General features: G+C 42.3%; 2 protein-coding genes across 2 annotated transcripts; one reads left to right on the forward strand and one right to left on the reverse strand.

The window, feature by feature from the left end:
- Positions 1–6,193: 6,193 nt before the first annotated feature.
- On the forward strand, positions 6,194–42,506 carry EIF2AK3 (eukaryotic translation initiation factor 2-alpha kinase 3; the record flags this gene model as incomplete). Its single annotated transcript, XM_010149383.1, has 16 exons — positions 6,194–6,323; positions 21,044–21,238; positions 22,782–22,912; positions 24,935–25,169; positions 25,436–25,598; positions 26,916–27,053; positions 28,109–28,231; positions 28,807–29,027; positions 29,372–29,484; positions 30,430–30,552; positions 31,822–31,971; positions 32,972–33,734; positions 38,010–38,177; positions 38,716–38,817; positions 41,182–41,244; positions 42,330–42,506. Coding segments are annotated over 16 exons (2,995 nt in total), but the record flags the coding sequence as incomplete, so codon positions are not given.
- Positions 42,507–45,698: 3,192 nt separating this feature from the next.
- On the reverse strand, positions 45,699–53,918 carry LOC104505172 (histamine H2 receptor-like). Its single transcript, XM_010149384.1, has 4 exons — positions 53,870–53,918; positions 52,165–52,453; positions 46,989–47,165; positions 45,699–46,374 (listed from the first exon to the last, which is right to left on the reverse strand). The coding sequence occupies exons 1-4, from the start codon at positions 53,916–53,918 to the stop codon at positions 45,699–45,701; spliced, it is 1,191 nt and encodes a 396-aa protein (XP_010147686.1).
- Between the last annotated feature and the right edge of the window lie 4,056 nt (positions 53,919–57,974).

Below are 57,974 nucleotides of genomic sequence, written 5' to 3' on the forward strand. Positions count from 1 at the left end.
GGGCTCGGAGGGGTGCACTGCAGAGGAATGGCACTTGGGAGGACCGTAAGGGTTGGAGTGAGAAGGCAGGCGGGAGAGATGGGCTGTAGGTTGTTTATAGAGGGGCCGGGTCGTTGGGAGGGGGCTGCGTGGAGAACAAGGATGCTGCACGCTAGTGCGTGGGGTTGAAGTGTAAGTACGCGCAGGGAAGTATTGGAAGGTGGGAGGAGAGGACCAGGGCGAAGAGGTGGAAGAGACGAGTCCGTGATAGGGCTGGAGGAGAGCTGGAAGTAGCGCTGCAGTGAGGGACAGCCTAGACCGGTGGGCGGGGAAGAGGCTGTGGCAGTGAGGAAAGGGTGCTTCGGGACCCCACCATCACCAGGGTGTTTCAGGACCCCATCATGGCTAAGGTACTTATTCTTGTCTATGATTGTTACTAGGGAGAAAGAGCGCCTTAACTGTCAGACAAATAAGCTGCCGGATGTCATGCTCTGTGACATCTGGCCGATCTGCTTACCCTGGTAATGCCAGGTCTCGATCCCTTCCTTGACTCGTTACCCTGCGCTCTGTGTCCGCGGGAAGGAGACACGAGAGCACTACATCTGTGGTCTAAACTCTTTCCAACACCGGCAACTTACGTTGTTCTGAGCATCCTACCCCGTTCTCTCATTTTCTTCTTTTAAAGAAAACACAATTCTCCTGTTTACTTAATTGTCTATTAAACACAGACACTGGTGTATGCTTGAAAGGAGGCAAAACAGGTCAAGACAAATTGCTGAACAAGTTTCTGAGTATAACAAGGGGGAATAAAATACTTAATAACCGCATGTGGCAAGAAGCTCTGGCAAAAAGAAGATTTTAATGAATGACTCAAGTGCAGAAATGTTACTGAGCTGTTTTCAGTCTGTTTCTGAATTGGCTGAGAAAGATGAGGTGATAAGCCACAGACAGAGTTCAGAGGAAGAAGAGCATGACTAAATGCCTCTTCTATTTAAGAACCTGTTCTAAAAATGAAAAGCCCAAAGCTTTTTGTTACAATATCCAAGCATTCACTTAGAGCCAGAAACCCGCTGATGACATCCTGTTTTATTTGAGAAAAATCTATTCATCTATTAGCAACAGGATAATTTTTTTGTGTATCAGGTCATCAAAATACTATCTAGTTTATTCCAATCCTGCTGTATTCAGTTTTTAACAAGACCCTCCTTTATTTAGTCCTGAAAATATTTAAAAATTAATTTTATGTTGGACTATTAAAGTAAAATACACTAAAGATGTCCAATATCCTAATTTAACCTGAAATTAAATGTTCTCTGTTTTCTAATTAATCAGTGCATGGGAATAGATTTGCTGTCATCAAATAAAAATAGAACAGCTGTCTGGCCACAGTATTTGTCTGCATTTCTTTATTTTTTTTTATCTCTCTCTGTGAGATCTCTACTCACCTCAGCTAACTGTCCTTCAGCAATAAAATAGCTGTGTAATATAACAGTTCAGTATAACCTGAAAAAAACCCAAAAGCAAACAAACAAACAAAACAAAAAAACCCCAACAAAACCAAAACCCCAGCTGTTTTTGCTGAAGGCAAATGAATGTAATCATCTTGGTTTTGAGGATTTTTTAAAAATTTCCTAGGAGAAAATGTGAGGGTTAGTGAAAATACTGCGCTCTTTACATACAAACATGCTGCAGGTTTTGAAATTGGAATGGCTGTTTAGAGTTCAGGTTTGACCAACAGTGGTATTTGCAATGTCCCAAATGGCTTTTGAGGGCTGAGGTTATTGGGGTTGTGTTTTGTTTTCTTTAAACTGAAGCAGCAATAGAGGTAAATGTTGTAGCAGAGTGTTGATAAATTCTGCTTTGTTTTTCTAACAAAACCAGCTTATTTGAATACATAGAAAGTTTTTGCGCTGTGAAAGGCTATAGATGAGCTAAATAAGTGTTCCTTCCCTGTCCTGTTTATATCTTCCTTTGTAATCTTAGTCTTTTTATTCTGTTTGTATGTCAGTGTATGTGGAAGTTTGTAGTAGGTATTTTGCATAGTTTCAAGGGAGAACATTATAACTGCCCTTCAATAACAAGCTCATGTCTGTGAGCGACAGAGGATAGGAAACAGTAAGGAAAAATATTCATTTAAACGTAGCGGCTGTTTGTAGATGGCCAGGGTGGGGGAGATATGTCCAGATGTGTTTTCATACTGACAAAGTTCAAATAAAATCTGACCATATAGTATTAACTTAGTCTCTGCCACCTGCCCTGATTACAGATGTCTTTGTATGTGCCCTGTTGTACTGGCTCCTTGCTTTAGTCCTGCTTGCCATCTGTAAAGGCCCAGAAGGGATTTTCTTCTGCTCCATCACTTGGTTTGTAGTATGTTCTGGAGCAGCACCTGAAGGCAAGGTGAAGTACCTAAGTGTCTTCATCATTTTACTGACATTCATTTTTCAGGTGCCTGAAAAAATGGATCCTGGGATTTAAGTAACTACCTAGTTTGAGTGGTTGCTTTCTGTATTTGTTTTCGTTCTGGTCCAGGCTTGTGGACACTATTGCAATTCTGGTTTTGTGTTGGTGGCGTGGTTTTTATCTTCTCTAGTATGTGTATGATGGGATTCACTCCCTACTATAGTCCATGGCTTACTTTCAACAAATGTCTTGCTGTTTCAGGAATTTGCTGTTTGTCTCTGTACTCCTCTTTTCCTTGGCATTATAGTTGTGACTTTTGACCTTAAGTTGGGTAGTATTTTGTGTTTCATGTGGGATGGTATGCAGAATGGAGCTCTAGTTTGGTAGTGTTCTTAGAAAACTTGTATGGTTCTGCAAATCGGCTGCTTGGTCAAGGTCGTCTTTAAGCTTTACCCCAGTCAGGAGGTGGTGCTGATAGAGCCAGTGATAAGGTATCATTTTGCAAAGAATAACAGAGTTTATCAGACTTAACCAAAATAGGGGCTAACATGGGAGTGCCTTTTCCTTGCAACTTGACAATCAGTTGTCCCAAAGATGCATCCACAATATCACTATTTCACTTTAATGTAATAGAATTGCAGGTACAGTCCTAACCTCTTCAGCCAGCAAAAGCCTGGAAGGAGATGGCTAAAAGGACACCTCTTTATTCATGAATCATAGCCATATCCTACTGGTGTTTGTAAGAATTTGTTGTAAGAAATGGGCAAAATACGCCACAGCAAACTTATGATAGCACTGTAGGGTGACAAAAAGCAAGTTGCCTGCCTGTTTTTATGCTCTGAAATAGTTTCTTGAAGAGTCACTCAAATTGCTTTTATCAGAATATGTTAATGTAGTGCTTGATTAGACTACCTGGAAGATTGGAAGATCTCTTGTCACCGCTTTAAACTGACGGTACACAAAGCTGCAAGCAGTGGAATCTCACAGAGAAAGGGGAGTAACTTGTAAAAAGGAAAATCTGCTAGTGAGAAAGTATAACCCTAGCACGTGTCCAGGGCACATGTAGACAAATTGCAGATCTTACACCAGTTAGTGTTTAAGTGACAGGATTTTAACTCAGTGGAGTTGGTCAGAGATGGGGGGGAACAGGTTTTAAGATTTTAATTTGTGGAAAGATAAAGTAACAAAGGATTTTATTACAAGAGTAAGGATTTTTAGCATCTTTTTTTCTGACAAGCAAGATTATTGTTGAAGAGCAAGATGAAGATGGGACCATTAACATGATTTAGTTCAAAATGAGTCACTCATTAAAAAAGCAGAGAGAAATGAATGCTTTTCTTGCACCTAGTTCCACTTCAAAGGCACCGACATGCAAGCTTGAGGTATGGCTGAGCTGCTCCTGTTCCTCTGTCTCATCAAAGAGTTTGCTCAGGTGGAGTTTGTAAAACAAAGTCCATTCTAGAGCTGGTGGCCGCGGGGACTAACAAAGAGTACCGTTGCACCCAAGAGAAGTGAGGATTTTTAGGGTATGCAGTAGCAGTTGGTTAAACCAGATTCTCAAAGTGTGCTGTGGGTACAAAGGTTCCCTCTGATGGCATAATTTCCCCCTCGCTTTCCCAATCAGCTCAACTTAAAACTGAAATGCGGTTACACCACGATTTGGGTGCCCAGAGGCCGTGATGCGGGTACAGGTTACTAACCTGCTGTCTGGGTGGTGGTGGTGAGGCTTAAATATTGAGATAACTCCTGGGGATGGTTGGGGTCTGCATCTTGTGGGGAAAGGTAATATGGAAAGGTAAGATACAAAGGCATAAAACATCTGTTACTTGAGGGAGAAGTTGAGTGGGAAGAATTAGATAAAGGAGAACAATGGGAGTAGATGGGAAGGAAACATTTCATGGTGTGATTTTAGGATTTTTCTTCTCTACAGTGTTACTGCCAAAATTCCCTCTGTTCTAGCTATACTTCTACCTTTTTTTATAACCTAGTTGTCAGCTGGATCAACATAAAAATTAAATAGACCCACTTGGAATAATACTTTTATGGAGCGCTTCGGATAAGGTGTTTTACCATAAAGCAAACAGATTCTGTTCAGTGTGTATCCAAGGCCTTTAGTGTGCGAACACTTGTTTACGGTGCTTGAGAACAGTCTCCTGCAACCCAGTTTATTATTAACCCGGTCTCGGTTTCTGTACAGTTGGAATAATTATATGTGCTCAGCTTATAAAAACTCATGTGTTCTACTGTTCAAATATTTGCACAATTGGTATTTGTCTAACAGTTTCTTAAACTAAGCTTTCGGAGGAATGTGATGCTTGGTCACCTTCAGAAGCAGGAGCTGCTACATTATTTTTGGTACAGGTTAAAGATGTGTTTAATTTTCATTTATTAACAATATGATGCTGTAGTACAGTATAAGGTCCTACAAAATGTGTGGGTTACTCTTACGTGTAAAACTGCAGTGTCTTACATGACCTTTGTTACAAGTGATGCAATAATGTCCTGTCTTTGAGCATGTGTTCAAGATCATGATTTTAGTTTTTCCCCTCTTTAAACAAAAACGATAGCCTCTGTCATTGCCTCTCTGAACTTCAGCTTACTACACTGGTAACTTTGGACAGGTGAATATGATTGGCTTCAGTTCTACACAATAATTTAGTGTCCCTCATTAAAGCAGTGATTCATATACATGTCTGTGTGCATTACCTCCCCCCAGCCCTTTCACCCCCACCCAGAACCAGTTAATCTACCCATGGGGTTTATTTGCACAATTCCTTATTCTCACTGAAACCAATGTCTATAAAGGTCCTTCTGGGTCACTAGATCCAGCCTCCTCAGTGCAAGCAGTCTGTAAAGTGATCAAGCTCTGCTCCCACAGCCTGTGAAGATTGGTGAGCGGGCTGCAAGCCAAAACTGCCAGCACATCCCAGCTTTTTCAGGTCAGGGTGAAACAATTTTCAAGGAAAAAAAAAAGGCCCTTCAAAAATGCTTTATCAGTGTTTTGTCTCTGATGTGTTGTTTAGTTTTTTTGGGTTTGGTGTGTTGGTGTTTTTTCTTCTTTATTTTAATGCTTGAATTCTAACCCAATCAGAAATGCTTCTTCTAATTCTACTGCTGTGTAAGAAACAAGATTTGCTAAAATTGATGAGTTTCCAGCGCTGTAGAAATCAACAGCTAGCCTGCCATTACCATGCATCGCCAGACAGATAGGCTGCTTAAAGCCTAAGCAGTTTGCTTGCTTTGTTGTCTGCACTGGAGACAACACTGGAGGTTGTCTTGTTTCTAGTGTCCTGTGTATGCCTTAGGAGAGAGTTGACTTGCGTTACTCTAAGACTTGTCACATGTCCAGGATTTCAGTGCTTCATCCAGAGGTACTGAAAACTTCATTCTGCCTTATTATTACATACTGATTTACTGGGTTAATTGTTTCAGGATTTGGTTGTTTTGAAAAGACATGTTAAAGATCAGTGTGGAAGTTACTGGAAAAAATAAGATCTAACTGTTTGTATAAATATCTCAAAAGAAGATGATCTCATTCGATGTTGTGGCAACACCTGCATGTGGGAGCAAAAAGTCAGCTATTTTCCTCTGAAAGTTTCTTACAGCATGTAAATTAGTTTGACATCCAGCCAGAGACTTCAACTTCTTTACTCTCTCTTGTTGGTTTAGGTAGAGCTACCAAGTTAAATTTCTGCTTTGCAGAATCTGTAGACTTTAAAGTTGGAGTTGGCACTGTGTTAAATATAGAAAACAGCTAATAGATAAATGCCACACTGCTGTAGTTCTGACCGTGAATGCTTCCAACTTGCAGATCTCTAGTAATTATCAGCACTTTGGATGGACGAATTGCTGCGCTGGATCCAGAAAACAGGGGGAGAAAACAGTGGGATCTGGATGTAGGATCAGGTTCTCTTGTGTCATCCAGTCTCAGTAAACCAGAGGTAAGGCTTAATCTCTTTCCTGACTAAATCTTTAAAACAGATTTTTTTTTAATTAAATGAATGCAACTTTCTCCGTATTTGATAGATGTTAAATAATGCAACAAACTTAGCTATCAAACTTTATCCATACTATTCTCAAACTTTTTTTGGAGTGCTTGCATCATGTTGCCATTTCAAACTAGAGTGCGTCAGCATTTTAGTCTTGCGATTGACGTATGTGATAACTATCAAACTGGATGATGTAACTGAGTTTGGGATCGTATGCAAGTGCTGATTGAAAACAAGTTCCTTGTAATTTGAAGCAAACGAAAAGATCATCTGCTTTGCATTACTAGAGTATGTTTTGGCAAGTACTGGCATTTTTTTTCCCCTGAAGAAAGTCTTTGTGACTTTACTAATGAACAAAAGATTGGGGTTTTTTATACTAGATAAACAGTCTGCTTATGAAATAGAATGTGTTAGCAATGAGAGAGAAGGCTGAAGGTCACTCTGAAGTACTGAGTCGTAAGGGTTGCATCACTTTTTGCCAATAAACTATGAAAGAGATCTAAAGAGTTAAATTTCTCATTTGGTGCCATTTCTGCCATCATTCTGAATAAAATTAGGCTAGATATTAGAAGGAAGTTTTTTGCCTCTTCCCCCTTTCTCCCAGTCCCCCTGCCCTCTGCACTGAAAAAGTGAGATCCATGAGTCATTCTCTCCTATAATTAGGAGGAACAAATACATAGACTAAGTAGTTGTTTCTGGTGATGACAAAGTGCATGGTCCTTCACTGTCATGGAGGGTTGGATTTGATGTCCAGTCCTATGTCGTGCTTTCGCATCATGGGCATCAGAGAAAGGAAGTTGAATTCAGGGGTATTAAGACTGTAGATCTGCTTGCTTGTGGTTCTTTGTTGCTGTCTAGTTTACATTACCTAAGTTTTGGTATAAAGAAGTTTAATAAAAGATTTGGTCTGTTTCTGTGATAGTGTAAGTGTGTGAGCAAGTAATAAGTATCTCAGATTGCAGAAGTAATGTGAATGTGTACTCATGTTCCTTTGTTTCTGAGAATTTTATTTACGGCTGCAACTTTTTCAGTCTTGTTCAGATGTATTTTTGTGTTTAAGAAAAAACACTGTGGGAAAGAAGGCCTTTCTTAAAAATAAGTTCTAGAGCATATTTCAAAGCATACGAGAACTGTAAAGATCTCTGTAAAGAGGAAGGTGCCAGTTACAAACCGCGGTCCTTCACAAATGTTTTCAGTACTAGATACTTAAATCTTGTTCTGTTATCTGTTGCTGGAAACAGTTTGTAATGACCACTGTGAAAACAGAACAACCAGTTCAGTTATAAAACACACATTTAAAATATGTGCAAATATAAACTTCAGTTTTCAGTGCAAATTAAGACACGAGCCCAGGTTTTTAAAGATTTCAAGAATGCAAGCATTTAATACTATGTAAGTTTTTTTAATACTACAGAATTGGCGTTTTGTCCAGAGTTGTGATCTTTGTCCAATGTGCTAAGACTAGAAACTAAAGGTTGGTGGTTAGACAACAAAAATCGTAGTTTGTCCATGCAATGTTTAATTCCCTTTTGTGGCTACAAGTCAATAGGTTGTGGGAATCATAAAAATACACGCTTAAAGAGTGCTTGTTATGCATATAGGAAGTTTTCAGATGGGCTTTCAGATTGTTGCGTTTCTCCAGTGTGGCCAAAGATGCTGATGGATTTTGGCAGCTAAGATGCAGAGCCTACCAGAGAACTAATTTGGGAAGTAAAACTTCATTCTGGCCTTTTAGAAGCTGTTAAGCATTATGAATATAGGCCTTTTTAGGCTTACTGTCATGTAAACAGATGCAGACAGAATTTACTAAGGAACAGAAGTGATAAATACTCCAGATAAGCTACGCTTAAACATGTAAATATTTATTTTAAACATGTAAATATTTAGATGTTTTTAATCTGCTGTCAGTATCAACTGAAAGATTTCATGCAGCGACTTTAGACACTACTTGAGTGAGTTACTGGCCTCGTTACGTTTGTTGGACAATTCTGTTTTTAATGAATTCAGTATTTTGACCTAAATCTTGGAGCCTGTCATCTCCCCACTTAACAGGATTTCCTCTCTGATTTGGGAATGTGCCATGTTAAATTTTATTCCCTCATACTGACTATTGAGGCTTTTCCTTCCCTGTCCAACATTTGTGAGTTAAAAATGTCTCTGCTTGCACAGGCAATGTTATCTGAATCATAAACCAGTATCATCTTATAAGCTGTTAACCTACCTCGTCTTGCAAGGAATGGTGGCTGATAAACTCTTTGCGTTACACTTGCGGTGTTAGATTTGTGTTCTTTCAGAGTGAGGAAGTCGTGTGCTGCTGGGTCTTAATAGTTTTGATGAGTTTTTTTAACTGTCTTGGGTGACAGTGCAATGAACTGTAGTTCCAGGTCCTGGTGTAAAAACAATTAAGTTTCCATGTGCCTTTTAAGAAAATACATTAGATCTTCAGACTTTTAGTGTTTAATAGAACAGTAGTTATTTCCTTTGCCTAACTGTAAAATGTCAGCTGGGCTGTCTGGAGCTCATGTGTTAATTAGGAAAGTGAGGTAGTAAAATTTCAAATGTTCCAGCAGCTCTGTCAAACACTTCAGATCTTGAAACTACTGCTTAAGACACTGACAAGTGAGATGTTCATCATTTGTCATGTGAATGGATCAATTAGAAAGGAAAGGCAGCTGAACTTCTAATAGTGTGTCTGGCTAACTGAAACGGTGAAATTCATTCCTTGGCTCTAAGCTCCAACATAAACAATTACGGTCAGGGTGCCAACATTGAAAAGGTGTGACTGCATTTCATTTGTGTGTGTAAGTATTTGAAAACTTTGTTTCCTTGTCCATTGCGTTCAAACAAAAAGCCCTTCTCTATGAAAGTTGTATACTCACAACTCTCAAGATTTCTCCCAACTTGCACATAAAGATTGCTTGTTGGAAGTTCAGGATATAGTAATTGAATCTCAAGTTTTGTAGAAGACAGTTTACTTGTAATGAAAACACTTTAAATTATTCTTAAAAAATTAGCTTTATAATGAATACATTGTCTGTACTTAGAAGAGAATACTTGTGGGAGAATCAGCCTGTTAAAATAAGGTTTCTTAATCAGAGTGAACATAGAGAGCAGCAGTGGAATTCGTTCATAGTGTATTACTGAGACTATTGTTTACTAACAAGGGTGATATGTTCTCTTACCTGCATAAGAGCTTTATTTAGTATAGAGCTTTTTTAGCTTTATACTAAATTACTCAGTGGGCTTCTCTCTCTTTTATGAGCATCTGTTACATGATAGAAATGAAAGTGTGAACTTGCCTGTATATTAAAATGACTGGCCAGTAGTGGCTAGCATGACTGATGGGAGAGTGGGAGGCTGGAGAAGAGATGGAGACAACATAAAAGCCTACTGTGGAATGGGTAGAAATACGCCTGTGGAAAAAGCTGGTAGCTGATATTTGATGAGAAAGGGGAAAATAAGTGGAGTACTTGATGGTGATGTGAGAGTAACAGCTTGAAACTACGTTCATGACTGACACGATTTTTCATTGCACAGTCAGAAGCGCTGCAGGGAGTTCAGCGGAGTTCCAGTCGTAGTACTGTCCATGCTCTGGGCAGAGGTTACACTGGGATGTACTGACTAAAAGTAACTGCATTGGCTCATGGTATGACTGTTGCAGACTAATCCCTAAGTAAGCATCTTCCTTCCTTCTTTGAGAAGTTGGGGATCGTGGCACCAAAGGAGTTTCAGTCCACAAGGCTGATATTTCTAGCAGTCATAGTAAACATACCACTGTATCCTGGAAAAATTAAATAATTGGGTTATGTCCTGTTACAAAAGCTGTCAACATCTTTATCCCTCTGAGGGCTCTCAGAATCTTTGAATTGCATTTTATATATATATGTTCTTGCCATTTTTTTTTCTCGTGATAGCCACATAAAATAAACTTTTCTACAACCATAGACATCTGTGTGATCTTTTTTTGGACATGAAAGTGACGTATATTTATGTAATAGCCCAGTTTTATATTTTTGCCTCCAGAGAAATGTGGAGATGCAAAGAAGTTTTATACAGAAGTCAGTTGAAAATTTAATTTCATTGTAGGCAAAGTGAACCCGTAGATATCTTTAGCAGATTGTTCCTCTTTTGCTCTTTGGAGAGGACTGATACTTGGCCCAATGAGTTGGGAAAGGATTTTGAAATCTCCAAAGCTCCGCTAGTGACAGGATTTAATTTACACTATGAATGTGTCTTTTTTCCCCCTGCCTTTTTTTTTTCTTCTCTTTATCAATATCTTAAACAGTTTAAAATTTTCAGTGCTTTTGCTTACCCAAAAGAAATACTGACTTCTGCTGTGAAGTATCCAGGCACCTGGGAATGACTTTAAGAAGGTACTGACTGCCTGCACTTTCCTGCACATTGGATAAGGTAAACTCTGTACCCAGTCAAGCCAGAGAAGAGCCAAAAGCTGTCCTGGGTTGCTTTAGGAACATGGGAAGAAATTAAGAAACTTATCCTTGCGCCTCTTACGCTGTCACGGAATCGCACAGGTTGGGAAAGACCTATTAGGCCATCTAGTCCAACCATCAGCCCAACACTACCATACCCACTAGACCATGTCCTCAAGCACCACATCTACACATTCCTTGAACATCTCCAGGGATGGTGACTCCACCACTTCCCTGGGCAACCTGTTCCAATGCCCGACCACTCTTTCAGTAAAGAATTCTTCAGAAGAAGAAGTTGAAAAACCCACACTGAAGTGGGTCAGGGCAAGACAAGAGGTCAAAACTCCCTCTGAGCGGCTTGAACTGTGATTTCTGGGTTTGCTTTTATGTGCCCTCTCAGAGGTTAGGAGAGGGTGAATACTTTAACCGTCTCTTTGAAAGAGAAATCTTGTGACATCAGTTTCAGGAAAGTCACACCCACTGCCACTGAATAAAAATGAGGTTTTTGTTTGGTCCATGGCTTTCTGCTTTAGTTATTTTTCAGTTAAGTCACTGCCTGTAAATATCATCCAACGAAAAGCTGAGATATGTTTGTTTTGAGCTTGGGTGGGGAATGCGTAAGACTGTCAGTCAGGCTTGAGTACTTTCACTTAAAGGGTGGCTACAGCAGCTGAGTGCTGAATGCTATGGATTTCTATTAAACCTGTATAGATCTGTTCTGGCTCTGCGAACAGTCACTGGGCAAAACAAAAATGAGATTTGTTTCAGCCTACAGACACATTCTGAGAAAATGGCTTTCTCTCTGCATTCTACTTAAAAATGAATGGCTCTGTCTAGCTCAGTAGTGTTAATCTTTTAATGTATTTGTGCATCTTAAAACATCTGGCATTGACCGCTTCAGCAACAGAAGCAATCTTTTCTTCTTAGTACTTGGAAGAGTCTTCGTGCACTGTACGGACTGCTTGCAAGAGCAGATGTTGCGCAGGGGGGTCAGACTTCCAGATACAGCAAATAACAAGTCAGCTCTTTCAGGCTTCATAACATGTGCGAAACTTTCTAAAAAGAAAGTAAAAAATTAAAATTTTAAAATGTGTATTAATGCTGTAAAGCTACTTTGCAGCTGTAGTGTTTTGTGGCCAGGTGTAAAGCCCCAAATTGCCATAAATCTGCTTCCTTGCAGGTCAGTTGATACGATTTTGTCTGTAGAGTTCCTTGTGTCCTGCAGCCGATCCTTATTTTTGTGGGCTACTGAGGCAGATGTAGGGCCACCAGCTGCTTTGATAGCTGAGGTATCATTCCCATAGAGGAAGGCTGGGGCATTATCCAGTTCTCCATCATACTGGTTTTCTATAATAGAAATGGAATTAAACTGTACTGAATGAAATACAAGATGCGGGGATTGATAACAACACTTTTGTTGAAGGTGACCAGTTTAAAGTTAAGAATACCGTGTAGAAGAAATCGCATGACGGGTTATCAGCTGCCATCTCGATGCCTCTGCAGGGGAAGGAAATGTGATCCTGTGCTGCCTGCGGGTAGAGAGAGAGATATTAGTGTCTTAAATGGGCCTGGAAAAGCTCATAATGAATAAGAATTGAGCATCCAGAATTGTACTTCAAAGGAAGATAAATACTAATTGCAATTGAGGCAGAGAAGGCTTATTAGGGCTATCAAGGGGAGTGGAGCCTGTGTCTTGCAGAAGAGAATAGATGTGACTGCTCTTTAACTACATAGATGTATTATGATCTCTAATGGCACAAGCGGTTCTTTTCATTTCTGTTGCTGGAAACATGCACGGTGTGCATGGCTGCAAAGAGGTGACAGGCTTGGGAAACCTGCTGGAGGGATCTGTGGATTTCTGAGTTCTTTTGCTGTTTCTTGATGACACGAAAAATGTAATTTATAATTCCCCTGAAAACAAACTTCTAATGGTGTTTAGTGGGCAAAAAGTCATTGTCAAACGGCTGATTGTTTTAAAATATCTGGATAGCTAGAAGTTGTGCTTTTCTAGGATATACAGCCAAACTTTTTAATGCAGAGTGGCAAACCTGTGGAGGAGGGGAATTGCTGACGGATGCCTGAGCTGAGTAAGGGGTTAGTATGATGATTTTTGTTGGAGGCATAAGTAGGGCTGTTGCTTAGGCAAGCGGTCTTACATATTTATTGAAACTGCGTGTCTTCAAAGACAGTTAGTGTCTTGTTCAGTTAAAAAAACAAAAGACTTCCTATAACTGCAGCTCGGTGGCTTTCTTGCTGACACTTGATGTAGTTAACACTGATAAAGGTCTGATAAACTGTTAACACGTGTCCTCTAACTCATACTGTAGGGGTGTTTGGGGGAATGACAGCTTCCGTTATGAGACACGTGAGAAGCTACAGAACGAGATCTTGTGGCTTGTATGATGTCAGTGCTCTCGACCCCAGTCCTCACAAGTGGTGCTCTGCCTTGAACAACGCCAGGAAAGTTTCTCAGAGTCACTCTGGGCTAATGTTTATCACCAACCTTCATCTGTCACACTCACAGACACGGTCAGAATGCTTTTGCTGAAAATCTTGGAAAGGATGTTTACCATCAGCTCGCTGTCTCTGTTGTTTAATTATCTGGCCACAAAACACTACAGCTGCAAAGCAGCTTTACAGCATTAATAGAAATTTTAAAAATTCAATTCTTTACTTCCTTTTTAGAAAGTTTTGCACTTGTCCTAAGGCTTCAAAGAGCTAACTTATTATTTGCTGTATATGGAAGTCTGACCCCACTGCACAGCATTTGCTCCTGCAAGCAGCCTGTACAGTGCACGAAGACTCTTACAGTAGCTTGTAATTTAATTGCATATGGTACATTGCATGTTTTATATTGGCTGTTAGGCAGTTCTAGTGTTTACAGATATTAAAATTGATGAAATCTAGTAATGCCTAGAGCAGTATCTATTTCAGCACAGGGAATGGATAAGATACTTGGAGCTCAGCTGCCCTAAACACAACTAAGTGATTTACTTTGCCTAAAGACTTTTTGAACTTTCAGCCTGTATCTTTATCTGTAAAAGAAAGTGCCTGTTTAGAGTACTAAGCAGTTTAGACAGTTTAGCAAATCATTCGTGTAGTAGCACAGGCACTGATATCTCATTTCTGAATTTCTTCTGGACTTTGTCCTCCATACACAGGTAGCTGTTAATCTTTCTGTCAGAGCCACTGCATGTTTTGTGCTCTCTACTTTCTTTGCGTCCTTGGAAGAGGAGATTTTGCATTTGCCATGTTCTGTTCTTCTCTTGTACTGGGCTCTGTTTTCCCATGGGAGTTACTCTGTGACTTTATTTTCCAAGACACATGGACTCTGTGTCCTTATTTAAAAAAATACCCTGTCCAGGCAGGACCAGGGGTGGAAACATAGGGTGTGGCAGAGAACAGCTTAAATCCTGGACCCCTTGAAGTGACATGGACTTCTGCCATCGCCCATTCTCCCCAAATCTGAAGAGAAACATCTTGCTTGGCTCCCAGCTGGTGGTGGAGGAGTTAAAACATGATATTAAAAAATCCAAGTACTGGAAGAGTACCAATTTTTGATGGCTAATGAGCTGCTGTATAGGGCCTGTTTCTATAGATGCGAGGTTTTGGGTAATCTTAGTTTTCTTCACTAATCCTCTCCCTTATGTATTATTAGCTTTAAGGAGTTCAGTTAGCAACAGCTCCAGTTTGTCTCAGAAAGGACTTCTCAAATTCCAGGAGACTGTTGCAGTCTTTTATTAATAAAACTTGCCATGTTAAAGAGGAGGATGGAATAATGTCAAAATAAAGTCTTTCTTAAAGCACTGTGTGTGTGCTTTTTTTTTTTTTTTAATTGTTATTAAGGAGAACAGTTTTTAAAAGTCTGTTACCATGGCAGCAGAGCAGGCTGGCATCTCTGTAGTCAAAACCTCAAGTCTTGTTTGACTGTGATTAAAGTAACTGTAGTATTTTAGTTTCTTGTCCTCAGAAGAAGGGTCTGTTTGCACAGCAAACAGTATTGGGGACCTGATCTCTTTCTGAAGCTGGGATGGTCTAGTTAACACGCCGTGGTTCCTGTTTCCCTGCATGGCTGCTCAAGGAAGGGCAGTGGACAGAGTAGGACTAATTATTTTAATGGCAAACTCAAACTGGATGAGATACTGTACCCCTGACACTGGAGAGTATAATTCTGAAGCTACCTGCTGCTGTCATCTGTTGCTTTTTGCACTATTGGTGTAAAAGACAGTTTTGTTGGGACCCTGGTAACTTCCATCTGATCAGATGAAATAGAAATTACCAGCTCGAGGAGTATGGGGGATGGTGGAAGAGGAAGGACTGTAATAGATATAAATGTGTCATATGGCTCTTAACATGGGCAGGAGCAGGGGCCTGGGTTTGGTCACTTGACAAATCCCGTGAACTCGTGTTTCTAAGTGAGCCATACACCCTCATGGTAAAAATCATCCTTAGGCTTGAGAAACACAGACACTGTTGCTGTGCAGGGCTGATACGCCCTTTCCGTGTGTCACACCCCAGCTGGGATGACACCTATTTCCATGGCTTCTCTGATGTGCCCCTCTGGTACAGGCTGGCTCTTACCCCTTCAGAGGAAGAAGGCCACTTAAACCTGCCTGCACAAACTGCTCCATAAAATACTGATTGAACAGGTGTCCAAGTGCAGCCTTTCTCACGGTCCTGGACTTGGAGGCAGCCTGGGCAGGCTGCTGAACACAAGCAGGAGTTAGTCAGGACAGGTATGCACTTTGTAAACAAGCGTAGTGGTGAGATCAGAAGTAATGGCATTGTGAAGGAAAGTTCTAGACAAAATCAACCACCTGTCTGTTGATATTTCCTGCTTCAGCTTCCTCATTGCCTTTGAACAGTCTCGGGAGGTCATTTTGCTGGTGCAAATCATGGACCCCACTTTTCAGTCAATTTCTTCTTCCTTGGCTGGTTAAACAGTACTGTATGCTCTGAAGAATACTTCGCTATTTTACCGCTGCTTTAGGCAGTGCTATAGCTTAACTTGACAGCCTTTGTTTTTCAGAAGATTGTACTAGTGCCTGGGTCTTTGTTCTCCCCTTAAGGAAGGGGTGATGTTGTGGGCCTCACAGAAAGTTTGAAGAAAAATACCTCCTTAGACTCTAGCTGCCCCTTCATCCCAGTGTGCTCCTGTTGGATTAGGGTTTGTCTGTTAGTGCACTGTCATCCTGGTACCCTGTGCTTCAGGGTTTCTGCAGGTAGCTGAAGGGAAAACAGATGAATCAACATCCTGAAATCAAAGCTGAGGCAAAGGGCCTCTTGGATTGGGAGGAGGTCATAAACCAGTGCATCTGTGCGGATATGTCCCTGCATGTGTAACGAAAAAGAGCAGACAATAAATAGGTTACAGACCAGTGTGAACTAGGGACATCTCAAGACCTTGCCCTGTGCGTGTGTTTATCCCACCTGAAAAAACTGTAAACATTTATAGTAGGGTACCTGTATTACTGTGTCTGTGATTTGTAATTTCTTTTTTGATGTGGGACATAAAATTGTTTCCTCTTTCCAGGCTTTGTTTGGCAGACTCTTGTTTCTGCCCTTCAGAGTGTAGTTGCTGTATGACTCTTTTGCGCTGTTGCCTACATTAATTTTAAAGGGGCTTAAAAGAAACAGTTCTTACTGAGAAGTAGCTTTGAAAACATGCCTGTTGTTGGCTTTGATCCTGTTTGTTACAGTGATCCTATTGCAGGGATAGTCATAGAGGAAAAAAAGTAGTACCTTTATCACTTAAGATCATATAGTCTTAGTTAATTAGTAACTGGAATTAAGCTCTTGCAGTTTATTGTAAGGTTTGAAAACCACAAACTGAAGTGTTAGAAAAACATAAAGACATAACACTTCCTATTCTAAGGAAAATATTTTAGCTGTGCTTAGTTATTGTCTTGGCATTATTGGAAAGTCCAGCTGTGCTGATTTTAAACACCAGCCCATCTGAAAATGATAATATTGACTGTTTTGGCACCAGACCTGTCTCCCATGTGTCTGCACGTGAGCAGGCTTGATTTTTGCTTCATATGATAAGTGTTAAGCATGGGAAATGAATGTCACACTTGCTGTTAAACAGCTCATGGAAGCTTTAGTACTTCAGCTTGTTTTGATCTCTGTTTACACAATTTTTTTCTTTCTTTCCTTTTTTTCCCTCCCCTCCGCTGCTATAAATCGGCGTCTTTCTTCCTGCACGGATTAACCTGCCATGGAACCTCGCGTGCGGTGCCCTCCTTTCCAGTAAAGAGTCTAGACAGCATATTCCCTGGTAGCGTATGCCATTTCGGATCGTTATGCCTTTTTGCTTTTTTGTGAAGGCTTTTTAGAAACTGCATTACCTCACCCGTCGGCCTGGAGATTGAGCAGCCAGCGTCGCTGATAGGGCTGCGGCACCCTGCGCAGAGCCAATGGAGAACTTCAGCTTCAAACTCTTAATGAGCAAAAGAGCAGCGGCTCATTTAGGGCTCGATAGTTAATGTGGGGGTTTTTTTTAAGTGTTACTTCTGAAAGACAAGCCACTTAACAATTATGTGCCATATTGCTGACCAGTGAAGCTGAACAAATAGCTATTTACATTGACAGATCAGAGGAATGTGTAAGTGCATCGTGGTAACCTACATTTTCTGTGCCAAGAGATTTGCAGCTGACTGCCTGGGTGACTCACTCCTTGGATTAGGAGATGAGGTAATGCTTTTGAGATACAGGGTGATGTCATTCCTTTACCTGAGCTGCATGCCGATGCTAGTTGCTAGCACTTTCAAGGAAAGTCCCTTTGCTGCTTCTGATGTACTAGAGAATGAGCTGCATAACTTGGAGTTGCTGTTATTAATGTCCTTCTAAAGCCTCTGGCTGAACTGCTCACTTAAAAGATGTCAAGACACGTGCCCACAGATGCCTTTTGTTATGGGGGTGTGTGCTGCACCTGCAAGTATACACATTTGCATAGCTGCCCCACTCTTCAAATAAAGCTGTTTTAGTAAAAGTGGATCTTTGTGGTGATGAGGTGCAGTCCCTTGTCAGCACCATGTCATATAATCCCATTTATAGATAGATTCATCTTAAAAGAATGTGATTTTTTTTTAAACTCTGTTCTGTTGTGAAATAGCACATTTTTGATGGTTACCAACTGAAATGTCTAGCTTGTGCTTACTCACAGTCAGTTTAACCCCATCTGCTTGTACTCTGGCACTGTCCTTGAGTGCAGCAGCTCTTCCCGCTGCCTGCAGTCCCTTTCCCGATGTCTTCACTGACAGCAGTTGCGTGTTTCCTCAGCCTTTCTTTACCAATGTCACACAGGACATGCTGCTCCCATGGGCACCAAGTTTGGGAGCATGGGCAGGTGATCAGCAGAGCTGACCGAAACGGTCTTGTCTGTCCTCCGCAGCTTATGGGGACGGAGGTTTTAACAGGTGAGCAGGCAGTGCCCCACTGTCAGGGAATTTTTGAAGGCGTACAAGCCGTGACCTGATTTGACCCGTATCTTGTGAGTATACAAGTGTGGATTGCTGAGTGAGCTTCATGCATGTTGGGAGTTTGGGTGTGTGGTTCCCAGAAATGGCCAGTGTTTTGCCTGTTGTTTGCTAGTGGAAAACTTCCTTCTTAGACCCTGGAGCAAGAGCTTCAGGATGAGGGACATGTCCCCAAATCTTGTGGGGTTACCTACTGAGAGTCCCCCTCGCTCAGCAGTGAATCCTGGGCAGTTTGCATCGCTGCCTCCTCTCTTCACAACCTGATGGAAGTGATTTGCAGCCCTTGGAGCACGCCACGTTACAAAGCCACTGCAGTTGTGGCTTCTAGCAAGCGTATCTGAAAGTCTGGACCTGCAAGTGGCTGTCTAGCTGCTGCTGGCATGCACTGTATGAATCTAGCTGGCTGATGGCCAGTAGAGTTTCTTCAGGATCCAACTTGAAGTCATAGTAGGGTTTGCCAGGCTTGGGCTCTGTGTGCTGAAACAGCAGTCCAGGAGCTGGTTTGGCTTTTGTGTGTTTAGAAAGCTGCTTGTAAAAAGAACCTTGTTGTCTGCTCATTCTTCATATATGGAATATCTCATGTTGCTGGAGGTGAGCATGAGCTTCCAAACTACTTGCAGGTATCTGGAACAGGTGCAGGAAGAAACCTTACAGAGGATTTGTTAATGCAAAATAACAGCTGTATAGGCTAAAAGTTGTCACCAAAATTATTACGCATTTATGAATATATTACAAAAACATTTTATGATATTACTCTTCTGTGTTGAATGTTTTAACAAGATACTCCAAGGTTACACTTGCAACTTTGGCACTGGCACCTTCTGGTTTTAAAAAGGTATTTTCCAAAATCTGCATGCCTTTGTTTCTCAAGATCACAAGGCTGCTCTTGAATATGAATGCTTATGTAAACCTTATTTGTTTGCTTTATTTTTCCACTGATCAGGTGATTTCTACAAATGACCTCTTCCTGCACAAACTTCTGGGGTTTTTTGTTGGTTTATTTCTGTAAGCGTATGTATAGAGCCATGTGTGTACTTTTCCTCCCCAGTGGTAGGTCATAATGCAAAATTTCTTGTGCATCGCAGATCTCACGCTATGTCTCTTCCAGGATGTTTGGCATTTTTTGTCATAAGGTAAATATTTGGGAGGCAAAGAACATACCTCATTTTGCTTTGTAAAGAACTTCGCAGCTCCTCTCAGGGGTTTATTTTTGTCATCTCTTCAATTACACATTGTGCTCCTGAGAGGAGTTTTTATTTTAATTGTCAGTCATCATGAGGCTTTTCAAAGCCAGAAAGAATCGGTGTTGGATCCTTTAGGGATCTTGAATACAGTCACCAGCATTGTCGAGTAACTCTGCTAATTTTTTTCTTTGAGGTGTGCCAAACAGTGTAAGAAGAGGTATTAGTCATGACACACACGATCTATGCTTCCCTCCCTGTAGAGGTGAATCCCAACTTTGCTTGATGCTGTTTGCTCATCTGTGACCCAGTTAGAAGAATAAAGTGTCTCATGTTAGAGAAAATTTTAATCATGCAGAAGATGTGGTTTCAGATCCTCACAGTGGTTCCAGAAATAATAACCAGAAACCTTCTGGATCTTTTCTGTGGCTTTGTAATACACATCTGTGCCTTGGTGTCTGAGCAGGGGTATTTTGTTTGAAGTGACTAATATTCATGTACCACAAGTAGCATTTAAATTCTAATGTGTAAGCTATCTGAACTTAATGCAGTTATGTTGTAGGATACTGCCCAAATGGACAGATGTTGTAGAAAAGCATTAAAATCTTCCATGTTAATCCATACCCTCAAAAGCAAAGATTATGTGGATTATTCTCACTGTTCTTGATGGGCACAGCCACTGTGGCTCCACAGTATTAGTTATGGTCTATCATGCTGATAATGAGTTTCTTAATAAGTCCCTTAGTACTCATTGACAATGACTCATACTTCCGAACGAGGATCTCCTTGAAAATCTCAGTGTAATGGAGGAAGTGCCGTATCCTGATGAAGATGGTTTGGTTTGGGTTTTTGTTTTATTTTTAACCTCTTGTGTGTTTAAGAAGCAGCCGGCCAAGTTTTAAAGGAACCGTATACTTAAACATCAGAAATTCTGGGAAGGAGAAGTTAGATTTAACTGTCTGGAAAGGCAACAGTGAAATGTGAGCTCTGATCTGAATGGTAATTGCTTCCTCTGCTTTACAAGAGGATAGGTATTCTGGAGTAGTCATTAACTGCATGAGTTCACATACAGCCTCAGCTTTCTTTTAAAACTGAATTTAGTCTTCTGATCCAGAGAGAATGATTGATTCTGTGTTTATCAGTAAACTAGCTCTGAAAAAAACCCCAAACCATTGAAGTAGAACTTTACCTACAACGCCACTATCATGAAACTATCACAAGTAATTTGCAAAGCTTGCACTTTAACCGGTCTCTTCAGGAATGTTTCTCCCCATATCATATTTTCTACAGTTTGGATGAATACTAATCTGTCAACTGACTGAGCTTTAAACAGTTTTAAAGTAGAAGTGTCACACACTGAACCGGTTTTTAAGTAAGAATAGTGAAATCAGGATTTGATTTGAATGCCTGAAAGTTTCTGTCTTTGGGATAACTTTGAAAAATAAGACTGAGATACAAATCTGTAAAATAGGACACTGGAATATAAAGCAGTGTACTTGCTCGTACAGCATTTCTGTTTCCATTTGTGATCTGTGTGTTGATACAGTTGTGGTTAACTGGTAGCTAAACTTCAATTATTTTAGGTATTTGGAAATAAGATGATAATCCCTTCCTTGGACGGGGACCTTTTCCAGTGGGATCGGGATCGAGAGAGCATGGAAGCAGTTCCTTTCACAGTTGAATCTCTTCTCGAGTCATCCTACAAATTTGGCGAGGACGTTGTCTTAGTTGGGGGAAAGTCCTTAACAACCTATGGGCTGAGCTCATACTCAGGGAAGGTAAGAGCCTGAAAAGTTGCCCTGCGTATGTGTGTTTTGAGTACTTTTTGCAAGGAGGTTGCTCTTGAGATTTAAACTGCGGTACAGGGTAAGTATTCAACTGCATGGCACAAAAGAGCAGATTTTGAACTTCTGGGGCAACAAATGCAGCAGGCTGGAGTAAGGCTAGGGGCTGGTGCAGTTAGGTGGTATGGCTGAGCACCTCACTGGAATCTCCTCCTGCCTGTGAGCTGCTGTCCCCCCTGTGCTGGCTTGAACACTTTGCCCACCCTTTGCTAAGCTGATGCAGCTTGCTAACCCACCAGAAAACTGTTCACTTTTTATTGGATTAGTTTTATGCTGGGTTAGCAAATGTAGCCGGCTCAGCAAGGGGTTCAGGGAGTGATATATCCAGCACAAGGAAAGGGACAGCGAGTTTTGTGATCAGAGGTGAGCGAAGGGAAAAAGGAGGGATGACCCCGTTCTGCTGAGCTGGAAGATGAGTTCAGCTTTATCATACAGCTTTGCTTGAAGTAGACTTTGCTGTTCAGCTTACCGAATATTAAAGAAAGCTTTAGGTGACACACTTTTTTCACAACTAACGAGGGATAGCTGGCTGAAAACAATAAAAGGATTCAACCCTTTTGATAATTTTTTTTCATGTTGACCTTAACATTTTAATGTACAATACTTCTATGGCATGGTGTAGAGTGATCACTAGTGATAAAGAGCATAGACCCAAAACAAGAGTTCCTGAAATAATTTTGATTTCCTTGTTGATAGCAGAGGGCAGTGTGCACCAACAAACTGCTCCTTCCCCACTCTTCAGGAAGAGGAAATTTGGGTTTGTGCTTTGATTCCTGGCTTATGCTCACAGTAGCAAAGGTGCCCCATGCAGGAAATAGTGCCTGCCTTTTCTTTATTAAGAGTTTGGGCAGTCTGTTGTCTTTGGCAGTATGATGTTGATTCAGACTTCCTGAAAGTGCCTTCAACTGTCTTTTCCAAATACAGGTTGCCCATGTAATCCAAATTCTGTTTGAGATGGGAAACTGTTGCAAACTCTGTGTCACTGTGAGCGTTAACTAAGGTCTTCTTTCCCCTTTAATAGCTGATAAGGCAGAGGGCTCTCAACTATTTTATATAAATGAGTGGTACTTCATTTGGAGCAAATAGAGTTATGCTGAGGCAAATATGGCACAAAAGTAGAATTATGCTGCGGGTCTTGTAGGCATGTTCTTTCAGTGTCCTTAGAAATGGTGGGAAAAGAGCAAGATTTCTTTCTGTTAGAAGTAGAAATACATGCAAAAAAGGTAGTCAGAATAGCCCAAACTGTAGAGTTGCTAGAATATTTTGAAAATTGTTGTTCTGAAAAGCCCTTATCTCTTAAACCAGGCGTTTCAACTTCCTTCAAGTCAGGCATCTAAAATCACAGAGCTGCACATTGCCTGCGAGCCAAAAATGTGTTGTAAGGATTGTTAGCTTGGAATATTGCTGTTGATTACATTTGTTTGTCTTGCAGTTTTTAGAACTTTGAAGGATGTGTGACTCTTGCCTTGTCCCTTAGGTAAAGTACATCTGCTCAGCTATGGGCTGTCGCCGGTGGGATGACGATGAAACAGAACAGGAAGAGACACTCCTATTACGCCGAACCCAGAAAACAGTCCGCGCCGTTGGACCACGCAGTGGCAATGAAAAGTGAGTGTAAGAATTGTTCAGAAACAATCCGACAGAGCTAAGTTCTTAATACTTAATGTCCTAAGGATTGAAACTTCTTTTTGCTCTCATCAGACTGGGAATTGCATAAGGGAGTTTAGGTTGTTAACCACAGGAATGCATCAGATTGTTGGCTGGGAACTAACCCTTTTACTCCTCAGTGGTTTTGAAAAATGTCTTGAATTTCAGTTTTATAGCTGATCAGACAGGAAAGATATGTGCACTTATTTATTCTCTCTAAATCAAATGAAAATCATTTCCTTGTCCTTGCATACTTCAGATGAGTTTGTCCCTGCTCTACTGTGCAAGGCAAATGTCACTAATGTTTGTTCTAACTGTTGATTTTTGTACAAAAGGAGACAGTTTTAAAAGTCATCTTACGACTTACTGATTCACTTTGAAGTTCTTTATCTACTCAGGGTAACTGTCACTGCTTATTTTATACCTGATGTCTTTTAGCTTTCATTTTCAGTTGACGTTTTAAATCGTCTTCAGTCTTATTTTTTAAAAGTCCCATTCTTAAATCTACTTTACTCATTTCATAATGTAGATGGTCTGTTCTTACAAACTGGTTGAAACTGGTTCAGTCTGTGACTTCCGTAATGCTGTCATGTTGAAGTTTTAATACATCAAGATTTCTATGAAAATACAGACACGCATTCTACTGAAAAGAAAAACAAAAGCCAAACCCACTTCATAAAACACAGTTTTGAAAGGCTGGTTGCCATACATAGACAGAGTATCTGCCCAGGTATTTAGTGGAGAACTAGTCATTTCCTGCTCCTCTGCTCCCTCTTCTGTTTGTAGCAGGATGTGACAGCTTGTGCATCTGTAGTGTACTGGAGATAACTCATGTAGATTAGGTGTCTGAAAAGAGGAATCTGGGTTCTGTAATTCTTGGAGACGCAGACTGGCAGGGAGAGGTATGTCATAAAACCGTGATTTTTACTTTCATACATCTCTTTCAAAAACACAGTATGACACCTTGCACACCCGAATCCTCCTGTCTGTAGTCACAAACGGTGCTTTCCGTGTGACAAGGTATGGCTGCTAAGGAGTTTATGGGATAGACCTAGGTTTTTAACCCAGAGGAAAAAAACTTTTTAATAAATCAACTGATTACATAATATATGCAAAACTTTTACCATAAGGGTGTAAACTCTTCAAGGAGGCCGTTTGGTCCTGCGGGTTGCCAGATTGGTCCTAAGAAACTTTGGATAACCATACATACACTGTTCAAAAACTGTTTTCCCCCTTCTTGGTGTTGAAGACCCAAATTTGCCATCCTTTCCCATCTGTATCTTCTCTGAGGCATTGGGCTATATCTTGGAAAAAAAAAAATACTCTTCTTTCTGAAAGTAATTTTCAGTTTCTGCCCTAATTTGTTGTTTTACAAATATTAAAGGGCTCTTGGCTACACAGGGCAGCTCTGTGTTCCTTACACAGTTGTCTTTTTTCAGTGTTAACCTATGGGACATGAGCAGTCCTGGTTTCCTGAAGTACCTGTCAAAGACATTCTGTGTTAGGTTGTGTGTGTGATTAAAATTAAAGCGTTGTCCCTCCCCCAGCTTCAAAAACCTGTAGGTTTCCAATTAAATGCACTTTATTAATGAAGAGAAGTATGTCGTGTCAAATCCTGCTTCCTAAATGCTTTTATGCTTGCTGCTTTCATCAGCTATATAGCATTTTCCTACCTAAAGAGACCCAGCTGAACTACTTTATGATTTTAATTGCCCTAAGCCTTTAATGCCATTGGCCCTACTTCATCAGCTGTTTTCTCAACTCATGCATCATGTTGGACAAGATTTCTGAGCTTGTTCAGTTTGTATTCTGGATTAGCACTCCCTCTCTTGGTACAGTTGTGTTCATCTGACAGTCTGAGAGTTTACTGTGAAAATACGGGCCAAATATAGGTAATTCAGTTTATGAATCTTTTGGATGGGGCATTTAGGACTTCCTTGGAATATGAGTTGTTTCTACAACAGTTTTATCTTTTTCTTTAAGGTGGAATTTCAGCGTTGGTCACTTCGAGCTGCGCTATGTCCCGGATATTGAAACTAGAGCAGGATATATCGAGAGCAATTTTAAATCAAATATGAACAAAGAAGAGACAAAAATAATTTCAGATGTGGACGAGCAGGAAGCGATGATGAAAGATACAGTGATAAAGGTCTCAGTAGCTGACTGGAAGGTGATGGCTTTTAACAAACGAGGAGGACATCTAGAATGGGAATACCAGGTAGGGGAAAAGTCAGAATATTACAAGTTAGAAAAGTAGGAGTTTTGCAGCACGTAGATGATGTCTTTCATCTTAGGTTTCAGATGCTGTCTTTGTAAAGAAGAACACATCTGCTTGCAATTTTTTTAAACTGAAGTTTTGACTTTAAGCTGCTTCATCTGTTGCAAATACTAAACCTAAACACTTAAGCATGTTGTTTAGCGTTATTCTTACATAATACCTAGTTAATGTAATGTTAATTTTCCAGTTATCTCTCTCTCCTTCAGTTTTGCACTCCAATTGCTTCTGCTTGGCTGGTTAAGGATGGCAAAGTAATTCCAATCAGTCTGTTTGATGACACAAGTTACACTGCAAACAATGAGATATTGGAAGATGAAGAAGATCTTGTGGAAGCTGCCAGAGGGGCCACAGAATCCAGTGTCTATTTGGGTGAGACAATGACTTGGCAGCATTGTCTATATTAAATGTTGTCCTTTTCTGTGTTGAAGTTGTAGTAAAGCAGATTTTTCCCTACTGGTGGATTACACTTAAGAGGAGCTGTAATATGTCCTGTCTGATATTCTGCATAATGTAGGCTGTTAAATTTAACCCACATTACTTTATGAAGCCCCAAAATTCAGGCTTCACTAACACATATATCCCAGAAAGGCACCTTCTCTTGATTTAAAGACTTTCAAAAGGTAGAAACATGTTCTCATCTCTTCCTGGCCTGCTCTGGTAATTTTTGCTGTTGTCATTCAAAGTCAGAGTTCTGTGTTACCCATCTTAGAAATTATGACAGTTACAGAAGGTACAGTATACCTTTGGCTATGACAGAATTAATATCTATTACTGTTTAGCCTAAATAGTGATAGTTAAAAAAAGACTTTTTTCCAGCTTTATTTTTTCCCCTTTTCAAAACAAAAACATTTCAAAACCATAAATCTTTTCCTTTTGATTCTGAAATGTTCAGTGCTTTGTAGTTTCAGTACGCTGGAGATGATTGAAAGTCTTCAAACTTTTAAAGATAGGTTTATAGCTCACAAGGCAGTCTTATTGCTCGGTAAGCAATAAGCAGTATTTCCCCCTAGCCTGCTAATTTGTCACATTCATTTTTTCCTCTCCACTGATTGCAGTAAATTACCATGAAGAAATTTCAGTTAAGATTTTATGTGACTGAGTTTTCAACTAGCTCTCAGAATTAATCAGATGTGGTTTGTGACAACTTGAAATAGAGTGGCCCCAGTTTTTTTTTCCCCTCAGCTGTCTGTCTGTCTCTGGGAGGTAAACATGCTTTGACTTTTCTAAGACTTCATTTGCCTTATAAGACTTTACACCTTGTACCATTCCTGTTAGTGGTTACACAGATGAAGAGTAACATTAGGAAGAAGCCAGCTCGTTCCAGCCTTACTGGTAATGGCGGTTGAGGAGTAGCTTGTAAAGCATTAACAAGGTTCTAAGTTTGAAAAGAGTCTTACCAGTGCAGAGCAGCTTTACAGCTCTTCAAAATTACTGGCGTTTTTTTGGCAGCCTCAGCTTTCCAGCAGTGAAAATGAGATGTTCTGATCTCTTGCTTTTCTAGATCAAAGGAAACATATTATTTGAATCCATCCAGCATAGTAATGAGAGTCTGTACCTTGGATTATCAGAATATAAAGAAATATTTTCAAAAATGTTGTTAACCATCTATTTTAACTGGGCAATTTTATGCTGACGGTGAAGGGAACTGGATCTTAAGACTAATGCGCTCGATGGTTTATTACTCAGGTATGTACAGGGGCCAGCTCTATCTTCAGTCATCAGTCAGAATATCTGAGAAATTCCCAACCAACCCAAAGGCTCTGGAATCCAGGAATGATAATGCAATTATTCCTCTTCCCAAAATCAAATGGAAACCTTTAATCCGTAAGTAACAATTCAGAGTTTCATTTACTGGCCCGGCTCTGAAAAGACAGGAAGTCTTTCTGATTTCCAGTATGTGTCAATCTAATATTTCCAGCTGTAAACCAGTTCAGGAACTATCTTTGTGCATTTTGAATAGTTTAATTATTTTCTAATTAAATGTTTAATGTCTGTTTTCTTTTACTATGAATTTGACAGGGTCTTTTTTAATAATGAAATGCTGGTCTTCTAAATCAAATTTTTCTACAAAAAGAGGAAGAAGCTTTTTGCAGTGGTGTGAATATGAGTGAATTGACTTGTCCATAAGTAGCATTTTGGCAGGGGGCAGAAGTGTTGCCTTGTATTAATTTTGGTTCTCATGGTCTGGTCCAAGAGACATTTTAGAATAGAATCATAGAATCATTTAGGTTGGAAAGGACCTTTAAGACCAAGTCCAGCTGTTAACCCAACACTGCCAAGTCCACTACTAAAGTATATCTGTAAGCACCACACCTATGGTGACTCAACCACTTCCCTGAACAGCTTCTTCTAGTGCCTGACAATGCTGCTTTTGGTGAAGAAATTTTTCCTAATACTCAAACTAAACCTCCCCTGGCATGACTTGAGGCCATTTCCTCTTGTCCTATCACTTTTCACCTGGGAGAAGAGACCAACCCCCATCTCTCTGCACCCTCCTTTCAGTTAGCTGTAGGGAGCCATAAGGTCTCCCCTGAGCCTCCTCTCCTCCAGGCTGAACACCCCCAGCTCCCTCAGCCGCTCCTCACAGGACTTGTGCTCCAGAGCATTCCCCAGCTCCGCTGCCCTTCTCTGGACACGCTCCAGCACCTCAGTGTCTTTCCTGCAGTGAGGGACCCAAAACTGAACACAGGATTCGAGGTGCGGCCTCACCAGTGCCCAGTACAGAGGGACAGTCACTTCCCTTTCTGCTAGCCACACTGTTCCTGATACAAGCCAGGATATTTTCTAAGACTATGCAATTAGAGTTCTCATTACACTAATACAAGAACAGAATTTTTATAACAATTCAGCTCAGAAAATTGTGTCTCTTCAATGCTTAGATTCTCCTTCCAGGACTCCAGTGTTGGTGGGGTCTGATGAGTTCGATAAGTGTCTCAGTAATGACAAGTATTCCCATGAAGAGTACAGTAATGGAGCACTTTCCGTTCTGCAGTATCCATATGGTAGGTGGAAGTTCAAAACTTTGAAGTGTTTCAAATAGCCATATTTATCCATTTATGATCTTGTGAAATTCAATAAATGGCCATTTGCTTGTTCTTAAATATGTGTAATTTTTTAACATTTAATGAACTAGGAAATTATTGCCCAAACTAGGATTTCCAAATTCTGGTGTATTTAAAATTAGTGCCAGAAATCGCTGCTGCAGACATACTGTGTGTACTGCTATTGCCACTGATAGTTGGTCCAAGTGGAAGAAGCTTGTGAATTATTTTTTTTTAGAATTTGTCAACAGTGCTAGAGACTCGGCCTGGCAGTATAGAGTTTTCCATATTCAAGACACTATAGTTTAAAGCTGTCAGTGGTCAGGTCTTCTGAAGTGGTAAACTTTGATGGAGGATCTAGTTGCCACAGAGTCCAGAACCTTGATTAACTGAATCTGTTGATGTGCCATTTAAAGTCATAGAACATGCAAATAAAAATACCCTCTGTCTGTTGAGGAAACCTATTGATGAGAATACAGATGGTTTGTAGTTACCTGTAAGTAAATCTATGCCCTCTTTGTGTCTTTCATACACAGATAATGGTTATTACTTACCCTACTACAAGAGAGAGAGAAATAAACGTAGCACCCAGATCACTGTTAGATTTTTTGATGATACAAACTACAAGAACATTCGCAAAAAAGATCCCGTTCTCCTGCTTCACTGGTGGAAAGAAATTGTTGGCACCATTGTATTCTGCATTGTGGCCACAACTTTCATTGTACGCAAACTTTTTCATCCCCATCCTTACAGCAGGGTAAGTGTGTTTTCTGAATCCTAAATACAGAAGATACTATTTTAGCCTTGTCTTTCTGTTTTGAGTCTGCGTTGAATAGTATTACTAAGTTAATAACTAATGAGAGAACAAAATCAAAAGCCTAAATTTATTGTTTAATCTGTCTGTGAAGGCTGCCAGCTGCCATGTACAATTTGCTTAACGTCTTCAGCAAGCAGATTAGACGGCTTCAACCATATCTAACGCCTTTGGAGATACTTACACTGTAAAATTATTTAATGCCATATCTAGGGGTACAAACTCTGGTCTCAAGTACTTTAGGACTTGAATATTTTGTTTTGTTCTTGTTTGGTAACCCCCGTTAGCTGCGGAAGGAATCTGAGACACAGTGCCAGACCGATAGTAAATACGAGCCCGCTTGTGGAGATGTTAAAGACACTAGCTGGAATGACGTCAAGAACTCTGGATATGTGTCAAGGTGAGCTGAGTTCAACACAGCATCTGCAGGGTTTTTAGTCAGTGTGGCAACTAGTGCTATCGCGTGGAAAGAGGAGGTGCTCACAAAGAACTCTGTTGCCCCATTACCGATGGGAGATTGCAGTTATGATTAGTCTAAGCAGTCCTGGAGAGTTGACAGGATACCTGTGACCGGGAATGTTGCTGTCATATTTGAGATGGAAGATTGATTCTTGAAGTTCTTGATCCGTGTTTACTCCCTCTTTATGGATTAAAGCGGAGCAAGGCAATTGCAGATGGAAACAGTTGATGATTTAGGTACTCTGCAGAATAAGCAGATTATATTTGGAACAAGCTTTAGTTGCTGTGATGAAGGAGTTGGTTAAGACAGAAAGGTGTTTAGGGGCATGTCATGATACTCTGGAGAAAATGTGACTGTTTGCTGTACATTTGTAACTCACTGAAAGTAAGAAATGGAGTATTTTAAAATGAGGAAGAGCAACAAAGGTGGTGAGAAAGTGAATTGGAAGGGATGCTTAGAAGGACTAGTTGCAGAAATAGTTACTTGGGGTGGGGTTAAAGGCAAGTGATGATTTAGAAGGTACTTAGCTGTCACCACCTAGTTTGGGTATAGAAACTTAGGATAAAACACCCAGCAACCTGATACTGTGAAAAGCTGCTTCAGTTTGTGATGTGCACATGTAACAGCTCTTGCTGGGTTGTGGTGGCCACTGAATAAAGGCATAATCAGCGACTGTTCATTTCATAAATAGGTAACCATCTGATTGTGTCAGTGGGAGGGCAGGGAAAAAAGACAAGAAATGCTTCAATTGTTCAGCATGCTTTGCCTGTACAGAAATGTTTCACTCTTAGTCATAAATTACTTTATTTTTCGATCTTCACTAATGCATATTTCTTTTCTGTCCTCCCTCCATTCTTCCGTCCCTTCCTCATACCGTTCTCCCAGATATCTGACAGATTTTGAACCAATCCAGTGTCTGGGTCGTGGAGGTTTTGGAGTAGTTTTTGAAGCCAAAAATAAAGTGGATGACTGCAACTATGCTATCAAAAGGATCCGCTTACCCAACAGGTAATGAATGAGTTTGTTGAGAAGTAATGAATGAATGGTGGGATCCCATCCTACACTGAACCATCTGTTCCTGAACTGATTTCCCAGATACTACATTAGGATGAAGGACATACTTTTTAATTGGGGGGGGGCTGACTTGGTTTTGGCATCGAGAATTTGGCATATATAATCACAACAGAAGGGTGACCTGCTTGGCTAAAATACTTGCATAGCAGGACCCTTGTGAGGATGCTGCAGCTACATGGGAGCTCCTTTGATTTCCTTGATGAATAGAGCCTTTGATAACAGGACCAGTTATTTGTAGCACTGTTAATTTGCTTCTCTCCTTCCTCTCCTTACCTTTCCTACTCCACGTTCTCTTTCTTTCTCTTTCCCAAAAGCTTTTCTGACTCCATTTCTCCATTTGTTTCATTTTCTGGTCCCACAACCCCTACCTTTTCTCTCAGTCATAGGTGGTCAAGCCATGCTGCTGAATTACCCTACACAGAGCTTGCAGCAGTTCCTTTTAGTGGGAGATGGGAGACACTGCTTCTGGAAATCTCAAGTTAGAACAGCAACAGGCAGGCCAGTAGAGGGAGGGGGTAAAGCTATGAAATCTAGAATTACTTTTTTTTTTTTTTTTTTGAATGTGTTAAAATAAGTGTGACTATTTAATCTTAAAGATTTTGTTCAGAAATTTAGGGTAGCCTAAATTCTTCTTTTTCAAGCATATTCAAACCCATTAAATAAAACCATCTGACTTCATATGATACAGTTATGATCTTACAAAGAGAGACTCTTTACTTCAGTCAGGCAGCAGGCCACCTGCTTTCCTGCCCATAGAATGGAGATAGTCTTTATGCAGTCTCCTGATCTTACGCCAATTAAAAAAGAAATACTAAGTTATTACTCTCTATCTTATTCTGTGTCAGTGTCTTCTACATCCCTGTAGAATATCGCTTTTTAGTGGTCTTTTTTTTTCTCTATCCTTGTAAACAGTTGAGAACAAGATGAACCTTTCCTTCTCAGTTTTGCTGCTTGTAACTATTCGAAAAGGGACGACTAAATACTTAGTCGTTATGAGCACATACTGCTCCCCCACATTTCTAACCTAAAGGAGTTACTCTGGGGAATTTAAGACATACCTGCCTTTTGGTGTGAAGAGCAATAGTACTGGCTTGGTTTATAGTGGGTTAGCTTTGATTTAATTCCTTTGCAGAAATTTCTGTGCTATTTGATTGCTTAATGTGACCGTGTCTCTGTTTTTCTTTTCCTCACCCCAAATCCTAGGGACTTGGCTCGTGAAAAGGTGATGCGAGAGGTCAAGGCATTAGCTAAACTTGAACATCCAGGTATTGTTCGATATTTCAACGCATGGCTGGAAGCTCCACCTGAGAGTTGGCAGGAAAAGATGGATGAACAGTGGTTAAAAGATGAAAGGTAACCTGTGGGTTTTTTTAACAATTGTAATTGAGGTTGTCCATCATGAGAACTGGAAAACTGGTAGCTGATCCAGGAGGATGAAGAGACTATGTAGGAAAGAGATAGGTATTAATTTACTTTGTCAACTTCTCAGGTGAAGAAGGCACAAATATATCACATTTGTACATGCATAGTGCCTCTCGATTTTTTGTGGTCCTGTGTTGTGTTAAGGTCCTTCTTTCAACTTAGGAAACATCTTGTAGTTTCTTAATTTAACTTCTGTTACTGAGTCTGTGGGTAGTTGGAGAGTTGCAACATTGCTACTGTGATTCAGTTTTAAACTTTGGCGTTTCTGTCCTCTTTGTTCCTTTCTACTGCTTTCCTCCTCCTTGTTGCCTTGGTTTAGATAGATCTCATTCAGTACTCCAGTGGTTCAGTGAATTTATTTCAGCATCAATCTGTGAGGGGTGATTAGAGTGTCAATTTATAAAACTTGGTAGAAGTAGGTTAAAAATGGAAAATTAGTTAAAGGATTTAGAGGATGTTAAGACAAAGGAAGAAGTGGGTGTACGCTAGCATTTAAAGAATGAGGCCTAATACAAGACTGTTCAGCAGTCTCAACATGCCCAACAACAATTTTTATAATACAGCGACCTTTACATTTCACAGCTGTAATTCTTCCAAGGCACTTTAAATAGTCATTGCAATGCATACTGTAAAGGCCTGTATTTCTTTGAGTCGAAGATGAGCCTGATTGCATGTTGGGAATCCAGGCAGTAGGGCTTGCTAAATTTTCCTTTATCAACACTCTTCTCTCAATGAGAAAACATTACCCTCACAAAGAAACAGGATTTAGCATCCTTTTTTATTAGTGATTCCCACACTTGAGTGGTTATTTACTGACATGGTATGACACTATCTTTTCAGAGGTAGCAGTTGTTGAAACCTGGGCCTCTGAAAATGCATTTCTGGTGAAATGAAGTTCTGTACTATTGATGTCTCGATTTTGTTGTTCTAGCACTGATTGGCCACTCAGTTCACCCAGTCCCATGGACGTCCCATCATTTAAGATCAGAACAGAGCCATTTTCTACTAAGGAGCACGTTGAAGTTATTGCCACATCATCGGAGAGGATAAGGTCCGTGGGAATACCCTGCGGTCAGTCCGATTCATCTGGAAGCCAGTTTTCTCCTCTGGAATTTTCTGCCACGGACAGTAGGGATTTACACCAGTCAGAAGATCCACTACTAAACCTTCAGGACAGTGTCCTTACAGGCTGTGATGTGGAAGACAGTACTGTCAACAGTAACGAGCTGGGTCACTCCTTGGAGATTTGTCCTCCAGCTGTTCCTGTTGTGCACCTGAGGGAAGGGACCTCCTCTTCTATTGTGTTTGAGGATTCTGGTTGTGGAAACGCTTCTAGTAAGGAAGACAAAATTGATGTTTCCCATGATGAAAACCTTTCTGAGGGTAAGGCAAAAAGTACAAAGGAATCCGATAAGAAATCTTCAGGAAGTCCCCTCTCTGTTTCTCCACCAAGGCCAACAAGTTTAAGCCTGGACCTTTCTAAAAATATTACAGAAAAAGTCAAGCCCACTTCCCCAAAGGTGTATCTTTACATCCAGATGCAGCTCTGCCGGAAAGAGAACCTTAAAGACTGGATGAGCAGAAGGTGCATGATAGAGGAGAGGGAAAGGACAGAGTGCCTGCAGATATTTCTGCAGATAGCCGAAGCGGTTGACTTTCTGCACAGCAAAGGATTGATGCACAGGGATCTCAAGGTTTGTATTCATAGGGTGCTGTAGGACATGTTGGGGTTTTTTTTAATCTATTGGCATGATTATCACTGAATGCCTCGACTTTCCAAATTCTGGTTGTAACTGATTATCTCACTGTCTGTGTTCTGTAAGCAAAGGTTTTCTGGTTTAGTAGTGAGAGTGTCTTTGGAGATACCATAACAGATTATCTGTGCCCAAGGTATCGTACAAAAGTCTCTGGTGCTGCGAAACTCCTGAAATACATGGGCTGACTCAAACAGCATCACAGGGTAGCTGTCCCTCCTTTGCATTACAAATATGAGTATCTGCTATTCCAGATTCCTAATACAGCAGCATCAGACTGTTCAGCTTAGTGTCAAGTTCTGCTTTAAACTGACAGATCATGAATGTAAAAAACTGGTATAAGTTTTTTGTGTATGAGAGCAGTACAACACTGGAGACAAATCCTGCTAAAACAGTGACTCTCAGTGACCTCAGCACGGGTGTTATGAAAGCTGAGTTAACGTCTGTACAATAAGCTGGAGGTGCAGTGATCCAGTAAATAAATGCAATTAAATTATTGCAATTAAAGTCTGTCTTACAGCAAGAGGAGTTGTAGCTGGCACAGATCAGCTGCATTTGCTTTGTGGCATTTGTAGCTCAGCTTCTTCATACAGGGTTGTTCATTGCTGGGCCGTGTGGCAAAGGAACCTAATTTGGAACCTGTTTTACCGTTTGAAGTGAAGCAGATAATTTGTGTGTTTTCCTCCTTCTTTCGGTAGTAATACTGCCTGAAAGCAGCAGTGTTACTCTGGGTTAGAGGAAGTAAAAATGAAGTATTACTGCACTAGGGTTGAAAGGTAAACTGTCCTGGAGTTGAATTCTGAGTAAATGCTAACTGTCATAACACAGCTTCCTGAAGGATTCATAATCTTTCTAACATCTGATAACATCCAGCCAGTTAAGAGTGGGAAAGGTGGTTTCTACTTGTGGTGTGTAATGTTAACTGAAGTCAGTCAGCAGTTAACTTTTTGCACCTTTCATTTTGCTTCTGATCCTATGTTAGTGTCTGATCTTGCTGTAACTTTTAGCACTGGCAGTGTCAGTATGTCTTGCCAAATACCAGAATGTAATTAAAGTGCTCAGCTGAAGTTGTTACAAGCTCTGAGAAATGGATTGCTTTTGCCAAACGGTGGAGAGGCAGTTCCTGATTCTCTTTGCTTATTTGAGGAGGCATTTATACCCACCTCAGTGGAGCAAATACTGAAATGATTATAACCGTTGTTGTAGCTTCTCAGGTGGTAAACATTTGGTATCGGTAGAAACAAAAGATAAAAATTCCACCTCAGGTGTGGCGGTAAAAGGGGATTCAAATTCGGTGACACCGAAAGGATATGTCAGAGTTAGAAAAACTCGTGAACCCATCCGACTGTTTTTTTTCCCCAGGAGCATTAAGCAATTACCTTGAATTCAGTTATCTGAAAAATCTTTAGTGCTTGAGAAACTGACCAGAAAAGTAATTAAATGGCTATACTAGTATGTTGCTACACAAGTTAATTAATAACCTTTCTTAACAATACTGTCAGCTGTGACTCTCTGCAGTCTTCACTGACATCACTGTTCAGTAAAGCTTGTGTAGACCTTCACTTAAAGCTGTATTAGTCTTAATTAGCAGTTGTGTAGCATTTTGTTGGAACATTTTGAAAGCTCAATTTTGGGAGCAATTTGAATAAGAAATTTTGTTTACTTGGTATAAACAAATTGGAAAGGCTTTCCCTGAACAAACAACTTCCCTCACCAGAAAACTTCACATGCCTGTACAGATGTTATTCTTGGATCCTGGAAGTTTATTTGTCTGTTATGTATTAATTTGGTCAAAACAACAGCCAGCATATTTAATGTTTTTCTGTAGTTTTTAGAAGTTCCTTGGAACAGATCTCACCTGATTTTGTAATTTGTCCAAGAGATTGGTCATGCAGCGCTGAGTTTGTGCCAGCACTAACAAGCAAATCACCTGCAAAGCTGTTTTGTCTTTGCTAGAGGCAGAGCTAGCTGATAGTAAAGGCCAGTTCTTGCTCCCATTGTCACCAACAGAAACTCACTGACCTTTGTGAAAATGAATTTCTATGCATGCAGATTAAAAGATTCAAGATCTCTTAAACATTTAAATTGAGAGCACACATTGAGATGCAGTAATTAGGCTCCTGCTATCAGAGATACCATAATGACAAGATGGCAGGAATTTAGGTAGGCAAGTGAATAGGTCACAGTTCAAATTCTTTTGAAGAAGATGACGTACAGAGACAGAAGTCAGTCAGGTGGATTTACTGTTATTCCCAGGGTAAGCTGTTGGCTGTGCTTGACAGCTCAAAAGAAACAATGAGTTTCATACAACTGCGAGAACAGGCTTCGATACATTTTGCAGCATTAATTGACTTAAACAGGAGTCCTCTAGCTATGTGAGTAGATTAGTCATATCCATGAAAAAAAGTGGATTCTTATTCTGATTGAAGAGTCTGGAGCGTAATTTCTTTGTCCAGGTGGTAAGGTAACTAAACTGGAGGGTGGTTGTATTCTTCTGATTTAAATCAAAATTGTGTGCCTCTGCCTTAGACTTCCTCTTTCTCAAATGTGGGTTTGATGTCCTGTTTCTGCTGCAGTTGGCTGTAGCACAGCGTCCAGTCTCCTTTTCTGTAGAAACAAATGCCAGCCCATTCAGAGACCGTCTGTTTTCAGCCAGAGAAGTACAAGACGTCAAACTTTCTGTTAGCATCTGTTGACTTTTGTGTTTGTTGGAGGAGGAGGGAAATGGAGATCAAAGCAATGGTATATAAATCCCTCTTTATGTCCTCAGCATTAGAATTCTCATACAAAAAGATTTTTGGCAACATGGGTGTGCAGTCAGAGGGTGGGTCCTGTTTAAGTGCCTCAGAGAGAGCCTGGAGATGCTGTGGGTTTGCAGGGTAGTAGCTTTTGTGCACTAAGTGAGTGATGACTCTGAAGGGTGTAACATTAGTTACAGGAAAATAGAGTGGGACGTAAGACCTGGCTCAGAAGGCAGTTACAGAGGCAGGATATGTGCACTGTGGACCTAACAAGTTAGACCTAACTGTTTCTGTAGTGCTTATCTCAGAGCTGTCCATTGCTTAAAAAAAGAAGCAGCATTTTTTCTCTCTTTCTCTGTTGCACAGGGCAGGTTTGTCTTTAACTGAGGAAGTCAGATGGACTTTGAGATAGGTCAGCTTTGTAGTCCTTTAATCTCGTGGAAAAATATTGCCCTGTATCTGTCTGCTTCCTCCTGTTCGAGGGTTTATGTCAACAAAGCATGGACCATGTTCTCCCAGCCTTGAAGGTCCAAGAGCTCTGAGAGGAACTTGCCCAGCACCACCTGCCTCTTTTTACCACACCTTCCCCCTCTCCCCGTACATAATCCTGCTGCTTCTGCCCCCTTGCAGGATCAGTCTGTTTTTCCCCCCAAACTGTGTGTCTGTCTTTATTTGTAACTCAGGTGGAGCGGTCACGTTTCAAAGAAGTAATCATTCATTTGGTGTGTGCTTTTCTATCAGCCAGAATGCCAATCTCTTGAAAAATCTGATGATATATATGTGCCATTAGCAAGGGAGCATCTCAGTCCAGTCCCTTCTATCAGGAGGTTAAGGCAAGGATGGTGGTACCTGGCAAAGGAGAGTTAAGCCAGATCATCACTGTTGCTGCTCTTGTGAATCGCAAAGTTCTTAAGCTTCTATCAGAAATGAATTTTCAATTCTGTTATGCAAACAGCTGTTCCCGCAGTTAAACTGCACAGCAGACTGAAAAGCAGACTTTGTTCCCAGGCTTCCAGCCTATCTATAATTTAACATTAAGATGACGTACTACGTGATGGTTAATAAGAAGACAAATGTGTCTAGCACTCAGAGATTAGAATAAGAAAGACTAAGAGTCAGAACTCCAGCATCTGGTGTGAATTTGCCATGTGATGGAGAGATGGATAACTTATCTGTGCTGTTCTCTGCAGCTGTTGACTTTTGTGCCTGTTACTCATCAGACTCACGTAGTGTTAGTAAGCCTCTACTGGAAGACAAGGAATAAGCAGTCCGAGTGTCGGGAAGGGTACAAGTTAATGCAGGAGTTCCCTGAATAGCAAAGATTCTTAGCTGGTTCTGCTAACCTGACGTTGAATGAGCATTTTTACCCTTGACAGCATGGCTTATCCGAATGAGAACAAAATGTTGTATCTACTGAAACATAGAGACTTATTACTTATGTATTTTTTTCTTTTCACCTGTTTTGTTTTCTTAGCCTTCCAATATATTTTTCACAATGGATGACATAGTAAAGGTTGGGGATTTTGGACTGGTAACAGCTATGGACCAAGATGAGGAGGAGGAATCAGTACTTACCCCAATGCCAGCTTATGCCAGGCACACAGGACAAGTAGGGACCAAACTCTACATGAGCCCAGAACAGGTTTGTGCTCTCTGCTCTAAAGCTGTATCTGGCAGTGCCTGGAAGACACCTGAATTCCCAGGAGCTCGAAGATCAGGCACTCCTTCCAGTAAATTGTTGCAAACAGGTTACTTAAATTCTTTCTCATCAAAGTAGAGTTTTAAGCTAAATTGAAGTCCAAAATTAGTATTTTACTATATATATTTATTACAGCAAAAATTGGCTAATGATTTGTACTTGGATGCATTCATTTATCTTGCTTTTAATGTAGTAGAAAGACAGCTGTATAATACTCAAGTCAATTGAGCAAGGACACACTACTGCACATGAGGTGGAAGTTGAAACATTTTACTTTGCAGTTGGGTCTGCAAAGAGGAGCTGATGATCAGGACCTTGCTCACCCAAAACTCATTGTTTGCTAGTGTGCCTGTCCTGGAGTTCTCTGCACGGCACAGGGCTAATCACTTTGTATGTTGACTTGAAAGGGGGTTGTTTATGTTGTACATACTGACATACGGTGAGTAGCTTGATTAATGTAACCCTAATTTTCAATTTTCAGATCTGTGGGAACACCTATTCGCACAAGGTGGATATCTTCTCTTTGGGACTGATTCTCTTTGAGCTGCTTTATCCCTTCAGCACGCAGATGGAGAGGGTCAGGGTATGTATGGTGTTGGACTGTCCTCAGTTTGATCACTTGTTTAAAATAGCTATTCTCTTGGTGAAACGCTTGGAAGAGATTCTTCTCAGTTTTGAAAAAACTTGCAATTAGGAGCACAACTTTTTTATCAGCCTTGTACAGACCCCCTGAATCACTGAAAATAAATTGCAGTCTTCTTAATGTGTGCAGTTGAATTGAGGCCTTAATTTCTTTACAAAGCTCCTCTGTTGTCAAGCCAAGTAAGAGAAACTATTGAACTAGGATATTCAAGAACTCAAGCAACAAAGATAGCTTGTGACTTTAAGCCTGCCGGTTTGTTTTTCATTCAGGAACTGGAACCATGCTGTGCATTTTTTTGATAATTTCTTCCTTCATTTGTATCTGCAGTGTTTTTTCACCCAAATGCACTTAGTGAAAAATTGCCGTTCCTTTTCCTGTAGCAAGTCTTAGCTGTGCGTCTCACTCAGCTTCAAGCATAATCTTCCCAGTAACTGATGACTGGCATTGCACCCACTGTGAATCTGGGAGGTTTGGTGGTGTGTAACAACTCTTCCCAGCTGTTAGAATGCATGTCAGATCCATCTGGCTCAGGAACAAGTTCATAGAGAACAGGGACTACAGCCAGAAAAGGTTTTTCCTCTTCTTTGTGGTGACCAGTGACCTATGTAGGAAAGAAAGAGTCATAACCTATATTTATCATTTATAGGTAGGGTTGAAACATATATTTTTATATATACAAATCTGTATTGCGGTGGTTAAATTCTCATGTGAAGAGGGATTGATTTTAGCAGAGATAGAAGAAGCAGCTTGAACCATACCAGAATACATCCTGAACACCACCTGTGGTGATGTTGTGTTCTCTTGCTTAACACACTCTGACTTTTCATGGTAGGCTAGAGGAGGAATGACAGTGCTTAATTTGAACCCCTTGTACTGAACCCAGTTTCAGTTTCCCTAAATAAAATCAATTTTACTGAGACACATACCCGATACAGAGCAATGCTGGATGCTCCAGATCTCCTGCAGCAGCGACTACAAGCTTTCCCCTTCCAGTTACTGTCCTAAGTGTAGGAGCAAAGCAAGTAATCGGAGTGAACCCTAAATTACATCTAACTCTGATGCTTTACTTCATAAGAGGGCAGAAGGAGTGCCCTAATTTCCCATGATTTTTCACTGTCATTCTACTCTTTTTGACAAAATCAGAAAGAAACCCCCACCCCTGTATGTCAAGTTCTGGAGTTCAGCTACTTCAGTAGTGTTTCTGAGTTGCTATGCTGAAGTTTTCATTGGCATCAGCCAAGCATTAGCACTGCTTGCTGGAGCAAAGCGTGCTCTGCCTGACCAGGTAGCCCAGAAAATTCTAGGAATCTGTGACAAAAGGCTGGAAAAATCCTCAGAGGAGGAGTGCGAGACCTGCCTCTGTCTCAGGCTGGTAGCAGTCTACGGCAGCGCACCTTATTTCCAAATTGGGTGTTTGAAAACGGATCACTAAATGCAGGCTGAATTGATAGAGAAGGAGAATAATTTTTTGAAGCACTTCATAGTCATAAACCTCAGTTCTCTCAGAGTTTTACTGTTGCCCGTCACTATTAACTGGTCAATTTATACTTTTGGAGGAGTAATGATGAATTGAATTCTGTTTTAACTTCAGGGTTCTTATATTTTGTGCTCAAACCTTTATAAAGGAGATCCCTCCTAAAATAAATAAATTGCTAAATATTGCCCATCTGCGCTAAGAACATGCTAAAGTGGGCCAAGGGTTGCTGGAAATTACAGAACCTGAAGTCATAAGGTAGCCTGCTGTGAATAATTGTGTGCCTGAACATGGGAAAAAGTGTCACTAGATGGAGCTGGTGTGCCTGTTATGGAGGAAACGCTGAAGGGGAGCAGCCACCTTGCAAGGACGCAGAAGTAGAGTGTGAACTGCCGAGCTACCTGCTTGTTACACCATAAACACTAACTAAAGCCTAGCGCTTACATTGTTAGACAAAGCCAGTCATTTCACGTGTCTTAATACTGGTGTAGGTGATCTTGGGGATTTTGGGTCGTGCCCAGATTTGCTGGCTTTGTTGAGCCAAAGTGAGAAAAGTACAAGTTTGTGTATCTGGATGATTCAAAACTGCAGAGAGAATTATTCTTCTAACATGATTCCCAGTGCAGGCTGTATACTTAGGGAAGCAGCAACTCACCCATTTAAGCATGTTGTTATTTTTAACCACTGAGGCAAGACTTTAAACCAAGATTTTTTAATCAGGCTGATTTGTTTGCAAAGTTTATATATTTTTTGTGGAATAATAGAGTATTACTACTGAATAATATTATTTTGGAAACTATACACTTTTTTTTTTTAAATATTTTTTGCAGACCTTAAGTGATGTTAGAAATTTGAATTTTCCACCGTTGTTCACTCAGAAATATGCACAAGAGGTAAGTATATCTGATGCTGTTAATTGTAGCTTTTTCTTTAATAATGGTAGCTTTTTTTCTTTGCTTTCCAATTGCTTTGCAGATAAAAGTGGAGAAAAAAAGCATAGCTTTCATGTTATTGAGGTGCATTTCTTTATCCCTGTACTTTTCTATGCTTCAAAGCTATACCCTCATTGTAGTGTGGATGATGATACTTCTGTCACACAGTTTACCCCCAGTAACTATACAAGGTTACCTGGCTTCCCTTTGTCACTTGCTGTCATTCCATTTCACACTCATCCTGACGTGATTTCTTGCAACAAATCCATATTCACAGAGAGAAAGTGCAGAGTTCTAGACAGGTAAAGGGGAGGCTCTGGGTAGCACCATGGCTGTATGGGAATCCCGCTTCAGGAACTGGGGTTCTCAAGCGGGAAGCCGTATGAGCAAATGGTGCTGCGTGCTTGTTAGGCAGATCCTTACAGCGACACGGTGGCAGATAAAGAGGAGGGGATGTACAAAACCTCTCCAATAAAACGCTGAGATGCTTTCAGTTTTTCATGGGAGCTTCAGGCTACCAAGCTAAATGAGGCTTAGGCTCTCTTGCTTTTCAGCCACAGGCTCCTCAGGGGAACGTGCTATGCTGTGCTCAGCTGGAGCAGGACACTAATTCTGATTAAAATTGAGGCAAATATTCAAACTACCTGTATATTTAAAGGGAAACCTCTAATTCACTGTGAAAAATTACTGCATGGATTGAACATGAAGCTAAAAGTTAGTAATAAATTATACTTCATATTTTTTAAATTATTTTGATTGCAAATAATGTCAAGGTTTTAGAACTCTATTGAATCTTGGGTCAGATTTGATTTGCCAAATTGATTGTAGCCCTTGACAGTAAAGGTAGTTTAATGGATGCACAGTGATACATTTTCAAATGTTTAATGCACTTCTAACCACTGTGCCAAAACACTAATACCCAGATTAATCAGAAATCAATTGGGGACATTTCCTACTTGTTCATATAGCCACAGTTAAAGTCAGAACATCAAGAAAGAAAGAATTTATCACTTGGTTCATGTAGCACATGTCATGTTTTCTTTCAGTACACCATGGTGAAGGGCATGCTCTCTCCAAGTCCCACTGAAAGACCAGAGGCTGCAGCAATCATAGAAAATCCTGTATTTGAAGACTTGGAACTCCCACCAAAACCAGTGCTTAGGCAGAGGTCACGGACAATGAGTTTATCAGGAAATAAGCATTCCAGACAACCAAGCAAATAATTATCCTCAGGATCACTTCTTCCACTCGGCAGGTTTTACAGGGATTGTTCAGCAGAAGGATCCTGTGATGCAGAATGTTTATCTTGGAACTAGTTTACTTAAACGTTTTTTGCCATCTTTCATGTATAAGACATGTTACTTTGACAGCCAACGAAAACCAGTAACCACGCTTTTCACATTCCATTTCTCTTACCTTAACTCTCCTAGGCGGATGGGTCCAGCTACTGCGCTTACCGATGTTGTGCTCCATTATTGTCTTTTGGGGGTTTGTTGGGTTTTTTTTGAAGCTTGTAAACGTTCAGCTTGCTGGGTAAGTGAGAGATCTGTAACATGTAAATAGAATTAAAATACTGTATTTTTATAGAGCAAATTACAGTCTCTAAGCCTAGTGAGTATCTATCTGGATCACTTGCTCTTTGGTGAAGATGATTTTGAAATGAACTATGACTCCATTTTTGTCCCTGGTGGTAAACTGGGAATCTGCACTATTTTTAAAGCAAAAAAGTACCACAGTTGTACATACTGTCACTCTCCATAGCCAGTCATTAGAGGAAATCATTTCATACTTCTGCACTATGGTAGATCTTAGGGAATGCATTTTATACCGATAAACCTAGAGAAGGAAAAAGAGCTTTTTGCCAGTAAAAAGGGGGGGTTTATAGGCAGTGGTTGGAAGAGCCATAGTAAAAATTATGTACGAAACTGTTGTGATTATGAAAAGTTAAACCTAATGAAGTCATACGTGTCGTATGTAATCTTGTAGATTGCTACTTTTTAAAAACATCAACTGGTAGGCATTTGTGTAATCTGCTAATTTAACTGCCTAATGCCATGCTTTTATTTCTCACTGTAAATATGTTAATTTTTATTTATAAAATACAGGATCAATCCATTTGGGTTGGTGGTGTACAGAATGCACTTGCTGTAATTGTTGAGTGCATTAATTATTGTGACTTCTTTCAAGTCTAAATGATTTAATAAACTTTTTTTATTTATTAAAAAAACCCAGACCACTAGTAGTTGCTTCTGTTGGAAGCCCGCATCGGAGCTTGCTGCAGCTGGAGCGGGAGGACGGGCGCTGCGTTTCTGTCACTTGCATTGCTCTCCTGTCTCATGCTTGCCGCGGCACACGTGATGATGCAAGGTGAACGTGCCGCTTAAGAAGTGAGATGCTGTTTGCAAGAGAACGGGAATTGAGCCCTCCTGAACTGAGTGGATTATGGAGGCAATCTCCCAACTGTCAGAGAGGGAAGAAGGGATAATTCTTCCACTGTTAGAAGTGTTTCTGTATAAATGTGCTTTCCTAGTTTACAGGCTTAAACAGCCTGCTCTTGCAGAGGGTGTTGCCTATCTCTCAGTCCCCCCACAATCAAAGTGAACGACCTTTGTGCCCACCAGACCTGTATGCTTCCCCCAGAATAAGGGCAGGGTTGGGTGTCCTTACCGCTTCCGTGTTGTTACTGGCATTGTCGGAGCTGGGAGAGCTAACACATGCCATGAAGGGTCACACGACAGGATGACGAGTGTTGTGTCCCCAAGTCACGGCTCTTTCTTCTACCAGGCTCATGAGGGAGAACTAACCCTTGTACGGGTGGCTCCAGTAGCTGAGCTGCTCCAGGCAGTAGCTACTTGCTTTTTGCTACACCTCTGAGGGCAGTCCTCTTGCTACCTTTGAGCTGGAAGAGCAGAATGACTCGGGACTTTCACTAACTCCTTTTATTTATTAGCAAAGTGACATTCTTCCCCCCTCTGAGTGCCTCACTCCAGTAGTTTCGCAGAACATGTTAGCCTGGGTATCTTTCTGCTGTGTTTGCCCTACTTCCCAGGCTGCAGCAGCCTTGCCTGTCCCAGGTGACTGAGCACTCATACAAAGCCACTTTAGAAACCGTTCCTGAGGTGTTTCATGTCCCCAGAAGAGCAGTCTGAGCACTTTGTGAGGGCAGTGACTGTCCCACGTAAACCAGCGCGAGGCCTCACCAGAACTGTGCCGGGGAAGTCCGAGAGGTCGCCAGCCCTCCCGTGACCCCGCTGCAGAAAAACTGTGGTCCTGGGATCTCAGCTCCTGCTCTTACTCACGATGCTGCAGTCCTGCCTTTTCGGGGTAATCCTTCAGCGAGGTGCTCCATGGCTCGCCCGTGAGGAGGTGCTCCTCTTCGATGCCATCTGAAGCCCAGACAAGCACTTGGGAATGGTAAAAATAACCATTCCCATTTATCATCTTCTTGTTTTCATGGCTGTGTGCTCCAGCAGTACCCTGTAGCTACACTCCCAGCATCAAGGCAGAGACCACAAGTGCAAAACGCAAGAAGTAATTCCCCTTCACATCCACTGTTTGGCTGGCATCCGTCACCTGGAGCCCCCTTTGACCTCCCTGGGTGCTCTCGGTGCTACAGAGAGATGTTTCTGCCAGCCTTGCTCAGTCCCTGGGGTCTGGTCACATAGGTTATTCCCTCACGGAACGAATAAGGAAACTCAGCGATAATTCAGAGGAAGCCACTGAAACAACGATTTTAGATTTAATGAACAGTAGCCACAACATCCATGTAGAGCGTTTCTCCTACCCGCTGAACCCCTTCTGTAGCGTTAAACTCCAGGGCTGAAACTGGAAAGCTCCGAACCTCTCGGTATTTCAGAAGCGAGTTGAGCCCTGAGCATCAGCCCTGATCGTGGAGAGCACAAGCAGCTGGGCCGTGTGCTGCTGCCCGTGTAAAGACGCAACCGCTGCTCCCTGATCACCCCCTCTAGCCAGCTCCCATACGCAGACTGACGCCCGTGGAGTTACCAAAACTGGTCGAAGCTGTGATGTAAGCTGCAGGATGAGGGCTACGGTAGCTTGGTGAGAAGGAAACACTGTCCCATCTGAAGCTGCAGATCACCAGGATGTACACAAGTTCACATTATCATACGGATATTTTTTCCCCAGCACAAAGATTAAATTTGTCTTAGGAAATGCTCATTAAAAAAATAATTACCCAGGAAGGAATTAGCTCTGTTAGCTACAACAAATTGCCCCTAAAATATCAAATTCCTCATTCATAAAATTGTGGAAGAGGAAGTAATGCATCTTTGTGGTATGCCCCCAGCTGTTCTCTTCCAGCCCTTCCTTCCCCTCTTTTCCTACCCATTATTTTTCCATCAGGATGCTCTGGCACTTTTGTACCACCACCTCCAGCAACTAATTCTGCGTCCCTATTACTTGGGTTTGCCCTTCAGGGCACCATTGGGCACTGGCACCATCATGCTATATTCCAGGTCTGGAGCAGTCTTGGAAAACGTGGCTATGGAGACCATGTCTTCTCCGATGTCCACCTGAGACCTGTGCCTGCAAACGAGAAGCTTCTTCAGGGCCCGTTGGAAGTCTCGGTTCAGGAAAGCGTAGAGCATTGGGTTGATGGTGGAGTTGCAGTACCCTAACCAAGTGATGATCTTGAAGGCGTCCACCAAGACGGTGCTGGTGGAGTCGGTGCCTCTGGCAGCGAGCCAAACGTTCAGGACGAAGTACGGCAGCCAGCACAGCACAAAGACTGAAATGATGATGCTGATGGTCCGCGTGGCTTTGTTCTCCAGCTGCAGGTGGTTCTGCCGCTTGCTGTTGGGGTGGTAGTGAATCTCCAGGGCCTGAGACATGATGCGAGTGGCCTTGAGCCGTGAAGCTCGGTAGATGAAGAAGTACATGCTGCACATGACCATGAAGGGGACAAAAAACGCCAGAGCAGAAGCCACGATGGCAAAAATCCAGTTGGTGACGAAGATGCATTCTCTGGCTGCGTCGAAGTCCACCCCGGGGATCTCGTTCCAGCCTTGCATGACGGGAAGGAAGGAAATGAGGGAGGAGTAAACCCAGACCGTGCAGGTCATCACGATACATCTGTGAAAGGGAGGAAATGAGGATGGAAGAGAGGGCCTGAGTTATTTTGAGTTGAGAACATCCAGTACGATTCAATCCCCATGGTAACCTGTGTGGGATATCACCGCGCAGCAGTCCCGCAGGGCTTGGAGTAGGGGCCGAGCAGGCAAAAAGCAGGGGTACAACAAGTCCTTACGTGAACATCTCTTAACGACTGGGTAATTGGGTCTCTGCTTTACAGAACTGGGGTCAGTGTAAGGGATGCTCAGAGCTGGCTGAAAAAAAAAGAGGAAAGGTTTCACAGAGGGTTTTTGTTAATATTTAACAAAACAGCATGTTAGATTTTTCTATTTGGTTTCAACTTTAACGTCTGGCCGTTAACATCCTCTAAGGAGCAATAGGGATGGAGCACGCCAGATCTTCAGTACCACTGCAGTGCTTGCTCTGCGACACGGCACGCTGCGCAGCCCCCTCCTCGGTTTGGTGACCGCCTGTGCTCCGCAAATCGTACGCTGCAAGAGCTGCCATGGGAAGAACATCCCTAAAAGATCCTGACTCCACCTTGTAAAGCAGCTGCAGCATCCTCTCCGCCCATCCTCAGCTTTCCCCACCCTGCGGTGTCCCCCCCCACTCACCTGCCACGGGACATCCTTTTTGAATAGTGGTACGGGGTTACCACGGAGCAGTATCTGTCCAGGCTAATGAAGCACAATGTGACGATGGATGCGGTGCAGAACATGACGTCAAAGGAGATCCAGACTTTGCAGAACAGCTTCCCGAACAACCACATCCCCGTCACCTCGTAGATGATACTGCCAGAGAAAACAGGTAGAAACCAAAGCTAGAAGGACCGATTTCATGCCTGTCTTCAAGACTCCGCTGAGGTAACACCCTATTTTAACGAGGAGGTAGTAAAGGTGGGTGTGCAGTGTAGGGAGGCTCAGTTAGACAGAGGGGATTCATCCTCAAAATGCAACCCGAGGCAATAACCCACAGATGGGGCACAGGTGAAGACGACCAAAGCTCTGCTCCTTGCCTGTACTCTGTTACAAGCAGGTGCCTTGCCCCCCAGAACTCCCCAAATTTACATCTGCACCCCTTTGTTTATCACAGCTTTTCCAGTGCCCTATGAAACATGGGATTTTATGAATTCTCCCAGATTCCTGGGGCATGGAAGACCTTCCCTCCTCCAGGAAACTTATTTTCATCTGGTTTCATGCTTCAAAATTAAAGGATTTCAACTCTTGGTTAAAAAGAAAAAAATCCTAGGAGGAGGCGCACGTGCCTGGTACATTATGTAGCTTACAAACGCCTCAGTGAGGTAAACACACCAGCAGAGAGCAGACATTATGCCAAAATTATTCCTAACAAAGTCAAGTGAGGCCTGTAAGAAGTGAGCAGTGAAGGAAGGAACATATGGCAGCTGTAGGAAGGCTGATGCATGTTTCTATAGCATCCAACTAGATGCCATTTGCTTCCTCTTTCTTTCACCAGCTTTCGGCAACTCCTGGGGAGCTGCTGAAATAATCATTGTGTGTGAATTTGATGTGAAAGGCTGAGTAACTACCTAGTCCTGAAAAGCTTTAATTATCCTCTAACTTCACAGCTTGCTGGTCAAACACAGTGAACACTGGGCTGCTGCGCTGCTCTGTGCTCAGGTGGGCTCTGCCACCCGGCGAGGGCAGGGAGGGTCAGCTTGATGTCAGAGGAGTTAGAGACCAACCCCTGCTCTGCACATAATTAGCCATAATTCATTAAAACGACTTGGGAAGTTTGTTCTGGAGCACAACAGTGCTGCTGAAGGGTCCCAGCCCTCGGCAGCTTTTTGTTATGGGGGGTGCTATGCAAAAATTCAAGCAAATGTTAATTTACAGCAGAACTTGACCCCACACTGTGGTGGACTCCACATGGGCAGCACAGAGGGTCCTGCCACGCACACTTGGAAAGATTTCATGGCTCTTCTTAAGATGGGGAAAGGAGACACACAGAAGTCGAAGTACAGTTCCAGTAATGGACTTGGGTTCATTGATGACACTCCTCAGAAGCTCTCCTTATCCCCAGAGATGCTGCAAAGCCTGTGGTGTGAGTACCATGGCCTTCCCAAAGCAGACCGTGCTGCTCTCATGAACGTCCCTGCTCAGAGAGCCCAGCTGAGCAGGTACCCAGCTCTCATCAGCACGTATCTGGCCTACCAGGTGTTCTCACAGCACAGGGTAGTGGATACCTGTTCCCTCTTCCCTGACATAAAAGGTCTCTGCAGCTGGGAAATTATGCTGGTTAAAAAGGAATACTAAAAGCCCAAAGTAATGCACAGTATGAGCAGAAGTGAAGTCACCTCTGTGTCGTGCTTACACTTGCTAAAGGAAAGAGTAGCTGGAAATACTCAGCCTGGAAACGACTGGGTTGGCTGGAGTATCTAGACAACAAGCTAAGCACAGATAAACTGCTCCTGTAAACAAAACAGGAACAAAACAGAAGTCTTACACTTATGAAATTAAGGCACCAGGCGACAACCTTGTTTTTCTTATCACAAAACCTCTTTTTCCTGAGCCAAACTGGCTCCTAAGGTAATTTTTTTTCCCTTCTGTTTGGCATATGCTAACATGGCCACTGAGGAGCAAACTGCAATCCAAAAGAGCAATATAGATCTGAAGCTGAGACAGTGGGGAAGATGTGGACCAACAGCCACCCCATCAGCAGGGCCAAACAACACCTGAAGGACCCAGCAGGGTCCGTTTGGCACCATGTGGCCCACCGAGAGCCAGCAAGACTTCACACCAGGTGACGCCAGGGCATTCAGGAGGGTGACAGAGCATCAACTGGACTCTGTTCTTGGCTGCCCTTCATCATTCTGTTTTTTTGTTAAATAAGACATCACTCTCCTGGGTGGCCTATTTTCTCTGGCTGCATAGTGAAGCCATTGGTTTTCACAGAAATCCTTCTCCCCTTGTAATTCCCTCTACCATCCTTTGACAGGACAAGGGGTAATGGTTTTAAACTAAAAGAGGGCAGATTCAGACTAGATGTAAGGAAGAAATTTTTCATGAGGAGGGTGGTGAAGCCCTGGCACAGGTTTCCCAGTGAGGTGGTAGATGCCCCATCCCTGGAAACATTCAAGGTCAGGTTGGATGGGGCTCTGAGCAACCTGATCTGGTTGAAGATGTCCCTGCTCATTGCAGGGGGGTTGGACTAGAGACCTTTAAATGTCCCTTCCAACTCACACTACTCTATGGTTCTACGATCCTTCCCCTGCCCTCATATTCTTCACATCTGTGGTCCCCTCCTCATCCCCGTTGGCCCCTTCTCCTTTCTCTGTTTTTTGGGTGTGAGAATCAACAGATTTCCAAAATGAAACATATTTTCAGCTGCTTCCTCTCATTCCTTCCATGCTTTCCTGGGAGCCTAAAAGTAGGAATTGTCCAATTTCCTTGCCCTTTGCATTCCTAACTGAGCAAAACCTAGTTCAAAATTCCCTTGTTTCCCTTGCCAAGGAAGAGATCTTAACTCCAGTTACAAGGGATGCTATCAGTCTCACAGGGGGAAATCACAGCTGCCAAGACACCTACCTGCCTTCGCTTTTTGGTACCACTCCCTCCCATCACCCAGATCACAAATACCGTGTCAGTAGGTGGGAGGCAGACGTAACAAGGATGCTGGGTAACTGGAAATGCCCAAGAGAGGCAATGGAAGACAGATACTGCCAAGCACAAGCAGAACGTGGAGTCACCAGAGGAGTCATCAAGCAGACAACAGATAAAATCCGAGAGGAAGCAGTGATAGAGATTATCATCTGGAACTCACTCCAAAACAGGAGTTGATCAGCTTTTGTCTTCTGTGAGCAAAGGGGGTGCTGCCATTGCTGGGTAAAGATGGGGGTAACGGAGAAGGTGATCTCCTGGAGGGATGTTTGGAGTGGGTGAGAGAGCAGGCGATATGGTGAACTCCCAGAGAAGAGCTCTTGAGACACTTGGGTGGCACTGGGATGAAAACTGCCCATTTCTAGGATTAACAGGAACACAGAAAGGAAAACAGTAGCCCAGGGAAATGCCAGGTAGGAGGAAGATTGTTGCTTTAGCTAATCTTTGACCTCTGACACACAGTTTTTCTCTTTCTAGGAGGCTGAAGTGATCTGCCGTGTTTTGTTACAGTGCCCATGCAGTGGGAAACATTAGAGCTTCTCTCTGGGAAAAAAAAATAGCCCGTGCTACTGTTGACAGGAGCACACGGATTGTTTCTGCATCCCCTCCAGGCAGGGCAGGGGAACCTCGTTTTTTCGCAGGCAGGCCCAGCTCAGGCCCTGCACACTCCACCATCCCCAGCTGCAGCCCAGCTCCAGCTCAGTTTAGCCTGACAGAGAGCTGGAAATAGGGAATGCAGTGGACAGCCAGACTGCTGCAGCCACCTCAGCCAGGTCCTCAACCCCACACCTGCTCAGAGCTGCTGGCGATCCTCAGGGAACAAGATCAGCCAGCCTGAACACCCTTCCCACCCCCTGATGGCAAAGAGCCACTTCCACAATCCCATCTTTCTCCAGCATAGAGCAAAACCTGCACTATCAGCAATACCAATCTCCTGGTTAAGTCACTACCCTCACTCCCAACGACTTTAATAGGGTAGGAGAGGTTAGATCATTGTCAGCCAAGCTGCAATCCCAGCCTCTTGGGCAGGTGCCTGTAGCACCCGGCAGAGGGAGCACAGGACAGCCAGAACCTACAAGTAAACTGGTTTCTGGATTTGATTTACTATGTTTTAGCCAAGTAGTGAAGCTCCTATAATACACAACTCATGCAGAGGCACCTCTGAACTGCCTCTTCCTCCATTAAATAAAGGGTGAGCCTAATCTACCCTACTTATACTAAAATAAAATCCTTACATTTACACAGAGAGGGGGGAGATGGCCTTCATCCCCATGTCAACACTGCCAGTTATCGATGGGGAGTGCAGGCAGGTAACAGGGCAAAACAGTTCCCCCGAGCACAGTGAATCCCATTCATTATCCCACTGCAGATGACAGTTCTTCTCATCTGTTTATGCAGGCAAAAGATTTATTCTGCAAGGTCACCTGCCTTCCCCATGAACTCCATCGATAAGTTGTCTGACCTGACAGGAACAACCAAAATTCTGTGTTCCACAAAGAATATGAAGAATAACATCTCTGCTACAGCCTTTCGATTTCAGTAATAGGAAATCATTCATCTCCTTACACTAGTAAGGATCTTTTCTACTTCTTCCACTACCAGAAAATAAAAGATAAGGTTAAAGCAGCGTATAATCGAAAGCACGGACTTTAACTCCGCTGATTTCAACAGTCATCTTCACTAAGAAAAATAAGGGAAAAACATACTCCACGGTTTGTTCTACATAGGATCAATGCAGTCATTACAGTTCATGCTGACACACCAGTGACAGTCCCTATCTCACATTCCCCAAACACTCAGAGCGTGAAAAAATCATTTAGCAATGATGTTGTCGCCATGTACAATGCAGAGCTAGTCCTGGAAGAGGGGACTCATCGCACTGGAGCCATCTGAAAAGCTGGATATCTAGTTCAGACCAGCGGCCAGAGCCCCCCTATAGCCAACAGGAAAAATATCCTCGGGAAGTCTCCATTCATTATAACCAAACCCATTAGAAAGAGTGGGGAAACTGAGGCACAGAAGCACATGCAGTCACTGACCCACAGTTCAGCTCTTTGCAGAGCCCAGCCCTAAGCATCATGTGTGAACTTCAAGCCAGCCCTGCTGAGCTCGGCGAGATGGCATCACACACACACACACTGCCGTCTGACCTTACCTTACGAACACTTCTTACCTGAAGGGCATGACCAGACAAGCTACAAGGAAATCCGCCGTGGCTAAGGACATGATAAACATATAGGTGACAGTGCGCAGCCTCTTTTCCACCACCGGGCAGATGAAGACTATCGTATTTCCCAAGAGTGTGATCAAGTCAATGAGAGTTAGTATCAGCCCGATGACCACCTCCTGGACACCGATGCCTGCCCAGTTGCCTCCTCCTTTCACAAAGGAGGAGGCAGCAGAGGAGAAATTAGAGACCCAAGTTTCATTTTTGTCCATCAGCATCTTCCCACTGTTAAAATCTGAAAGAGAGGAAAGGAGAAAAAAAAAATAGGACTTTAATGCACGACTTGTAGGTGTAGGAAAGGAAATAATACAGAAATAATGTTTATGCTGCATTTACTTCAAGAAAAATCCACACACCCTGCTGCGCCTGTGCCATCACTGTCCCATGGTTATCATTCCGTTAGAAGTGTCTGAAATCCCGAGGGTAAGAATAAATATGCAGCGCTGGCTGAAGTCTTTCATGGCAATTAAAAGCCCTCCTGTGAACAAAAATGCATCATCAGGTGAAGTGTGGTGGCAAAAAAAAAAAAAAGGTACTGAGAGCAGAGAGAGGACAAGTGAGCAACTGAAATCCAGAATTAAAGCAGCTCTGCTTAATCCCGCTGAGCAGCATGCCACGTCCACAAAATACACCATCATCTTTGCCACCCACAGACCAGGTGAGTTTGCTCGCCCAGGCTGGCTGCTTTCGTAATCCCCTGTTCAGTACATGCTCTGCCCTGGGTTGTCCTGGAACTGTTTTAGGCTCTGAAATGAAGAGCTTTTTACTACCATGGTGGGCAGCTCCATCCTAAATCTGAATGGCCGTGCAGAGCTGCCAGCAACCACGCAGGGAGCACAATGCAAGTAGGTGAGTAATTGAGGCACCTGGGGTGCAGCAGTGACCTCAGACTCGTGTCCCCTTCTGTCCCCAGCTGGGAGAGGATATTCCCAACTCTGTAACAGGGGACTCTTAAGTCAAGGAAATTCACATGCTTGTGTCCACAGCTCAGTTCCCAGCCTTCGACCAAGTGGTGTGACAGGTGCCTGGGAAGGTGGGACCAACGCACTGCAGAATTCTGGCAGTTCAGAATTCACTGCTGTGGCTAACACGAACACAAAGGCAAAACGTGGGGAAAAGGAACTTATACAAATGTTTCTAGACATCAAATTGTTACATCTGAACACCACTGCTTCTCCTGTGACTGGGTTCCACTTCCACAGTACCCTCAGGTCGATCCCACATCCCCAGGGCATCACTACTAAGCGCAGAGTGAGAATAGGTTGGGATAAACTTCCATGTAGTCCCACATGCCTTATCTCATGGTGGCCAAGCTTTGCCTTCAAAGGATTATATGAATGAGGCAGCATATAGCAAAATTTCCCCAATGCCTGTTTTCTCTTCCAGCAGCCAATGATCCAGAATTACTTCCAAAGATGGTTTCAAGGACTTCTAAGTCACAGAGTTGTCCTGTTTCCCCTTTGGCTCAAACTATCCGCATTCATGACCTTTTATAGCAATAATTTCCACAGCTCAGCTGTGCACCATGTGAAAAAACACCTCTTCCTGTTTGTTTTGAGCCCACCACTAGCTGGTTTCACTTGGTGCCCTCTGGTCCTCCTGGTATTGGAAGAGATATTATGCAAGCCATCCCCATCCACTCTCTCAGTACCGCCAGTGAGCTCTTTAATTCCTGTCACGTTCCCCAGGCCGCTCATCATCTCTTGGTTAGGTTGAGGAGCCTTGGCCAACTTGCTTGTTCCTCATACAGAAACAGTTGTGGTCCCCTGGCCATCCCTCCCGCTCTTTTAAGCCTGGACCAAAACTGCAGTATCTGAAAGGTAAATGCACTGTGGATTCATATCAGGGCATAATTATGTTCTCTGTTTTGTCCTGCTTCCTTTTCATAACAATCCCTAACGTGGTTTGCTGCTTTTGATTGGCACTTAGCACTGAGCTGACCTTTCCACAGAACTGCCTATCGCCATCCAAAGATGTCATTCCTGAGCAGTAACAGTCAGATCAGAGCCCTCTGCTTTAGATAGGAAAATAGGATGAAATAAGGAAATTAGGCCCCATCTTCCACTAAGTCCATCACTTCACAGTTTAATTTCTTCTTCCATTTCAATGCTCAATAAGCCTCATCAAAGGTTTTCTGCAATTCTTTGAGTGAGGCCATATCCTTCATGCCCCGATTAAACTTTGTTTCCCCTGCACATAGCACCACTTCACTATGTAAATCTTTTCTAGTTTGTTAGGGGTATACTGAACCCCACGTATCCCAGCCCTTGTCAAGAGCAACACTGATGTCTCTTCCACACACTAACTCACCATCCACTTTCTCCCTGCATTTCACCTTTTAGACAATTATTTATTCATGCAAGGAACCTCCTCCTTAACTCAGGACTGTTAAGTTTCCTTAAAATCCCCCCCACGAGGGATACTGACAACCTTTCAGAAATCCAAGCAGTCTACACCAACTAGGTGCTTCTCATCCACATGCTTCCCAACTTCTTCCAAGAACTCCCATATGATTGTGAGGCCGGGCTGCCTTTTGCAAAAACAATACTTACTTTTTCCTTGGATGTATGAAGAAAGGCTGCAAGAACTGGGCTTGTTCAGCCTGGAGAAGAGAAGGCTCCAGGGAAACCTTATTGCACCTTCCAGTAACTGAAGGCGCCAACAAGGAAGCTGAGAGGGGACTTTTTACAAGGGCCTGTAGTGACAGGACAAGGGGTAACAGGTTTAAATTGAAAGTGGGGAGGGTTAGATTAGATGTCAGGAAGAAGTTCGTCACGGAGAGGGTGGTGAGGCAGTGGAACAGGTTGCCCAGAGAAGCTGTGGATGCCCCATCCCTGGAAGGGTTCAAGGCCAGGCTGGATGAGGCTTTGAGCAACCTGGTCTAGTGGAAGGTGTCCCTGCCCATGGCAGGAGGTTGGAACTGGATGGTCTTTAAGGTCCCTTCCAACCCAAACTATTCTATGATTCTATGTAATCAGTGTTGCATGCCCCTACTCATCCTTCATGATTCTTGTCTCTTTCTCCCCTGATTTTTATCTACTTGCTGATTTCCTTTCTTTCAAGTAAAAAAAAAAAAAAAAAAGAAATTTTAAGAAACAACTGAAAGAAATTAAGAAAAATTAAGAAACAACTAAAGCTGTCTAGTAAAAATTAAGAAGTAAAGCTCATCCTCTGCCCCTCCTCATCAGAGCTAGGACTTGCTGACTGAGACCTGAGGCTGTCTTGCTCCTCCAGCAGGTTTGTAGGACATCAAGCCCTATGGCAGGTCCCTGAGCAGGCACTGCAAAAAGTCTACAGGTACGGTCTTCATGAAAATGTTTTTTGGACACCATTTCACATCCCAATAGCACCCCATAAAAATAAGATAAAGTATCCTGTCTCTGGCTTTCATATTAGACAAAAAAAGAAGATCATCTGCACCATTCTTACTAAAAACCCACTGAGGATGTCATCAAACTGGATGAGCTCCTGTGGAACAGTTTGATTTCAATGAAACCACACTTCCTGGCAGAAAAATAGTTCAGTCCGTTCTCCTCCCTACACAATCCACACAGATGTCACAGTGACTGCCAGCTGGCAAACCCACGTGGTGATGATGCGTGGCCGCAGAGCAGCCAGCCTACAAAACCTGCCACCTCTGTGGTCCACGTCCATCTTCCAGCTCGTCTGGTCACCTGCAGCCTCCCACACCTGCTGGGAGAGGCTGGTGTCCTCACACCTCCTCCGTGGGCCTAGAAACAGTCCTCTGATTGCCACTTCAAGTTGAGCCCTAACTGCTTTAAGCACATGAAAATCACCCAGTCAGTCCTATGTTCTAGAAGAGCAGGCAGCATTAAGACAGGAACCCAAAACATGAATAGCAAAAATCAGGTTTAATGAAAAAAATCAACGGTTTAAAAAAAACAAATCAATGTAAAATTTTAAGGTTTAAAAAAGTCAGGTCTTATGTTTTTTTTAAGAAATCAATATCAATTTTTTTGTCTATGGCCTCGAATAATCACAGATTAGAATACTGGATTCATTACCTGTGGTTTTTAGATGTAAAACTGAAACAAGAAGGTTTAGAAGTCACATTTTCCTTCTGCAAATAACGACTGTGCTCACACAGCTGTTAAACATGCATCAGTGTAGGTACAACTCTCATTAAAGCAGATCATTACTTACACAACGTTGCTCCGGCACCGATCTGCGAACACACGCTGCACTCAGCCTTTAACCACAAGTAGGACACGGCTATTAGAGTTCGTCTTTGCAAGCTCTCTTGGCTACTCGAGCACCACCGTAGCCACCAGCCTGGCTTAAAAGATCTTCAGGTGAAAAACTAACAGCAGGGTGCTTAGTGCGGGAGACTGTAGGACCACAACACAAGAGCGCACAGATACAGGAGACAAAGGTGTCACCACTCATTAGAGAAAGTGTCTCACATCACATTATTCATTGGTCAACACAAGGACAGACTGTGGGGCTGGAAGTGAGATTCTCCTCATCTGACCCCCTCAGTTTCTCCAACAAGTATTCAGCAACAAGAAGGGATGATGGACACTTGAAACTCCAAGTTTGGATCCAGGGTGCTGACAACAGGATCCTGCTGCTCCTGACTCCTTTTCAAGGACCCCCAGGCAGAGAATCCCTGGAAGCCCATCTGCAGTCACAACCAAGCACCCAAGCGTAACGTCTCCCATCCTTTTTTGCCTCTGACTGGGCAGCCAGCAACTTACCTCTTGCTAAGAAGTGCTACTCCTGAACCATCTGGAGAATTGCTAATACAGGAAAGCAGGGGATGATACAATCTTAACATCCCAGTGGAAATCTTTAGGACAAAACAGGATGTGCCCTCCTTTTCGAGATTGCACTTCCACAACTTGAATATCGGAGCTTTGAGCTGCAGCAGCTGATGTCGTTACGCTGCTGATAGGGCGCAGTGCCTTTCTTTAAGATCAGTCTTTCAGGCTTTCCCGCAAGGAGACCTCTTAAATCAATGGGATAAGTCCCCAGTTGTACCATGATGTGGGATCAGCCCAGGTTTCCTGGGAATCTCAAATACAACGTATAATACCAACCCTAAGGTGTTTGGACATTACAGTTTTGCTTCCTTTCAAAAATAGATGGGTTAGATTCTGCTCTCAGCCTGCCCAAGCGAAGCGACTCCATCATTTCAGGAGTTTTCCTTTAAAATACAGAAAGTTTGACCTAATCTCTTCAGCAGACAAACCTCAAGTAAAAGATTAATTTCATCCCTAAACAGTATCTTTTGATGGCAGAGGAGGAGAAAAAAGCTCTGCAATCTCAAGGCTGACTGCACTTTAAAATCTTGAAGAAATTGTGAAAATATATTGGAAATATATTGGAAATATATTTGCTGTCAGACTCAGCTCCTCCACTAAACCAAGTAGGAACCGGCGTATAGCAGCATGCAACCGCACCTGCTCCGGGACCTCAGAACACATTTCCCTTCTCCCCTCTGCCGCGAGCCAGGACGGGGCAGCTCAGTGCGTTGTCGGCCGGGGCACTGCTCTGCGCGGTGATAAAGGAGGAGGAACAGCCCTGGGGATGACCGCACCTGGAAAACACGCGTTCGAGGAGGCTGCGCAGCAAGGGAGCCTTGGCACTGACTTTCCATCTCTCTCTCCCTTCCTCCATCGAACTTTCCCATTGGAAGGGTTGCTTTCCACCCTCAAATCAGCGCAGAACGACTCCTACAGCCTCTCCGACAACTAACCACCTCGGGTCTGGAAACCCAGCAGTGGCAACCGTAC

The sequence above is a fragment of the Eurypyga helias genome, unplaced genomic scaffold, assembly GCF_000690775.1.
Source record: "Eurypyga helias isolate BGI_N326 unplaced genomic scaffold, ASM69077v1 scaffold21113, whole genome shotgun sequence".
Lineage (NCBI taxonomy): Eukaryota > Metazoa > Chordata > Aves > Eurypygiformes > Eurypygidae > Eurypyga > Eurypyga helias.

What these genes read in the sequence shown, in the direction of transcription:
- LOC104505172 (XM_010149384.1), bottom strand. Translation starts at nt 53,918, where the DNA reads ATGATGAGCGGCCTGGGGAACGTGACAGGAATTAAAGAGCTCACTGGC. An exon ending in AATTAAAGAGCTCACTGGCG is followed by an intron (nt 52,454 to 53,869) that starts GTACTGAGAGAG and finishes CCTCTCTTTCAG; the next exon opens with ATTTTAACAGTGGGAAGATG. An exon ending in TGTCTGGTCATGCCCTTCAG is followed by an intron (nt 47,166 to 52,164) that starts GTAAGAAGTGTT and finishes TTTCTCTGGCAG; the next exon opens with TATCATCTACGAGGTGACGG.